We start from the raw sequence: 72,089 nt of genomic DNA, 5'->3' as shown, positions 1-72,089 counted from the left end.
TCAAAACTATCGGACCCAATAAGAACTCACATATGGTTATAAGAAAACAAATGTGACTAATTTGAATCTGGTGGATCCGGATCTAATCAAATTGTTGACGGCGGCCATTGGCGGCATTCAATCCCGGTTGGGACAGACTTCGGCCCACGCAATGAAGCCGGCAAGGGTTTACTTTTTGGGATTGCAAAGAGACAATTTGTCCGATCGGGTGGTGGTTGGCCGACCCGGATTGGGCAATGGTTGTAAAGGGATGAGAGGGAGCAGTGGGCTTGATTACCTTGGGTGAATGAGGTACAATCGATTACCAGTATTTTCTATGAAAATATGTTCAGGTGCTCAGGAAATCATTGCTCACACCCTACCACCAGCATAGTCAGGTAAAATGTTTCCAAAATGCAACTCAGTCAGACTGCTTTCGAACTATAAACAAGATTTCTTCGCATAGTGTTAGTCCGGGTGAGGGTATTTCATTAACAGACTGTCTCGGTGACCCCGTCCTCACCTCAAATACCTGTACAAAAGCTCTTAAAAAATTCTAGCTTGGCCCACTACGTAAGGGAACCGGAGTGCAGTTGTTCAAAAACTTCTGTGAGATAACACTGGGCATTAAAGAAAAGGGTTCTTCGGATTACTATCTGGTACACAAACAACTACCAATGATAACGTGGAACGTCAGCGCCCATTTTCTTCCAGAAAATAACTGCATAAAAGCCAGGCAATTGGGTTTTGAAGACAAGCCGGAAGTATTCACGAAAGTCGCCCAAGGTGCAGAACATCTTCTCTCACTGTTTGCGTATGAATGTATGCATAAGTTCTGATTATCTCTAAAATACGTTGACATGGTGGTAATTAAGGTTTGTCTATCTAGTAATGATGATTCTACCCGGTGTCTATGACTATTCTTGATAAGTGATCACAATAAGAACTCAGCGACTCATCTATTGGTAAGCCAAGCCAATAAATCTTGTCTAGGTATGGAAGACTGTATAATGGTGGTCTGATTATGGTGAAAACCGTGTGAATATGTTTGATTACGTCTCGTTGTTGACGGATATCATTGACCGTATGAACAGCGTGACTATCACTCTGGACTCCCAGCTGATTATGTACCATTCATCAAAAATTAACGGAGCTCTGCCCAGTTGAACGCTCTTCGTTACGTGGATTGTGGACAGCGGCGATTCACCGCTTATTTTGGAGCTTTGGTCGTTTCACTCACTAGAAGGCTCTAATTTAAAAACATTAGTTTAAACGAAGTTAGTGAAAACTGCTTTGGAGGAAGCACAACACCTTCAATGCAGACGGACATTCTACTCAACCACCAGCTTGTCAAACATTCAGACCAAAGGAATAGCGACTTCCTTGAGTTTCGAGCTTGAGACTTCCCACTGAGACTGGAGCAAACCAAAACAGTCAGCCATGGCAATCATGCCATTGACCGGGTACTACAAAATCACGGTCACATTGCAGCTTAGAGCTCTCACGGGGCTGAATCATTGTTTTGCCTTTTCGGCTGCCTCACTGATGTTACTCTAGTTTGAATGAGATTCCTTCGGTTGAGATAATAAACTATCACTAACGTATGCAGTAATTATACAGACCTAGCCGACAGTTAGTTGCATACCTTCTCGAGGAGCACGTGACAATAAAATACACCTGGTTGAAACGTGTTTTCAGTCAATAATCCACTCCCAACGGATGAGAATATCAGCACGTGACAAACCGACCCAGAGTTCGCAAGAATAGCATTTCGATCAAATGAAATAAAAACCTCAAAAAGTGGAAAATGGAAAGTGGAAAAAACGACAACAATTTAGCACGATGGTGTATTCCTGTCAGGAAATTTCATTGATAAGTTTTGGATTATTTGGTTCCATATTATTGTAGATGACCCGTCCAGCTTGTAATTAAAGTGCAACTTACCTGACTTAATGTTCTCCTATGCTATGCACAGTCCTTATCACGTGATCAGACGGCAAGCTGGCCATTCCAGTGGAACGGAAGCCAGCTCTGGAGGATGTGGAGACATCATCCTGTCAACAAGTCCCATTTTCTTGTCCGTTGGCAAGGGCGAATGGTAATGTCGGGTGTTCTAGTCAAGGTCCCAGTAACGATTTGATATTGTCCATTTCGCAATCTATTGTGAAACTTCAAAACAGTACCACCCATTTATAAGCCTGTAATACCCCATGTCTGGTCCATCGATATGAATATTCTTCTGGTCACTGTGATGAGTTAGGTTCTTCAACAACTCCATATGACAGTAGCAGACGTAGCAAACATTGAGGATGAGGCATTTCGATTTTACTGTGATATCATTTTACCGGTTCGCTATCCTTGTAAGCTTGAGACTTGTTCTAACCTGCTCCATTTCCCATTGCTCTCATATATTTGATGAATTTGATTTTAAACTGGGTGTTTTCTCAGGTGACAGCTGATCTCACTGTCACCCATGCACACTCAGAGCACCAAGGAGAATGGAACTGATGCAATATGGGACAAATACCTAACCAAATAAGCGAAATTTTGTACTATGCCGCTGAATTCGGCAATTTTTTCTAGAGTAAAAGCAAATGGACAGTTGCATAGGTGAACTCGGCAGAGCTCGATGATTCCCCGGTCTGATCAGTGCATCAGCGGGAATGGTGGGGAACGGTTAGTGGGGCCGCTACACAACTCATTCGATGCCACACCTCAGAACTGGAATTTTCTGCCTTTGGAGAAAATATGAGTGTTAAACTGAACCTATAAGGACAATCATTGGGTGTCAAAATATAGCAGCCTTGTCATGGGAAGAAACGAAACGATTCCACGGTCCCTATCTGATGTAGCTTGGATGAACCAGCCGCTTGTGGGAACAATGTTCTAAATATTTGCTTTACTAAATTCACACAACCAGAAAAACCAATTATGAATTTCCGTCACTGAAGTGAAAACACTCATCAAGAATGGAAACCTTCCGAGTCAGGGATTGTAAACTGTATTTATTGTTTAATAACTATTTAGATTCCGTATAAGTTGTAAACTTGAGATGAGAAATGTCATCAAAAATGACAGATTAACTGATTAGATTATCACACGTCTGCTGTACGAAAATAATTAGCCTAACATTCAGTGGGGTTTAAGATTGAGTGAAAGTCGTAGGCAATGAAGCAAACAGGAAACATACTGTAGTGAATGCTTTTTAATAGTAGACTTTTACTTTACGCAGCAGTTGTCTTTTCGTAAGGTGCTGAAAGTTAGATTAGACTGTTTCACCTGACGGAAAAAGCCCCTTCCATGTGAGAAAGTTATAGCTTCTCCAACGCGTTCCAGGAGTAAATTGACCTATAATTTTAATCACAGCTACAGACTAGAATCACTACTTTATCTTCCATTAACTTCTGTAGAGGAGCTTCATACTAGACAATTCCGTAATGAACACGGAAGAAACATCTGAGTTTTCTATTTTGATGAGCGTGTCTACACATATTCACTAACCATTATCTTGTCCCAACAAGTTCCAGTTTCCTCAGGACGTATGATTTCTGTTTGCCGTCCAATACGCCATAAATCCGAGATGTAACCGAATTTGTGACGCCACACATCCACGAACCAGCCGAAAAGAAGACAGTTCCTGGATTTCATTCCTCGATCTTTTCCGAATTCGCCTATGGGGTCGACATTTCATGTCTCCGGAGGGGTTGCCGACAGATTTTATCACTTTTGGAATATCCTCAATAAGTGGGATTTAAGAGACAATATTATCTGGTTTAGGCCTTGGGTAGGAAGGGTATGCGCTTTCACTCATAAAGATCAAGTCGAACCAAACATTGGAGGTAAAAGGCCACACATTGGTTTTGGTCTGTAAATACACACAAAAATACAAGTGCTGCACTTTGGTTTAGCTGACCGTCGGCCGGGGGTGTATTCCCTGATAAAACCACCGCATAACTGTTGTATCGTTGGGTGGCCGTCTATTGGTTACGCCTGCGCTGAGCCTCTCAGACTACGCGATAGGGAGAAGACAGAGAACTCGGGACATGGTTGTATTGTCAGGACAAAACGTATGGAGCGTCTGCGTAATATGTAGGATGACTAAGTGGCCAAATATGCTCGTTCACCTGTTCGCTCCGTACAGCCAATGGCGGTGTTCCGGCCGTGAACAATCTCAGGCCCACTTCGCTGATCTTATGTTGCTAAGCCGTGTTTGGTGAGAGCCGCCAACTCACCTGCTTTCCGGACGCGTCGTAGCGATGGTGACCTGCGTCACTCTGCTCATGTGCTTTTTTCCTGTCTGGGCCCGTCCTGACAATAACACCAGCCTGAGTCAAGGTAGCTCAGTATGAAGCATAACCAATGTTTATGGTTAAACCGTCTTTACAGTTCGTTGCGGGTTAGCAACGTGAAAACCGGAGGATGTGTAATTCCATAAGTCGGGATCATTAGTAAAAGGATGCAAGTTGGACGGATTTCTCTTATTGAAGATGCGGTATAGCTTTCACAAGGGCTGTTCGGTTTAGCGAAACTGTAAGTTTCGACAGAATTCCGTTATTTTTTCTTGGCATTCAATGCCCATTACTCAGATGTTTAGTTTTTTAACGGTATCGGATGCCATTTTGGGCCCGCGAGTTTTGTAGTATATCACAAGTAGAAGATCAGAATGAAAGCCATCTCCTGATGCCTAACTCAATTTTTCATGAAAAGCATAAAATCTTAAGATTGCAAAGATTAGGAGAAATCCTTAGGTTAGTTGACCAAAATCTTTACAATGTTAATGTGTTGGTAGGTCATATTTATCTTTGTAAGGTTTGGTCTCAAAAGAAACATTCCTCTCCCTATAACGGCTAAAGTTTTGCACCAAAGCCATAACAGTGTTTTCTCACAAACGAAACGTATAATAATTGATTCGTTGTAGCAAAAACCACTTCACTCTAATGTACAGTCCGTTGGTGCATTCACGTAGTGACAGAGCAGCACCTCTGTGGTGGGTGCATTGAGAGTTCATCAACGAGTCAATTTTTTAAGCTAACTTTGGACTGGTCCGGGTATCAGCGGTTCCTACCTCCAACAGACATCCGTACGAAAGATTGCATTAAACTCGCATGGGAAGTAACCTAAACAAAACTATTCAGTTACTCCGTCTCTGGCCTGCATTTCTTTCGCTCGTGCACTTGTGCATTTTTTTAACAGCCACAATTCAGACGTGGGAAAAACTGCGTAAAGCAGCGTATTTAATGATGGTCGGATTCAGTCAGCGTGGTGCACATTCAAAAATGTAAACTGATTTCAGTGTGCGAACTGCTAGATGTAGCACTGTTTACACGGGGCTGATGTAGAATTTAACTTAATGGAGGGAAACACAGTCTGGATAGACCATCTGAACATGCCATTTTTTTTAAACAAACTGTCCAAAGTTGCAGAGTTATGACACGAAATTGTCGATCAGAGACGAGCCCACGGATAGATGCAACATGGTGTATAAAATTAGCGATTATAGAGGGCTTTGTGAATAATCGTAGTTCTGAGGGTTACTTCTCTGTTAATCTGAGAAGCTAACGCGTGTAACACATAATTCCCGTTATTTTCACTTTCGAAGCTGTCTTGTTACCACTTTCTTTAGATCCAAACACTTCCTTATACACTCGGTAGAAATGTGTTATTTATAACTGAATTCAACTGGAACTTTCCGCAAATCTGACGCTGATTTACTACCTTTGACATCCAGTCGGTGGTGGTAGATGATCAGCGGTTGATGAAACAGCAGTAAAAATTCTGTTGGGTCTTCTGTCGAGGTCGGCGAACTCCAGCCGTATCACTGACTGGAATGTGATAGGAAAGTAGTGGCTAAGGACATCACCACCAGCGGCGCAAACCTTCCGAAAATGACGCTGCATTGAAATAAGCTCACTTTCTGCACCATGATGAATATCCAGAACAGAGTACAGCATGTCGTTTTGTAGATCCTAAGACCATCACTTCAACCGTATTCCACACATGCTCTTTTTTCCTGAACTTGCTACAGTTACCCTAAAATTTCAGTTTGCGTTCCCGAGACCGCTGATTTAAATACCATCCAGCTTTCTTCGAAGTTAACATACCGACTTTTCACAAAACCTGCTTAGGTTCATTTTTTGGTTATTTGTGTTAACCCAGGACTCCAAATTTATTGTGTAAGATTTTCTCTGGTTGTCGATACCTCTCGTCCAGAGTGAGATAGATCACTCGTGAGCCCAAAGCATGTAGTACATGTTCGCATACTTTGAACATTTTCCTGACAGTATGGACGAGGCCTCCGGGAGTAGAGTGTTCAAGTGGTTCTGCCTAAAGTTAGACATCGGTGTTTGACATAGTCCATTGAGTGTCCAACTATGGCCGCTAAGTATCTTACGAAGCTGGACAGTCATTTTAGTCATGTTAAGTACTCTGTTGCTCCAATAATCAGTAATATTTTGCGCCTGATTATGTACAGGAGATACTCGCCGATAGATAGGTGACAAAGTACTGACCTTTAAAAAACCCACGGGTTGACGAAGTGCCAGTTACCCTGGCGCCGTTGTAGATGGTTAAGGATAAAAACAACCAAATAGTGGATCGGGATGATTGCAGAATGCCTAGAAGTGCAGAATGCCGTGCTTGGTCAAGTAGGCACATGAATTCAGTGAGGATCACGACCACAGTCAAGCATGGTTTATGGACCTAACCCAAATCTAGCACTCTCGCAACAGGTTTGAGGTGCTTGACCATTTGGCCACGAAACAATATGCCTGTTGCGTCAACGTGCTGCTGTAGTAGTCTTCATCATCTCAGTCACGTACCTCAACAAGCTGGCCGGTAGCTGACAGATTGACATTTGTCGATTCTTTTGAAGAACGACTTGATATTCATGTCCTCACATGCCGTTATGATAGCCCCGGCGGACAAACAGCGGTTAGGTATACCCCTGAGCGGCTGGGCTTACGCAGCTTCAAAGTGAGCAGCAACATAGAGTGACATGCGGTCTCAGTTGACCACTTTCCACGCTCTGCGCATCGACATCTAGTTCAGGCTGTTAAGTAGGTAAGACCTGACTCCCAGTCATTGGAGTCTGCACTGTTTTACTGCATTTTCCTGCTAGTCGTGACTATTTTGGAAACAACAAGACAGTAACACGAGAAGCTACCGGAATCGACTCAGTTCCCATCCTGTTAAGTGTAAAAACGGTCGTTATGACTTAGTTTCTGTGTCAGCTGAAATGGCGGGTCTGTTAACCCTTCCAGTGGACAACTTGATAGGTCCAGTTGTGTGTGCTTGTCTATGTCACAAGAACCACTGAGGTCATCAATTCCCTGCCTTCAGGCTTGAATCTTCCACCCAGTTTAGTGCGAATCGGTTTCCAGTCTACTGAATTAGGTATTCAAAGATTTTTAAAACGAGGAAATTCAGATGAGACAGACATTAAAAGTTTGTTATCCTTGAAAACAATAGACATTACTTAGTTGTAACAAACAGCTACTGCATAAAAGTATGTCATGGGACAGACGAATAAATCGTTGTTTTCTAATCGATTTACCGGTCCGCACCACAAACGCTAGGCCAATTCAGACCTTGACTGATGTACTGCCGTTTGTTCTCCAGTAGGCCAGTCGGGAAGTTGGCCTGGTGCTTCACTTGTCCAGTAGGAAATGCGTGCCCATATGCATACACACACCAATTTTCGTGCCAATAAACAAGTGGGTCTGTCTTATTGGTTAGGCAGATGGGGGAACAGGTAACGGGCACGCATATTTAATCTCCTAGGTGAACAAATTTATATTAAGTGTTGGGGAAAAAGTGCGAGTGCACACACAGGCATCATTACGAAGCTTTTGTAGGACCTTCAACGAAAGTTGATCTGGGATTGAGAAGAATTGCAGTTGGGACAGCAGACTCAGTGAAGTGATACAATGTCTGCCGGGCCTGGTGGTCCAGTATGGACCCGTAAAATGCGCACACTATTTCGCCGACTAGATGCACAAGGACATGGGTACCTGATGGTGGATGACCTGCTTGAGGTGGCCACTCATATATTTGGAGTTTATCCGAAAATGGAGGCATACAAGAATGATTATGTTGTACGAACTCTTGTCTATCTGTGGTATCAAGTGATGTGCATCCACGTAGACCGGCACGTAGCCACGATGACAAATGTCAACGAGGCTACCTTTGTGGACAATATGTTGAAAGCCACCAGTGGTCCGTTTAAAGAGCAATTTAGCGAGAATTTCGTGGATCCGCTTTTTGATGCGATGGATCAAGATGATGACAAGATGATCACCGCACCGGAATATACGACACTAATGGTCGCTCTTAAGGCAACCCAGCGGGACTCGGAAGTGTTATTCAAACAAAATGCAGATGGGAATAAGCTTTCAAAAAGTCGCTTCGAAGAGGTGATGCGCGATTATTTCTTCGGAGATGATTCGAAGAGCAAATGTAACAAACTATGGGGGCCTTTGTTAGAATACAAACGTGCTGAGGACTTTGGTACACTCGACTGTGGACCTGTTTGGGAGGGCAAAATGCGTACGATGTTTCGTAGGCTCGATGTGGGTGAAAGTATGCGGCTGCGGTGTCATGATCTATTGCATATCGGACAGTTCCTCATTCAACGTGGCCATTTGGATAAAAAGAAGGCGGACTCCGTTTTGCGATACATGATGCACATTTGGGTGAAATATCTGGCAGTCGACAAAGATGGTAAGTAATTTACACCTGACAGCAGTGTTTTTCACTCCAGTCTCCCAAAGTGTCTGATGGACTAGAAATTGGACTGTGTTTAGGCTTACGGAAATTGAGCTTATCATCAATGCTGATAATAGCATAATTGTTGAAACCTGGAACTAATTTGGCTAATATGAACGTGAGGCTAGAAATAAAGTCCACAGGAACTACTCACATACATGAAATTCAGTTTAGAAAACAAGCCGGTATAAATTTACGATTTGATTTTGTCTGGACCACAGCATGCAAATGGCTGTATCATGAATCACAAGTTTCCTCACACCAACGGGATTTTGGACTTGGCAGTTCACCCACGCTTCAGAGCCAGCGATTGGTATGGGCTAGTGTAATGACGCTGAACGGCTTTGTTACACAACCCAGGAATAATCACTCGCTCTTTATTGCAACAGGTTAACCGGTCGATCATAGGGAACAGAAAAGTAGACATAATTCAAGAAATACACTCATTTGCAAATCAATTTGGTTTTCACGAGAGACTCAACTGAATCTCTCGTTTATGATAATTCACTTCTCTCGTGTTCTGAATCATCTCATCTCTGACCATAGCCGGTTTATCTTTTCAGTTCAAAGGACCGTCCTCTCGTCAATCCTTCACCAAAGATCTTACCGAAAGATATCTAACCTAACCTAACGGGACCGGAATAGTTATTTTGGTTAAAAAATCGCATAGATGCAAAGCATCTCCTTAGGTTGTGTTTGACAAATTACCTTTAGGCTGTTACAGTGTGTTGATTAAGATTTCCACTCTATAGCAAAAGGTGTCCTATTAGGAAAGCATCAGATTTCCCCAAGATGCAACGCATAAAAAAATACAACCATTGAGTTCACTCCTAGTCTCTGTGGCGTCTGCCCTATCATTGTTTTAGTCGAGTGATTTATCCAAGCACCCCCTGCCAACCGGATTTTTGTGAAGTGAATTTTGATAAGGGAAAGTTGTATGCTTTTAGCGTGCCTCTCACCTTATTGTTGCGGTCAAAGTAGGCAGCTTTGGCAGATTCACCTCAAAACCTTCCGATAACTAGCATGATAACTAATCAGTGCCTCCGTCAAGGAGTTGTGAGGTTTTGCAATTGTACTCCAGAAATATACTAAAAAGTGAAATCATGAATTTTACGACTCACGATTGAAATTAGTAGCGCCCAAACGACTGGGTAAAATTCGAGGCTCACAGAACAAGCGTCATAGGGGGAAAAGTTCCGGTTGAAGTGCACTTTATCTCATCTGCAGAAGATGACAGCATCGATGAATTAAAAGTAAGACAAAAAGTCTGCACGACTCATGAAAGGTGAAAACGAGGACAACCAAATCGTCGCCTTTAGTGGAATTCGCGCACTCACGAGAATTCCTACTATTTTTTACATCCTGTTCACTTGATAGTGGGAATCTCTTACGCAGATTTCCCACCGATCAGATGCGAGACACGTGCGTTCTGTTGTTTCTAAATGTGACCGAATTTCATTGTACACTTTATCGACTGGTAGTGTGTAAGCGAAACCAGTGACAGATTCTGGATTTCGTATTCGGGGCTTTCTTCAGCCAACACGACGATGCGATGTCACTATTATGGACTATAGGCCTGATGGCTTGGTAACTTGGCCTTGGTTGTTGCTTAACATTACTGCCTTCTCACGCACCTGCGTAGGAATTATTAGAATGTTCACCAGCGAAGTATCCGTCAGCGACTTAGCGTTGTCCGCTTTACTGGCTAGGCAAGTCGGTCTATCTGTGAACGTACTGCCAATCTGTGTGACTCGTTCTGAGAGAAAAACAACACGACCGGTGTGTGCAGCTGTGGACGAGTATGACAGGTACGACCCATAAATACCGAGTAAGTTTACGAGCCATACGCGTATAATTGGCAAGGCTATCTACTAGAGCGATCTGTATGGGGGAAAATGAACACAGTGAAAAACACAATCACAAATATTTTGGTCAAGGTAGGCGCTGAAGAGCCGCGTACCAAAGATGATGGCAGAAGTGTAGTTTTGATGGCAGTAGAAAAGTGGATGTCCGGCAGTGTACCGTTACCGGACGAGTGTGCAAGCGATTTAAGCTTAGTTGACTGATAGGTTAGGTAGTTACCGAAATGATTTCTTTTGCTTGGGACTTGTGAACTCTTGAATGCGGTCCAATAGTAAATAGGTTTTGTGAGATCAGAACACCTTTGGCAAGTATGACACAGTCTAGTAGTGTCCGTTCCTGTTTCTAACAGGGCTGCGTGCTTTGTATAATTTCGACTGGAACTGTTGCTCATGAGCCATAGCTAAACGGAAGTCGGCCGTGGATCATTTTTCCAAAAAGGAAACGCAAGTGTGATATAGGTTTTGTACAGATGGTGCAGATTAACCACATTCACTGTAAAGCTAGATGCATGCCTCTGAGTATTTTAGTAGGTGGATCTGAAGAATTTTATCTCCAGGACGGATCAACTGGGGATGTTGTCCTAAGCGTTTAGCACAGATTCATTTTTTACTTAATCAACGTTCGGAAATGTGACAGGATTAAAATTCCTGAATGACTGGTGGCATTTACCGGATGTATGTGCGTTTTCTATCTTATTCCCTGTGTTGTTAATGGCACCAGCTACTTGCAAATCGTATCACACTCGGCTCCGCAAAAACCGCCTGTAGCTCACCAGTCATGTGTAGACGTCCACTAGTTTGACTACTGTTGATCGGTAGACTGGATGCTAAGAATGGTTGCGGCGTATGGTAAGAAGTGGCAGATAGTTTGCTAACCAAAACGATATCAAAATAAGACCAACACTAACAGTGCACATGATGACCGTGAATGTTACGTTCCCTGTATCACCAAGTTCACATCCAGAATAAGAACAATGCAAATGTTATATTTCATAATGACAGTACTGGATTTAGGCTGCTATTTCAACAGACGAAACGGCCCGACGTTTCGATCACAAGTGGTGACTCTTTTAAACAGATGAGGATTGTTCGTCTCCTCAAAGCGCTATTGAACCACAGGTTCGACGAACAGTGTTTGTAAGATTGACCATAGTGACTGCGGGTGTGTCTACATAGTGCAAACCATTAAATAGCTGAAGGTTCGGGTCATCGAACCAAGACAGCATTCTCGTTCGGGTCTGAGATACTAGGACGAGACGCAGCTCTTGTACCCGATTCATTAGTCGTGAGTCATTCTATTAGTCCTGATAGTATACACATATTACTACGAAGTTTCGGGGTGATGTGCAGAGGCCACGACCATCCACAAATCCTCTCTAGCATCAACCAGTCAGGTAACAGCGTGTTTTCCGCAATCTGTTTCTGTCTGCACCACACGAATGACGGCCAGTTTCGTAACCTGGTAACGCGCAGTGAGGTCCAAAATGTCCGTTCAGTGCTGGCCACGCAATACAAGCACACACAAAAAAAACCCATGCACGCACATAACATTCACGATTTAATTCACACTAATCACAACTCGCATGAAATCACACCACCTGGCACTGTTTAGGTGTTTGAATCCCGGTCATTTGTTTCTTAAAAGTGACCACTCTCAGAGTGTTTTATTCAATAAAATCGACTTGTGAATTCTAGTATTTTCCCATAAAGACTGTTGCCTAAAGGTGTTGTGAAATCTAACTCCGGAAATCGTTGTTCTCTCTAACTTTGTGAGTGTAGATGTCGTTGATGTTAGATCATAAGCAAAGTCCTTTTCTTTCATACATCACAACCGAATGTATTTTGAGTACGATTCGAGGCAGTATACTGAAATGCATAGATAAACACTACGTTTGTTGTCTTGGACGATCTGGGTTTGAACCCTGTACCAAGGGAGGGGGTAAAACATGGGAAACAAGAACCTAAACTTCCGAAACCTGTCAGAGACATTTGTTGCGAAACAATGTTCGCTACATCGTTAGAGTTCCTTGGTCGAACACTGTAGCCTGCCGGATATCTTAGGTAACTCACCAATTCCTGTGTGAAGTTTGTTGAAGCAAAGTTGGTGCCACCAGTATTTTCCGATGGGTTTACATGTACGGAAGCAGTGAGGTTATACGGATTGCAGGAGAAAATAAATCTGCTGTCGAAAATTTCACAGCATGTAAGTTGACACAGCAACCGTATGAGAATTTTCAAAAAAGGAATTACCGCCCCATAGGCTCTTCCCAAGTGTTAAACCACGTTCGGTACTCTGAACAGATATCATACAAGTGGGACACCCCCATTGGGTGTCGGTTATTGTAATGTCTGAATGTTTCAGCATGCTGCCACATATTACACAACTGATTCTGGTCTTTATATTTCCGGTCTTTAGGGAGATGGCGTGCTGCATCGCCACAGGTGGGATATACGCGTATCCTGGACCGTGATCATTCAGTGAAGTGGTTTGTTTTCGTTGACTTCTGAGATGCGTATGCGCCATACACCATTTGTTAGTCTTTAAAACAATGCATTAGTTCCCTGAGGTAGTGAAAATTCTTTATAGGCCGAATCTTAGAAACTTGGTTACTGCAGCATAACTGCCGTATCCTAAAAATAACTATCCCTGGTCTGTCGGCATTACTACAGGTTAATAATAGCTACACAATCGACTCCTTGCAACGGTTCTGTAAGCCATTGCTCTGAACGAGAACCATGTACAAATAGATGAGGAGGATGAAATACTGTGATAAGAAAAACCTATGTAACTTGGGCTGTCTGTAAAGATTTACCTTTTTCATAGTAGTGATTAAGTGTAGTTTTTAGGTGGATGACTGACCGGAATAGGTTCAGATAAATGGACCTGGTCTATTTGGCGAAAATCAACCGAACTCTCATAGGATATGGGTCATCGATTGACATCTAAATGTTGGTTAAGCTGCCTCTGTCAATCGTCTTGATTGATTGATCTAGTCGTCACACACATCATGTTTGTGTTGTCACGATTATTTGTAGTCAGCATGGAGTCACAACCCGAATTAAAATCGCCGTACTTGTACTGGCACGTTTGATCATTGAGTCCGACCAACTAAATAGTAAAGCGAATGTCGATAACGTTATTTTGTTTCTCAAGAAGTACCTATCCCACTTTATAGACATCCCATGAACAAAAAACAGGAATAGAAGTTCGAATTCTGTGTGAACATAAAAAGTCAGTTTGAATGTGGTGGCAGAAGTTATTCTGAAATATAATTCCAGACAAGCGCATCGATCATCGTTTTGTGTGTGACATTATTTCATCTGGCTCGAGTGTCGCTAAATATCACATCCTATTGACAATACTCCGGAGTTCGGTTCCAAAAACAATATCCTGGGCGAGTGCGAACGACTCAGCCAATCAGTTATAATCGGGTGTAGACTTTACTAGCGGTGCTCAATTTATCACAAAGTGAAAGGAATAATGTGTTTTCATCCAACTTGCATAATGCACGACGGTTCGTCCGCGGGATAGAAAATCATTGACATTTGGGCTTACAGCTTGAGCCCAAAACGAGCGCAATAAATCCCTGTCAGATAAAACCCATGGTATTTCGCGTTTCGTCAGACTTCTTGCACACATTGTTCACGTATTTCGTCTGCCTCCATTTACTAAAGCCTGCAGTCCAAATCAGTGGATGCAAGTGCAACCCAAAAAGCTATTTTTTGCAACCCTGAGGTCCTGTTTCTGAAACTGGACACTTTCATTATTCCTCGTTAGCTCAAGTTTTCCGATCACGCAGATGATATTGCAGACTTGTTCAAAATGCACTTAGCTGAAGTGAAAAAGTATCTGAAGCCTGTGAAAAGCTTCCATTCTATTCGATGCGAATAGCGGAAATTATCTTTCGAAGTGAACAAACTCGCTGTAAGATATTCCGTTCACAAGCTTGTGGACAAATGTGTGCTGTCACGCTGTGCTGCCATGTTTGCTGCAAACAGGTTAATTTGTCGTCTGTCTACTCTTTCTTTGCAGCTTGCTATAACCCACAGGCCGCTTAAAGCGATAAAAATCTATAAACCGATTGTGCACGACTGCTTTGAATCAACTATTTAACTTGCACTTCGATGAGGATTAAAATGTTAAATTGTGGCATGGTACTGTCCTTCTAGCCACTCACTAGCAGGGTGCACTACCTGATTGTAGGAATTTACCACACAACTTGTGGTCAACCGGAACAGAAGAGATAAACAAACAGACTCATCTTGATACTCGTGACATTGCAAGCCAAACAAACTATCGATAATCTCTATTCATTCGTACTCATCTCAATCCAGCTAGAACACCACATCTTTCCACAAATTATTTATACCAAATAGCTAGACCTTTTCACTTTGTTGAAAATTCTGGCTTTTATACTTCGATTTTAACAATCGACTCCTACCTCATTTTGAGGCCAGAAACCCTGTTCGTCCTATGGTATTTCGTTCGAATGAAGTTAGAGCGCCTTAAAGAAAACAGAAATTTCATGTTTATTTAATGCACTCTTCAAATACAAAATCGTTCGCTGTAGGCCCCAAAATATACTCACGAGTTCTTTCTTTATGGGGTTTTGTGATTCTACTTAACGAATTGCTAGGTGTCTGGACGAGTCTTTTTATAAAACCTCCACGTTCTCGACAAATGATACTTTACTTCGTGGATATCGTCATGGAAGCCTCCGTTTTTCTCTGGAAACTAACATAGTCATCGGACTGCTTTCTATTTGTGAAATTTCGTTACAGAGCAATAGAAAGAAGCTCTGTGGAGATAAAATGTGCACATTGTTCCTGTCGGGTATATGACGTAATTATCAGTAGCATGGTCCGAACCTTGGGACAACAGTGTTTTTTAAGTATCTACATACCTATTATTATTATGGTAGGTTTACACCGCTAAAATTTTTCATCATGGCATATGAAGGTTTCATTTAGATCGGGCATGGCAGATGCTCCTTTCCGAGTAGCTTTTCTGAATTCTATCTGCGACCCCACTGGACTGAATGTCCGCTGCGTCTGCTGATGTTATCTTTGACTCAATCGCCTTCGCAGGTGGATGGAAAATGGCATCAAGCCAGTAACGGACTTCCCCTAATATGGACTGAGAACAAGCATTCTTCACACACCTGCTCGACGTAAAATAGTGTGAAGTTAACACTTCACATCTAACAATGTGTAAAGGGCAGAGTGAACGGTATGGAAGCTATTAATTGCTTCAGCAACGAATCTTCAAATGATGTTTCCATCTTCGAAAACTGTTTCCATATGTGGCAACTATTCCTTTTTCTATTTGTAGTGTGTTTATAGGATTGAGTAGGTTACTTACATATCAAAACGTATCCGGGTTTTTTTACGATTATTAAAGGAGTTATCTCAATTTTTACTCTGTTCTGCCGGCAGTTCATCTGAAAGACGGACAAATTCACCCAGAAAATTGTTTATTGTAGTGGACTCACAATAAACTGGTAGTTAGGAACTCATACAATAAAGGACATCAAGTATAACGTTTCATAAAAGTATGACATCTGTCCCTGTGGGAATAGCATATAACGGAAAAACGGATATTTGTTCCAGGTTGGCAAAGGACCGACGAGCAAGCCGTGTCGTTCAAACAGCAACCACGCTTTTTTCACTTACGGTGTTCCCGAAGTATTCCTTAACTTAGGAACGCCTTCAATTCGGTGAACACATGAGAATTAATGATCATTCCTCAGAATCTTAGCTGTTCGAGAATCTGTCAGTCTTGTCCAGTATTCTCTCTGTGGACTAATGTGGCTAATGTTCCAACCTGTGAAAGTACGTTTACAGGGGAGTGAACAAGGCTGTATCATGTCAAAAACGATATTCATGTGGTGTCTTACGGTGACATGCTTGGATACGTTTCAAAATCCACTGTTGTCTAGGTGATCGTTTGTTCAGTTTTAAATGCTTTCTAGCCACGCGAATGCTACATAACTAACGATTGTTCCCTAATGAGATAGTCTGAAGCGGAACCGTAGCATCCGAAGGCACTGTTAGATTATACAGCACCCCGTTTTGTCCTAAATATAGCTATCAATGGCACACATCTGGTCCACCAAACTACTCCTGGGGAGGGGTCACCAAAAAATGTCAAACATGGATGTGGACGGCAGTGAAGTGGTGTGCTGCTCAGATCTCCGTCACCTCTGGTCAACTTACCTGCCGGCCAGATGGTTGACAAAGAATTGGACTTGCAAACATAGGATACTAGCTTCCCATTTGGCGGACTTAAAAAACGTGTTTTGAGCAATCAGCATCTTCCTCTGGGAGACCTCACTATCTGCAAATTTACGGCAGAGAGACATGTATGGAGTACCGAAATCACATTCGGATCCCCGATCGGTTTCTGGAGGGTAATGCGCACATTTGGCATTACCGTATCCAGAATACTCAGAACGCGAAAATGTACGGAATTGAAAGCGTCCTAATTCACAGCGACCTTTGCTGGTTAGGTCGTGTGATGTCGGATGGCTTTCACGAACAACTGCTAAATGAGTAATGAAGGAAACTAGGTTACGCAGACAGAACTGGGATGTACTTAACAAACACTAATTTTAGTTTTCTAAAATCCTGCGCTGGAAAAGGACACCCAGTGAATGTCTATCTACGCAGATTCGTAGTCTACAAGGCTCAGTAGGTCCAGAAGCTAAAATTTGATTCACAAAGGATGTAAAAACACCAGCACTGATAAACGCGCAGACACGCGCAAACTATGATTCTAAAGGAGCGGAGGCGGATTTGCGGGTTCATAGCACTCCTATGTCGTATCGGTCGCAAGGCGTAGACGAGTATGTTGAGATTACTTCCCTCTAGTTTCTAACACATGGAACTGTGCCGCTACTACATTTTTTATCCTGTTCATCCATGCCCATGAAATGGTCTGTCCTACATATGTTTCGACAGATATGATTGCACGGGTATTATGCTGAAACGTCAAGAATTCCATCGATCAAATCAGTACCTGACTGGTTAATGCGGTGCTGTTGATCATTTCGGTGTCATCATGCGTAGACCGGCTAGTAATTGTCAGTAACCTTCTGCGAGTTTGGGTGCCGACCCCATTCCCTCATGTTTACATCGGACCCGCAGCTTCATCACGACATCGGGCTCCACGCAAACCGTTTGTATTACAAGTATACTAGAGCTGATGTTGATAAGGCGACACATGCGAAAAATAAAGCCGGTGAAAAAATGTATCTTGTACGCACGGCAATTGGTTGTTCGATCATGTGATGCTTATGCTAAATTACAGTCCATCAAGTGAGGTGGACTTCCGAGCCCAATACAGAATGGCTAAAGCATACCTTGGGCGAAAAGGAAAATGAGAACATCAGTGCGGCCTTAATGCGAGTATAAGATCCACCTGAGAAAATGAAGGACGCAAAAGCTAATCGTGCCTCTTGTATTCAACTTGTATTTTTCATCTTTGTGAAGGAACTTCTGTATAACTGTAGTCGATTGATATTGGGTTGCTCTCTATTTCCTTTCAAAATAATGACGGCAGTGAGGCGTTGGTTCCAGAAAGTGGAATTGCTGTGGTATATATATATATATATATATATATACCACACACAAAATTATTTCAATTTTGACAGCATAGTTCACAACGGAAAAACTGAGCCATTTGGAGCAGTGGAGTAATATTTAATCTGAAAGTCCTGGTGTCACGATTGTTCATGTTGAATCTGTGATGTGGTTAAAGAATGTGGCAATATGGTAGTAGGAGGCCACTAGCCCAGTTAGCCGAGGTATGGATGACACTTTCGTCTCGCGAAAACTTGTGGTAACTGGGAGTAATCACAGACTAAGTCACTTTGTTTCGACCGGCGTTCGTGTTCCACTTTCACCTCAATAGTAGACTCCCCACTCCAGCTAACACCAGTCATATCTACTGAGTGGCAGCGGTCTTTACCACCAGTCTTTACACCGGTCTTGAACTTTACCCACCTACAACCAGTGAAGGAGTCAATCTAACAAGAACTTGCCTCTACTACGATCCAGCTGTACAGCAAGCTGATGCACTAAGCTGCCAAGAAGGAGCGAACTCTTGCGAACTATCCCACTGGTTGACCCCTCCTCCAACGCATGCGTCACTTGGAAGGAAGGATTGCATTTTTCCCATGTGAAGCATACAGCAGGAGCCACATGCACCCTAAGGAATACAGAATGCTGTTATAACCGCTGTAAACCAGTTAGAGTTACAATTATGTGGTAGACCGCCGTTGTATGGTAACAGTAATTAGATGTTGCTATTAAGGATAGGGTGGAAAAAATCGAAAATGCTTTTCCTGATCGGATCTCATTTGTCTGCTTATGGTAGCCCGGATGTAATTGCAGGGTTGGTCTGATCCAGCATTGGATTAGGACCAGTCTGCGTGCACGAAGTGCAGGAAAGATGAAACGTCAAACACCAAAAAATCAACTGGCAGATATCAGGCAACCAGAATCTCTTCCCATGGTGGGAGGTCATGGCAGCAGAGAGCAGTTCCACTGGTGCGTGGAATGGAAAGTGGACAAAGTGCGAAAATGAGAATAGGTCTGACAACAGGATAAACGATAATTCGAAGAATCCCACAACACGGGCGTCATCATCTTGCGAGCTAGGATGAGATCACTGCATGAATGTGGTAGTGTCGATCATGCTTTTATTCCTTAGGTCATAAACTTTAGTCGTTATCCACAGTGCTGTACGGTGACTAGCTGATTAGCATGGCAGATATCATTTAAAGTAGGGGCGAACCTTGTCAGGGAAGTTCACCACCGGGGAGCAGTCGTCTATTTCTTACTTTTTCATATCCTCTGTTTAATATGTAATTACCAAGTTTAATTGGGTTCAGAATTGAAAACGCTACTTATGATGGAAACTTGTAACTGGCTGCTGACTACTGCACACCTGGTTAGGGGCAGCGTTACGACGCCTTCAACGGTGAAAACCCGCAAACAAAACGTGCAAATGATCTAACTAGTGAGTTTCAATAGAGGCAAAATTCCTAGTGAATTGTTTCCTGTACAGTGCCTTCATAAGTGGCCTTCTGAGATCCAGGTCTTGTGGGCTTGACACCTAGAGGACCCCAGGAGGCTCACGAAAAGTAGAGCTGCACGGCTGATAGATTCCACTCGATTGGCCAAGTCAAGAGGTGGATGCCCCTCCCTCCAAGAATGGTATACATTACAAATCAGGGATTATATTTGATAGCTTGCAACAGAAAATTAAGAGTTTTCAAGAACCATCCCATTCTAGACATTAGCGGGTATGGATAGTCACCTCCGCTACAACATGTTGGGTGGAAACCTAGTAAGTAGAATTAGTTTCGTCCCGCCCGGTAAAACCAACATTTTGTAAAAAGACCTGTCAAGTATAAATATCCAGAAAGCTCCTAGAACTTCAGTACCTTGAAGGGGCCATCTGTGATCCAGGCCATCGACAACTTTTCGAGACCAATTTATTCAGAATTCCTGTTAAAACATCCATTAACAATCATGTTTTGCTTTCTCAACGGATCAGTAATGCAAGTCCAGGAGCAAATTTACGGGCTTCGTAAATTAGACACTAGTTCTATATGATTAAACTGGTGTGTTTGTCCGTACGCGCCACCAGTATAACTCAACTACGCAGTCATCTTGTGCATGTCCTGAATCTCTCGCTCCTTCCGACGTGATCTAAGTTCAGCTGATATGCTTCACCGATCAACCCTGCGTTGATCACACTGCGCACCACACTGCCGTATGTACTACTTAACAAGCTTGTCTATACAATGCGTAAACAGTCAAAAGACTTTCAATATTTCCTCCCTGTGGTATGGCATTCCACCTCCATGCCGCTGTCACATTGATTACTTTCATGGTCTGCGTTCTACCCATTTAAGAGTGATGCTTTGTCTTCATCGGACTCAAAAGTTGGATAAACTGTTACCACATGTATTTACGGAAAAATGTAACCTCAGTTGAAGCCAGATACAACAAGAAGATGTATCATTTGGAGTACCGTAAAAATCTTTTTCAAACAAAGCTTTATTTTGCACTGCCTATATGGTTTCTGAAAACTTATCAGTAGTCCACGAACAGTTTCACCCTCCATAGGGCTCATCAGGTAGGCGAGGTCTCCGAGTTTTCGTCAACTTAATTCTCTCTTTAAACCAAAACTTCGTATAGTGTACTCCTTAGTTTTAAAGACAGGGTCAACGGAATCCAGCTGAATCTGCCTGTTTTAAATTAACTAAATGCGTTGCATCAGAACGGCTTAACGTTTCATTTGTGGCGATATTCCCGACCGAACACAATATTTATCTTGGATAGCTTCCGACCAACCATTAGTGGAGTTCCTCTGGTAGGCGTAGTCTTGTGTTTCTGTCAGTTTTGCGTTCTAGCGAGGAAGGTCTTGTGCAGCACACACTCCAATAATGTCATAAACGAGAGTTTTAGCGTGGATTCAGGTGAGTCTGTCGTTAAAACGAAATCGAGTTAAGTTCGCGAATCACACCCAAATTTGGGTTCAAGTGTGCCATAAAGTTAGCGGACAGTAGCTTTTTTATTCGGTTTCTGTTAATGAAATTAACCGTAGGAAGCGACAACTGTTGGCCTTCCAACCAAACCACTTTCTGGTGTGCTATTTATCCAAACAACAATATTTTTTTATCCTATGCATAACTAGGCGTCCGGATTCTCACCTCAATCTAATGAAAATTTCAGTCCCAGACAAACTAGTTGTCTGACTTTTAGAATTTCAATAAGTTGTGATATGTCATGTGTAGCATGTGATATTAGCTATCGTTTATTCAGGGAAAGACGCCCAACACCGTCCGGTATTTGGGACAACTTATCCAGTTACACTTCGGTGCACTATGATGTGGCATTTCATGCCAGTTTGCATCCAATCTCGTGAATATCAGAGAAACATGAAAAAATTTTGGGCTAGCATTCAAGAGGCAATTAAGTGTCTGGATGAATAATTATTTCGACCAGTAAAAACAACACGTAAATCTGGAAGTTGGATCTGATTATGATCAATCAACCCAAGCGCAAGTATACGGTCCTAATTAGTATGTCAAGTGATACATTCCTCTGGACAGAACATTTGCAGTTGGTTCCGTCTGTGGCTGTGAACTTAAAAAGGAATTCACAAGAAAGGCCACTTTTGTCTGATTCATTATTTTTGCCATTCCATTGGAGAAGAAAACGAAGTCTCATAGATGGAAGTGGTGAGATTCTTGTTGATTCGCACTGTTTTAAGTAAGCCCGTATTAGCTATACGGCTCCTCCCAGCTTCCCATTTAAACAAGCAAACAGGAAAACGCTTTTAAGTCGTAAAGCTGACAGAAAGCAATTATTTCACAAAGCCGAAAGACAGAGAGCGCAATTCAATTTTTGTCTACGTACAACAGAATGCTTGTGCAAAATTAACTCCGAAGACGGACTGACTACGGCTTTGGTTCGTTTTTAAACGGAGTGAAAAGCTTTCCGTCTCCCGAAGAGACGCCTCAGCTACATAGTCAGCGGATAGTAGGATGTCTTTTGTATATCGAATTCAACGTTTACTCAGGGGCAATTTAGGTCATCTAAACTAAGGTTTGAATCCCCTACGCAATACAAGACACAACATGCCGCTGAGCAGTACGTACTCAAAAATGAATTAATCTGAGTAAGGTTCACTAAATTTACATTTCACATCACAACAGGAGGGCTATCCAAAAACGATGGTAATGCGAGTTCATTTTCCACGAATCCCGCAGCGACATACTAATAGTCGGAGTTCACTGAACCAGCACAGTCCACCTAATCAGGAGGTGGACAAATGCAGGGGATATTACATTGGTAAAACTGATCGTTCCATTATCTGTTGGTATTTCGTTCATCGGATGCATTTCTCATCCTAAGGAAGAGGCAAACTCGAGAGGTATTCGTACACCCCCTAGTCATTATTTTCACGTCCTGTATTCACAACTTAGCTTTATCCTATCTAATATCATTTTCGTGTGTAAAACAGTCACTTTGTTGCAAAAAATTATAGTGACGCATTTCATGTCAACATTTTGTGAATATGGATCACTCCTGTAGACAATTAAGCCGGCTCATGGTTCCTTTTTTTCATACCTATATATCTAGGCGTGTTATGCTGTGCGTTGTTCTCACAGACGTTGTTCAATGATTTACCTCTCCTAGTGCGAGGAAATGTTTACCAGAGTATTTATTGTGGAGTTATTCTCAACCCGTCACTCCAGATAACACCGAATTTTTCTCTTTACTGTCGGTGGTAAGTATGAACGATCAAATTCCAATTATTAGATAGGGCTAACTGTAGGAAAATATCCGAAGTTAAAGATACTTCCGACATGAATGATTCGGCCGAGAAGAAAGCTATCTTTAATCCAAGCATAGAAAGGCTAGTAATTCAGCTCCGTGTGAAAACTGTGTCGCCGTTCGGATATCTTCAGTACAAAATGCACATCATTTTGAGCAGTCTACATCAATGTGGCATGCTCTGCTAAATAATTTCGTGAGCAGAAACATATCCATTACTTTTGTTCCAAGTGACGCCATTTGACTGGGAACTCATTAGACCCCAGTTGAAACACAGAATTGAGGGGAGAAACAAGAACCGGCTGTCAAACAGAGGTACGTGCCCCATCAAATCCACACACGTTTGGCATTCAACACAGAACACCGAGAGATGAATAACCCAAGAAGAAAATTAAAAAAACTTCGCCGGTGGGAATTTTTTAGGACACGGCCGTTCACTGTTGAATTCGTTAGTTGGTATTTGATTTATATGCTTAGTTTGAACAAGCTGTGCTCTGGTTGTAAAATTCGAGTAGTGAAGGCCGTACGTTTGCGGTTTGCTCTTGAAGTTTCAGAAAAGTGTGGATGACGTGTGGGAATCATGAAAGGAAGGAGTAGAACGCCCTTAAAACGAACGATAATAGAGCGGACATTCGGTCGGAACGAAGGAACTGTTAGACCCCTGTTTAAATCGTGTGAAAGACAAACTTTCGTAGCAACAAAATACCTCATAACTGCTTTGAAAATTATTCAAGCCAGAATTAAAAAGCTTTGATGTTGTCACGTTTGTGAAGTTCCATCGAAATGACAGCATTAAATTTTTATACATACAGAAATGTACAAATGCATTCGTACCAGGGACGGGGGTTGATTGTCCTTAATTTTACAGATGGCACCCACTCCGATAAACTGCTTCAAAATGAAAGACTTCTGAAAATGAAGGACCTTTCTCCATAAGTTTTAGACTAGGTGTTAAAACAAAGGAGCTTCCAAAAGCGAAACTCCCGCAGCTTGACCGTAAATATTCAGCAACATAATTTAGCCAGTTTAAATGCTGCAAAAAACTCAAAAAAGTGAGTCTTGGTACGCATTCCTGACCAGTCAAACAAATATGTTGTTCAAATTTCCCTCTAACATTTCTGTCGATGCTGTCCAGATACGAACAGCCAAATGTCACGTAATCCTCCCTCAGTCCATGGGAGTGTGTTTGGTGACTGCAACACAAAATTAAACCCTGGATTTTGAAAAACCGCACATGGCTAACTTAAAAGGTCCTATCGTTTCACAATGCCAGCCTTACCCTTTATTCGCATGTCGTTTCAGGAGCCCACTTGCCAGAAATACGTGAGATAGAATTCATACACAACCTTCGGGATATGATCAATGGAGATTACCGTCATGAAATTGATCAATTTGGGTGGACCCTGTTCAAAGCCGTGGAAGTGGACAATAGTGGATTTATCACACAAACGCAATATAGAAATCTGCAGGAAGCATGGCATGTAGGACGAGACGAGGCCGAAGGCATGTTCAAGGTGAGTTGTCATTAGCACATTGTTAACCAGCACATGCTGCATACTAGAAGAAACCACAAGGATGCAAAGTTTTCATAAGCAACTGGAATATAGGGATTTTCTTCCTGGATGAATCTCCAAGGAACAAACCAATTGCTGAAGGGAATTTGAGGGAAACTGTTCAGTAATATTTCGTGATAGCCTAGTAGCAGGAAATGAAACCATTTTCGGGAAGACAAATTACAATTAAGTGTAGGAAAAATCCAGACGACAATCGATAATTTCCGTGATTTGATTATTACGGGTACCCATTTGGCTAATTGGTGACACGCCTTTTCACCGTAATTACTTAACTGCTGGCAAGAAATGTGTGCACTGAAAATGTTTGCGCACGTTTGGATCTTTCATTTTTTCTGACAGCTCTCTTGAAATTCGTTCGGTCAGTTAGAAGTGGGCAACGTGACCCGTCTGTTCTAAAATGGTTCGCGTATTTCCACGGTTAGCACTACTACTAAATTGGCTCAATTCCTGATTCAGTGCATGCATGATAAGACAAACGAAACTGACATGAACCGAACTACTTCTAGAAAATCGAACACGTCATTCCAGGGACATTTTAGGGCGAGGGTAAAATGATTCGTGTTTTGGTGATACGAAGCCGAAACCCAAAAATCATCCTCATCATAGGTGCCACTCTGCGCTTACCGGACAAAATACGTAGGGCTGGATAGTGAAGAAAAACACTGTACGCTGAAATTTATCAGGCAAACACATTTATGAAAGTCCGAATCCACGCTTTCTTACAACTCGTGAATGGTTGCACTTAAGTGCCTCTCAGGCTACCTGTTTGTTAGGTAAATTGGACGGGCACAAATATCTGAGGACATGTAAGTTGATTGTGAAGTTCACATACTATAAGGGGTTCTGTCAAGAGCATTCATGGGTGTATGCCCGCGTGAGTAGAGTTGGTTGGCGGGTAAGCTGTAAGGCGTGTTCAATCACATCCGTTCTTCGTCTGACGGAGCGCGGATGGGTAACTTGCAATTTCAACCAAGCCTAATACAGCGAGGGGGGACGTAGCCTTTGCAAGACTACACGTGTGACAAATCACACTCGAATAGCTGCGATCGATGGACTTGTGACTAAAAGACAGACAATGGGAATACTGTCTGGGGACCACCCGCATTATACACCCTACTGCCTGCTTCGTACTGTTCTTGTCACTCATTAAATATACTAAGGTACAATTCATCTTGCAGACAAAGAAAGCAAGCTAACTTAGATCGTTCCAGAAATGCTCTGAACTAATTCATGTCTAATTATCATGCAAAACGCCCAGCCATAAATATTCGTTCTTCTAGAGAGTACGATGGATACGATGACCTGACAATTACAACCAGATTTTCGATTATACACCTCTGAGACGGATTATTGCATTTCTCATGATGTCCCAAAATGACTTTATGGCTACTTGAATATAGTGCTTTATTGCTGGTGCATATCAACCACCTATATTCAAATACAAAAAGGCAGAAAAGATCGAAATTTGTACAAGGGAAAGTGGTTTATCGAATTTCAGTTCTTGGTATGAGCTCGGGTGTCGTGTTTGCTAGGGGCGATATAACAGTTCGTGGTGTAACAAATCTAAGGTAACTTTAATCTTACTAGTTTTATGACCACATAAAATGGTTCCAATAAAACCAATGAAGCTTAAACCTAGAATGAGTGGTACGTTCCTCCACTGTTCAAAATCACAGCTATTGCACGCTTATAATCTTTGTATACTTTCACTGGCACAGTCTTTCAAGTAGACAGCAGAATTTATCTTGTTTCTGGGAAGGTAGACTAACTGAAGGGGGTATTCCACAAAGGATAGACTCTCTCTGTCGTATTCCCCATGAACTTTGATATCTTCTCCCTAGACCATAACATAGTGCATCCATTTCAGCCCTGTTGATGATTCCACATTAAACTCCCAAAAACAAAATTTCGACCTCTCAACGGTCTTATGGCGCTTTTCTGCGGGATGCACTGTTTTCGGGGCCAACAAACACAGATATTCGACCGACTTCCTTGTTCAACCACCGTAATTATTAACAGGGGTGTCTGACCGAATGTCCACCTATTTTATAGAACACAATCATAACAGATACATCGTGCGACTTAGCTTCGCGGCAGCTGAACATGTGTTGCCCGTAGCTGGGTATTTATCAGGTTCTCCTGAGGATCGTTTAACCCCAACAATAAACAAAGGCACTCAACACCATCATCATCATCATCATCATCAGAGACAACATCACTGTTGACACTCATGCTTTACTGCCGTACAACCACAAAGTTTGCCTAATTAAATGTAAAGCCTCGGCATGAAAATCAGAGAAAGGAGTGGGTAAAAGAGAGACTTGTGATGGCCTATCGCAAGCATTTTGAGATACCAACACCTCCAAGCGCCCAGTCAGACAGTCTAGAGAGAAACTGACAGCACGAACAGCACTGACATTGATCAGCCACTATTTCTTGCAACGCACCTAGCCAAGCGCAGGAAGGGTCAGGGCAACCCCATCCTGGAAGGCGTACAGCAACAAAAACACCAAATCTCTTCACAATATTTTTGTCACATTTTGCTAAGTCATACATTGTCCGCTGTACGGTTTGGGTCATTCGCGAGGAAGCGCGAAAAACAACACATCTCGATAGATGCTCTTTCTGCATTCGTAGCAAATGACAGCTATCATATTCGATGGTGCTGAATGTTTTCCATGATTAAAGTACCCACTGCACAAACAAATATCCATCTTCTAGTAACATCGTTAAGAATTCGTTGACGCCATCCAAAACCAGCAACGATTCTGAGGCATCGGCAGTGAAAAACCTGAAAGGGCGTTACATCATCCGTCCGCAGAGACTATGTTTCACAACCGTAGGACAAAATAGCCTTTACTGTAGCCTCCCGAGCCTTGAGACACGCTGTTATGCCCTTTTGACACCACAAGTGATGTAAACTAAAAAATGTGATTCTAGTCTTTGAGATTCATGCATTGGCTTCATCAAACACACTTCAGTAAGACCCAGTACAACTACTGGGTTGTGTAAACTTCTCCTCAAACTCTAATGCTTCTCCTTGAATTGTAAGGGGTATGTCCGGAGATGAACGTTATGAAGTATGGTTTTGTACTCTGGAGGCGCACTGGGATACCGGCCTGTTACGGCAAGAATCGCCTCCGATAAAACTGAAGCAATAAGGATTTCATTCTGTAAGTGAAGTGGGCAGGTAGCCTGCTTGGAGAGGAAAATCTTACAAGTGGAATAAGCCTTTCATTTGTGAATTTGTCGCTGGGGCAGCCAACTGTCATATGACTGAAAGATGGGTGTGCCCATATTCTGTCTGTGCTAGTTAGCCCCACTATTGCACCACCGCTCGCGGCAGAACGGTGTGGTCTTCGGCTACTAACCAGCTTCGTCGAAATGCGTACTGCAGACGATTTTTTGCGAAGACGAAGCAGATTTACAGTGCTTCTGGACTTCTGTTGACTTCATTCGCCACAATGCGACCCCGGTCAAAACTTCAAGATTCCTTCATACCAAGAACTGACTAGATCGTTTGACAAACTAACCTATAAAAAAGTGTGGGCAACCGATTGTATCATGACATCAAAATGCTGCTGATTTATTCGGTCATTCTTCTCTAGTGCTCCTCAAACACACTCACTAGTGAAAGAGAATGACCGCATTTGTCTTGTCACTACACGAAAAAGTACTATAAAAGGATTTTTTCAAAACGTTTGTCGACTTTTCATGTGGGAGTTATGCACTCCACAAATAAAACTAGTAGTGACTGTCTCTTTAGAATTGGAGATGACTGGTTTTGTGAGTGCCCGTGTTTTGCTTCCTCACTATCCGGTATACGGATCATCCTGGACGATCGGTTGGTGTGATTATGGCACTAGTAGTGCTATTTTCCGCTCACCGTTTGATATTGCTCCTCTGGATCTACACAAAGTGTAACCCAGTTTCACGCCACACATGAGCCAGTACACTAAGTTTTGACGCTACCTTTTCTGACTTTTAACGTTGACGTATTGTAACTCAAGAAAAAATGCTACCCAAAAATATTTTGGGTGAACGTCATGGAACACTTGTTTAGATTATCTTGTCATACCAAGACGCATGGGCATTATCATAGCATACCAACGGTGTTTGTTCCTTGACACAAGTGACCTTCGAATGCATCCAGTGCCACAGAGAACTCCGAATTTTTGGACGGCGGTAGGACGCCAGCCCTCTGTGGTAATCACATTGATCTGGACGTATTTTGACGAATTTAACAGCAACTCTTCCACAGGGGAACCACAATGGAACTGATCTGTTTGTTCTTAACAGGACTACAAGCGCAAGTTCATCGTATTCACGTAGACAGATTTGATCCGATTGATAAAGTTAGTGTTGAGCTCCCACTTTGCTAATACATCGCTTCGGCTGGAGAAGTTACTTTTCTTCTGATCAAGTGTCGATTCATTTATCAGAACAGTTTTTTCTCCAGTAACGTAAGAAGGATGCTCCCCCGAAAGTTTAACGTAACCGTATCTCCTGGGTTTGAATCGCCCCTAGGAAATTATATGCCATCGTCAGAGGTGCAAAAGGAAGACGAATTGGTCGTCGATAGTTGGACTAGCGGCTTCAGACTACGACAAATGATTGCAAAGTGTTTAGATCGGTACGTAATGGTGGAAGCCATATGGGCCTGAATAGACGACGAGCTATTTCATGCAGCAACCCTGCTGGAAAGAGGGGCTTCGTGAAAGTGATCTAAGTCATGTTCAAGTTCTAACGGAAATAAGCGGAAATCCGCTCGCTTGTACATTGGCCCTGTAAACCGTCTGCTACATATTTGGTTGTGGATATCTCCCCTTGGCCACATATCTCTCGTCTAGCCTCCTCACTTTTCTAAGCGCACAGAAAAATAAGCGGTCAACAGTTTCAAACTCTAGAAAAATAAACACTTGTCTTAGGATGTTTTCCTTTGTACCATCACAACAGAGTATATTTTCGGGAGTAGGTGCTTGTTTTTTGTTGAAACGCTCAGATGCTGGGACAGATGCGCAGCATTTTTTGATTGTGTAGCTGCTTTAATTGCAAGGACTGATAGGGATCAGTTGTTTCCTTACATTACTTTATAGTCGGGCAAGTAGATAGACAGGTAAGTAGACAGTTTTGACACCCACTTTCCACGGCGAAACGTCCCCATTATTTAGTGGAATGTCGGAAACCAGTCGCCTGGGCTGTGGTCCGAAAATCCACTACACCTGAAGCTCGTCAGAAATGGTGAATAAGTTACAAAACTGGTGGATTTTCAAGGCGAATAAATGAAGCGATCAGATATCTATCATTATATTCGAGTATTATTTTGTTGTTGTAGGAATCCACATCGAACTAGTTTCGCTTTTGTGGACAATCTTCACATCCTGTCATCTCAAAATACTTATTTAACGACGGATGCTACTGATGAAGCATGTGAACAGCATGTGGTCAAAGTAGCTTCTCATAATAAGTTGATTAGAAGTCCACAGTATTTCTCCATGAATGTTAAATATTCAAACAAAATCCTTGGAAACCCAGCAAAGGCATAAGTATTCCAAGCTTGTGAAACCTCCTTACAAATGAGGCTTTCACTTTTGTGCCTGAGTTTGTAGCCGCTTAGTTTGTGTTTGCGACTTAACATCGTCTTGCTCGAGTGATTCTTCTTTCTATTCAAGTTCGAGTGTGTGATTTCGAATACTGATCTAGTTAGTTAGTTTTGAACATTAATTTTGATGGTTGAAGTACCCCTGAACTACCGAGGAGCACAGTATACAAAGATTACATCTCTTGTATTTTTTGCGTATGTTATGGCTTCGGAATCTACAATCGTCGGGAATGTTCGAATCAGTTTTGTCATCCTTTTAAAGCTACTTTTCTTCAAGATGCTCTCTGTTTCATCCAATCCCAAACAGTGGCTTGCTAATGCAGAAACTTGCCATCAATGAGTACTTTCCTAATAAGTAGATTCACGATGACGATTTAAGGCTTAATTCTTTCACGTTCAAGTCCTGTGATTCAACCCTAAGAGTACAGTTTAAGTACGGTTTGCCATGCTAACACTTTGGGGAACAGCGTGTCAGTGATGGAGATTACCACATTTGTCCTCCAAAAGTCATAGGTGTTGAACCTTTCGGCCCTTTATTACTCACTGCTGTGAATCTGCCAGTCATACTGATAAAAGCTAGAAATGGATTTCGTGTGCGCCGACAACGTCACTTGAGCTTGAGCTACTTCAGTGGTTAAGGCGCAAACGCACCGAGCGGGGAGTCTTTGGTTCAAATCTAACCTCACTGTCTTGACTGCTCCTGTTTGTGCTTGAACAGCCAGACTGAATGCTTCCTTCGGATGGCGTGGCAGGTATGTGCCGAAGGAGTTTTATAGCTGATCGATTGACTGATCGAGCGATGTCGCTCCGAAAAGTGAAAAGAAGGTCCGCAAAAATTTTAAATTTCGGCAAACAGACTAGTGGCTGCTGGCTCCATCCGAGCCACCCATATTTCGCATAAATTTGATATGCTGAGTGACAGCCCCAAGTACACACAAACTGAAAGAAAAGCCCAACACTTGGATATATTTGACGAAATTACCGGCCTGCTTATCGCAGAGAACACGTGAGTGATTCACGGATATTGGTGACAGTTTTCGGATTTCGGTGCACTATCCAAGTGCGCGGCGATTTGTATGTAAAATCCAACAACACCTGTGTGGTAACAAAGGGTTAAGCAGCTATGACACCCGTCTGGTACGTGAGAGCCCCGTGGTTTGTGCCTGACTTCAGACTTTTCCTTCTTTGTTATTTCGTATAGTTTTGCATTCCATTCAAAGTGCTGATTACACAGGACCAGCACTGTTCAATTCTATTTTTGTTATTCATGTTCTCTCGAGAGTGATGACTCATTCTGGGAACGCTTTAGTTTTCTAGCGAACTTTGATCTATGGTCATTTTCTGGTTAAGTACTCTGGTAGATCACTTTGAATTACGAGTTTTTGGTCTTCCCTCTAAATTGGCTGAATACTGTTTTTGTTTTCAACAAAGAAGGCACTGTAGCGCCACTAGTAAATGTCAGCATCTCGGAGCAGGTGACGCCTAATACGATAAAACCAGTGCAAAGTTGGCTTTATACAGGGTTATGCAAGATGTGCTTGCAAAGTGCACATAATAAATAAACAAAACGAGCTATTTTCGTTTTCCAGGAGAACGCATAAGTGTTGCTAGTAATAGAAGCTGGTGTGAAGAAATCTGGTACATAGCTAGGGACCAAAATGGGCAATGCGTACACTCATAATGTCAAGGACCTGGAGGATTATTTCAGTTAGGAAACAACCGATAGCCGTTTTCTTGAATAAAACAGCTCACTAGAATGCCAAAAAGCAAACTCGCGTGCTTCACAAAATCTACAGCCAACCTGACATCTACCCAGAATACGTTTTGTATGTTCTCACACCCACTGCAACATAGAAAAGCCATTTCATTACCTTCGTTTGTTTTTTCTGCAGATCTTGGACACAAACAAAGATGGAAAGATCAGCAGTGATGAGTTCCTCACGGCTTGGAATGATTACTTCCTTGGCGAAGATCCTCAAAGCCCCTATCGGATGTTTTTCGGTCCTATCATCTCCCGACAAACGGAAGCCAAATAAATCCTTAAAAATGCTGTCTACTTCAAGGAGGTTTCCTTTGTTCTTCAAAAACTGTTCCGGCCTCACCTTTCCGTCGCTACTAATATTTTAACTAGTGTGCTGTTTTAAACGAACTCTTCCTGGATAGCTTAATCCTGTATGGAACTTTTGTCTTTTTGCGGACAAAACAATGAAGTAATAACTAACATTTCAGTCTTATCGCGACTTGTTTAGCTCTTCGTTATTTAGCAAAGTTAACCTCATATATCTGGGTGAGTGCAATGTCAAGTATGCTGTACTTTCAGTTATATTTACTCAGTAATTTTTCCTTGCAATATGTAAGTCAACAACGGCAACTGAAGTAAGTTTGATTATTGTGCATCCTCAAAAGAATTAAACCAAATATTCTGGAAACTGCGTTGTTTTACTCTCCGTTGAATGTATAGTGATTTGAACGGGTGTGTACCTTAATCTTTCCACAGTTCCAGTAACTTTGCTGGAAAGACAAGGAATTTCGTATCCCTCCGCATCTTACTTGTCACTGGAAGTTTGTTTTTTTGAGAGATGCCTTAGAAAGATGCGTTAAGCATGTCCCCTGATTACTGAGTAGGCACATCTATGTATGTAAGGGACGTTACGCGCTGTCACATTGACTATTCTGCATCATTCGGTGTCGCTAATTGGAAAAATATTTTACAGTCAAATCCATCTTAGAATTAGACTTTACAAAAGCATTATGACTAGCTGCCCACTCGTAACCGTGCACTATAGGTTCATAAGCTCACCACTGTGAACCTCCAACTTACTTGTCAACGGAATTATTCGTATGAATAACAGAAGCCCATCATCTCTTGATTACCGGTCACAAGGGCCTGAATTAGCGGGCGGAAATTAAAAAAGAAGCTAAGCCAGTACACGCACTCACGTAATCTATGGTAAGTCTGCAAGACCTTGAAAGGGTGGACATCAGACGGTCATGTGATGGTTGATTAAAGTGTGATCAGTGGGACTTATATTTTCTCGTCAAACTGGTAGATTCAAGCGTATAACAGGCTCTTCAGAAGAATGGTTTAAATGTTAAATAATGGGACTTACGTATTAATATCAGCCAAGGCAGAACCCTAAGAATACTATGAAAGATGTGATCACTAGCGAGGTGTTTCATGAACTAGTAAGTCTCTTGGTCACCGTTTTGTCCAGTCATACAGCAAACAGCGTGGAGGCTTGAACTCACCAATGTGGTTCATTATGGGTAGACATTTTTGAGGTGGATAATTCTGTGTTCTCATTCCGGATCTGATGTTAGCACTGTACAGAGATACCTCAAGCTGATTTTAAAGAGCTGTAGGATGAACCTGAAGAAGGGATAAGAATACCATAGGCTGTCCTGTCAGGTGAATTGCATTTTGACAATTCCTGAAACACCGCTTGAATGGAATTTTTGTAGAAAAAACCTTTCCCTGTCCAGGCTTTCGTCTTGTCAGGAGTTTCTCATCAATACCAAATTCCCCAACAACAGACTTTTTAGCCTCCCATAATTCTACGTTAGTGATACTGCATTTAGCAGGCAGTGTTGTTCAGAATTTAAATGAGGGTTGCAAAAATGAACCTAAGAAGCGATATAACCTGATCGTTCCCGGTCAAGAATATTCGAACTTATCTATTTCGAGAGGCATATGGAAAATTCGGGCCAGCACCCTTCCGGTATGAATTCGAGCTATTTGGCACTGAGAGGCACACTGGAATCCGGACAAGATATGGCACAACTCATCCAGTTTAGATCAGGCGATCCATGTGTAAGAATTCAAAATACCTCCAAGCTCAAAAAATATAAATGATCTAGTTAGGAAATAAAGCAACTTCACACATCGCACGATCCTCCCACCCATACATTTGCCGATGGGGGAGCCAGCGAACATTAGCTTATTTGACGTGAAGTGCGTGTTTCCATGATGAGTGGCGCCATATCTTATCTGGATGTGATTTCTTCACACTGATGATCGGTCATCCACGACCGAACTGTGTAATTTACAGCCGGCTGAAAGGTTATGAGATTGAATAGCTCTAAAGATTCGAAATCTATGCACGCCGGTGATTCATAACAAAAAAGGGGACTATCATATGCATGGTGATTCTCGGTTTTGCAGCGCGGAAGAACGGCGTTTTCAGAATGGTATCCAAATTCGAAAAGTCATGTTTTTGATGGTTGTCCGTCACCAGATATAGCTTAGTAGACTTGTCTTCGAGATTAGTTCGCCCAATAATATTTGCAGGCAACTTGGACGTCAGTGCCATTTAGGTGGCCAACAAACAGTTTAGACTATGGTACCTGTGACAGAAAGTACTACTACAGCTTGAGGACCATCAGCCTGGAAGCATTGCGCTAGTGAAGTAATGTTGGCCAGAGTTGCGCGACAGCTGATCGGGTCAATGGATTGGATCATTCTGAACGAAAAATACGGATCCTGTCGGAAATCTTGACAATAGTTTTTCTAAACTCAGCCCAACTTGTTAGCTGAGTGCAAGTGCTGTCTTGTGTTCTGTAGTTGTGTTCTGTTCAATTAAACCGCACTTCTGTACGGTTCTCTTGCAGTTGTGTGCCTATCTACTTGCTGTTGGCAATGTACGCAGGTGCTGGTGCACAATTTGACAACCGTAAACCAACGCAAGAATTTCTGCACCAAAAGCCACCGTAGATAGCAGGCAACTGACCATCATCGATTAGTCGGGATTACCTGATCCGCCAGACAGATGAACCAGACTGATTGTTGTATTTCACTTGAAAATCGACTGCTCCTACTCCTATTTCGGGAGCGGGGTTGTAAGCTGACTTCAGAACCTACAGATATGACATTCTAAGGTGGCTCCCTAGAGATGGGTTGTTGTAAACCGGGACGATCCAACCTTTGTCCTCTACTGCCCTCTTTTTGAAACAGAATCTTGTGATTAAAGAAAACTACTCCTTTTTAGGGGAAAGTTAGACCGGTTAATCAATTTAGGGGGAAAATGTAATAAACAACCTGCACACTTTCTCGTGATTTAACCAGTAATCCAACGGCATAGAATCCCTGTCTTCGACTCTGGCATTCTATGATGACATGTCCAGGCAACAATTACACGAGTTGTGATGAAACCATTCGCAATTTCGTTAAAAGAACCCAGGTCTCAGATCCCATTCACCTTTCAGACTTGAATGCCCCTCCACTGGACAATAGTTACTCTGTTGAAGGCCACCAATGTAAACAGCTGTAAAATTAAAATATATCAAAAATAATGCAGAATTACTGAAGCTACCTCGACGAAATATGGTGAGCCAGATGATGAATCCACATAGCTCTTGAGGATAAGGAAACATCTTTCAGTTCCGTTTTGTGTCCACGTCACCGATAGCCTACTTCACACAAAACAGTTATCAAGACAGAACACCGATCAGTGAATAGTCGCAAACGAGAGATTCTGAAGGATCTAAATTGACATTATTTTCATGGTGTTTACTGTTGAGGGCCAAATTTCAAAACAGGCCAATTGGATCACAACATATTCTCCGGTATCTCCCATTCCGCTATATCCTTCGCATAGAGGAAACGAAACATCTCGCGGCAACGACACTCTTGACAGCTCCCTAGCTGAAGAAGTATTTCTGCACAGTATAGTGTCGGGATACTCTGTGTGTGATTTATGCATAGGAGACGTAGGAGAACTTCCGTCTGAAACTTCCTTTCTGTACTGCAACCTGGTATTTGGCCGCTACGTTCTGAACGGTCACAAAAGAGACTAGCGGGAGTGACTGGATGTAGTCGCTCCAAAGAGAAAGTTGCAATAGACAGGCTCAGTGTGGAAATGTGTAACACAGGTTAAAGCGATAAAATGCTCTTCAGCTATGACAGAACACGCTATCCACTGGTAGCCCACTTCCGGTTTTGTCCTTCTTGAAAGTCATCAGATAGGTGTCAAGCGTAGGCTGTCAAAGAGCCGTTAGGAACCACATAAGTAATGTACTCCGTTAAGAAAATTTGCTGTAACTTTTCGAGTATCGTGCCAACTAAAACGTGGGGCAATTTTTGTGCAGTCTATTCAGTTGAAGAAGACCGTTTTAAATAAAAGTACAGCTGAATTCGACACATAAGTAATGTACTCCGTTAAGAAAATATGCTGTAACTTGTCGAGTATCGTGCCAACTAAAACATGGGGCAATTTTTGTGCAGTATATTCAGTTGAAGAAGACCGTCTTAAATAAAAGTACAGCTGAATTCGTCTTTCTTCAAGACCAAATTTATGTGCGAATGTGAGTATTTAGTTGTTTACAACTTGTTGGAAGTTAACAACAGTGGCAATCTATCGAACCTCATGAGTTAATTCAAGTGTGGAAAATTCCATTCAGTAGGTTAATAATTAGCTATTCAGCAACTATTACTTGTTCAGAATGTGATAGACTGCGTTTATACAGGATACGGATTGTGATCTTTCAATCAATCACTCAATCGTCGGGTGGTTCGATCTCACCTAACTTTTTGCTTAACGATTTTTTAAATATTAGGCTTATTCAATTTACGAGACTTTCCCCTTTCTAGGTAAACTTGTCATGGGAGGAACATAAGCTTTCGAGCACCATAGAAATAGAGCGGACTGAACTGACATATACCAAGCAAACCCCGCCACCATTATCACCTTTTCATCAAGTGGCAGGGAAATTTCCGGTGGCTTTTCTTTGCTCCAAAGTGACATCTTCATCAGCCTCACTTTCACCACCGATTTTCTGAAGAAAAAAATCATCGAATGTGAAGCAGAGTTTTGCCAATTGGTCTATAAATAGCAAGTAATTGCTTCTACCCGTGGAGGCTAGGCCCTGATCAATCCAATCAATAGAGTGGCGCGGACTAAAAGCAGTTCGTAAAACGTGCGCACACACTATCACAGATCCTACCCAACCCAAAGGTTTCGTACGCCTAAGGATACAACATTATACACTGGTCGCATCCGAACACTCAAAATGACCCATGTCAAAGTAAATCAAACTATTCGTCTGGTGCTTGTAAATGGTGCCAAAATTATTGACAATGCCCGCATGCCACGTACAAAGACCAGTACATGCGCAACAGCTTCACGTTTGTTGGCAGCGAGCCGTTGGTCTGTGAATATTTATAGCTTTGGGATATTTCGCTGTACCTTATGGGTAATATGCTGTTGATCCTAGTACCGTGTATGCAACCCGGGAGCCTGTGGCTTTTGGCTTACGAGCTAAAATGCGACAAACGTAAACAAACTGGTGAGGCAGTAAAGGACCATCTGGAGTGCAAATATACCGAAGAGGCGAAGCACTTGCAAATATTTATCACCTAAAAATCGTGGATGAGAGTAAATAGGAGAGTTATAGTTAATTCGGCATCGCCCTCGCTGTGCAAACCTTTCCGTAACGGGAAGTAGATGTAAAACATGTGGTCCGTGACCGGAATTTCACACTACTGACCTCAGAATCTCGTAAGGGCTCTTGTGCAACTGTTCGACTTCGATTATTATTTATTTCTTCTTCTGTTGATGGCCAGCTAGTAACTATTTATGTGCCTTTATGGTTATCAAACACTTATCCCCTAGACCTCTAGCTTATTATTCCAAGCTAAGGCCTTGGGTTTCTCCAGGCGATGTTAACAAAGTCCGAAACGTTTTTAGTATTCAGTGATTGAAATTTAGTGCAATCAAATTGCGTAGCTCAGCGAACAAGCCAACGACCACCATCTGCGCTACCTGAGCTACCGACATTTTCCTCCACAGATAACCCATGTCTATCCAGATCTTCATAATACCTTACAGTTGTGCCTCATCCATGGGCTATTTTCCGCGATTTTCAGGTGTTTTGTTAATTCTCTGTGGTTTTAACCAATCAGTGTTCATCGTTCCCACAGGTATATTTAATTATGTATTCTCAATTCCCCTGTAGGCCTCTTTTTTGAGCATCTTTTGTTGCTTATCTCCCACCGGACTGTGTGAAAAAAAGTCCCACACTGATGTGTACATCGTTTTGAATTTGCCATGAGCATACCGTTGAAATGTTTAGGGGGCTTGATAATACCCCGTAGACTGGAAAGGGAGTACCACATTCGCCATAATGAGGTTAGCCACTGCCTCCCAAAAGATCGTCATTATCATCATTTTCATTGACAATGACAACAGATGAGTACACCGGTGCTTCAAAGCCTCTCACAAAAGAACGCTGCGTTCTTACGTATAGGCGTTTTTAAATAGTTACAAGAATTTGCCCAACAGTGACTTCACTTTCTTCGTTCCAGTCTGTAGGCACCAACGAGTGAGTTCATGTCATTAATGCGCTGTTGCAATGTTATATTTTTGGGAGTGAACTGTGAAGAAGAACTACCGAGTGGGCACCAAACAAGTCGCCTGAGTCGGGTGTTATCGTGTTTGTTGCCGCAACCAACTAGCAGCTGAACTGAAACACATCTGCACTTGCATGTGAGTGGATTTACAGGTCCAAACTATTGTATTGGGTTTTGTCTTCCAGACGACCTCTTCTATAAACTTACACACTACCATTTCGGGTTTCAGAGCATTGTTCCCTTGATTAGTTGAAACAGCAAAATGACACTTGAGGTCAACCAGTTCAGTGTTGATTAAAGCAATCGCCACTGTTTTAAACTCAGCCAGTCAGCAGGCATAGGAAAGGATTCGGAAAACAATGTCCGGGGGAAGTTCTCTCGGATTTTTTGGTATATTTCTGAATGAGAACAACTGCTTCGTTAGCACAAGACACTGGGAAACAGTAGCGAGCAAGTAGATATTTGATGCGTGGGTTAAGCGTGATGAAAATTGAATTCCCGAATCTTTTGGGAAAGTGGAGCCCGGTAGGATATATTTTTGATACTGGAAACCTGAAATACGAATGCTTAAAATTACTCTTTTCTACCGATTCCAGAACGACTGTCATTTTTCGCAATCTTCTGAATGGTGCGACAGTTAACAGAAGGGGTGGAATCGGGTACATTGATTTCATTACTATCCACACCTTGCTCGTAAGATTTACATCCCATTATGCCGGATGCTATTAGTTGTCATCGAATTGCATTAGGAATCCGTTGGTACACAATGTTACCGGAATGAATGATTGTCACTGGGTCGGCTGAATCTCTCAGCAGATAATGCGTGGTAGCAAGAAAAACCTCACTTTTCTATGGAGGAGAATGTCGGTAGCTCAGGTAGCGTAGATGGTCGTTGGCTTGTTCGCTCAGCTGGGTAATCCGGTTGGACAAACTGGGAGAAAATTATGTACACGAATAAAGGAACACAACGCGGCTGTCAGGAGGCATGACCCCCTCTCCTTAATATCCATACACGAGGACCAGGAAGGCCACAAATTCAACCTGGAAAACGCGAAAATTTTGGCATACGGAGACACGCGACACGGAAGAGAGTTTCTGGAAGCATCGTACTCTACGACAGGTCCAATAAACCGGTGCATCGAACTGGATCCAATTTACACACCTCTACGCGCGAGAGATCAACATCGCAACCGAAACACTCAAGGAGGACCGAATAATGGATTCACAAACAAAAACAAGGAACTCCTCGGAGTCAAATCAATAAAGGTCACAACCGGAACTCGGAAGGACAAAGGTCACTCCAGCATCGACTAGACTACGACGGCGAGGGATGCCAAGTTCAAAAGTCACGTGGGCATCGGCGAATGAGGACACGGGATAAAAAGAACAACCAATGGAACCACCCGACAGAATAACTAATCGCGGTCAAAGGTCATCCCCGGCTACCAGCACGTATATCAACACACACGTAACACTACTGAACGCACAACCACTAACCCACCGCTACGCGCAACTACGCACTGATGATGTCACCTTGATTGGTGATGAAACGTTTGCAACCGGAATGCCCAGCTCAGCGAACAAGCCAAAAACCTCACTTTAATGAACGGTGAAAAAGCAGTCAGGCTTTTGGACTATAAATGCCGACACCACATGGGCTCCTCACCGAATGTAGCACAAATGAACATCACGGTCTGAATAAATCCACAATCCAAATTAAATAACAGAACTGTCAACATGTTCACCTAGGGAATCAATCACTTTTCCTGTATTACTTAAATCAATCGCATTTCGCTGGGCTTAGGTTGGAAACGGCGACAACTGTTGAGTACCCGAACGTCTGCCAATGAAACTTCTGAAGAGAGAATATCTTTCATGTTAGAGCATTTTGGTTCTGCTGTTGTGCATCCCTTAGTGAGAAGTATACTGTATTACAGAATCAACTTAATTGGGAGAGCAAGTGCCTCCTAGACCTGTTCAGCTTACAAAATGGTGATTTGGTCAGTTCTTCCCGGTGAGTCATCAGTAAAGTCACATTTCAACTTTCACGACGCATATGTATGGCCGGAGTTCGTTGATGCAAAAAACACTTCAAAGAGTAATATCAGAAAGCTGAAGATGCTTCATCCCGCATGTGCGTACCTGATGTTGCAATGGTTGCAAAACAAAGGCATATAGAAGCTACCGAACCCGGTAGTACGGATGAAAGGGTAAATAGCTGGTAATCGAAGCCAACGAAATCTGCGCGAAGAACAAACCTTCTATCCAGTTAGGTGTTGACCGCCATTTGTCCCATATTTTTCAATGACCTCAACAGAGAAGGCGTAGATCCTTAGCAGATCTTCGCGTGACCCGAGCAGCTAAGAATTAGTGAGGGCGTGGTTTAGCGGTCTCCAAATACAGCCGTGCCACATTCTGACCAGCCCCATGTTACAATCATCTTCAAGTCCCAGCACATACAAAACGCAAGCAATAAACGCTATAAATAGGAGTTTCGTAGACGTAAACTTAAACCAGACAGAATTCACATTCCAAAAAGCTGGAGTTAGTCCATGTAAACAACAACATTGATGCCGCAATACGGTTTTTGTCCGGTTTCTTGATTGACTCGATTATCGTTACGCACCTGGGGCCTTCAAGGAAACTGAGGTATGCATAGCCTTGGATCGGGGATATTTTATTTTACGGATATCTCGCACTTCGTCTTATCAGTCCCCAGCACCTGAAGCGTTCACATACTATGTAGACACCATCCTCAGAATGTGTTTGCTCGCCCACCTCATTCTTTCGAGCCAACATTGGTGACACACTCGGTTCGGTGAAAACCGTTCAAATTTTTGTAGACATCCAGTGGTTTGGCATTGTTGACCGGAAAATGATAATCAACAAAGATTTTGTCCTGTAAGCGGAGCCAATCTATGCCGAAAAGCAAGGATTCACTGTTTAGCATTTTCATCCTTACTGGGAACCATAAGCGGTGTCTATCCAACGAAAGTGCAGAGAGTTTCGAACCCGCAGCCACCCGGCCAGTAGTTGAGACTTTCGGCTATAAGTAACTGATTGGCACTGTTATTAACTCGCATCCAGCCAGGAGATAGCACCACTCATCCTTCAGTCACGGGACTCACTTTACATGGTCATGTGTTGACTGCCTGCTCAAGTGGCTTCTCGGTTGGAAGGTTCACTCGTTGCGTGAATTATTCATTCGAGTCACCTGGGGTTTAACGAAAGCATCAGGAGCTTTGAAGATTCCAATCCTTTGAAGTTCCCTATTACTCATACTAGCAAAAACTGTAAGCAGTCGGATGTGAAGAGAATTCACGTGGAATGTTAACCATCTAAGAAGTCGTCACGCACGAAGCTAGTCAAAACGTGGCCACGGGAACTGAATTCTCTAAACAGTCCCATTTTCTATCCTCTTTTTGACACTAGGAAAATGGCTTAAGTGTGAGCTTCTGTTAGGCTTATTTAGGAAATACACGCCTGAAGGGCGAATTTTCTGGGAGATAAGCTTCATTTATGCAGGAAGAATTCGCAACCGTAGTGAACACACTTTTTACGGAAAATGGAATTCACGCGGCCGGACGAACACTTTTTAGCATCGCCAGGAACCTACCAGTTTTATCACTTCTAACTAATGATTATCAGTTTTAGCTGGCTTGCCCATTTTGAACGTCACTCCTAATTCCTTTGTAATCCAGTGGGAGGGGCACTGAAATGTCGAATGGTGTTTTTCTGAAGTATTGTTGAGGGGGCTATCAGGGGTTTTTATCAACGCTTAGGTATCTAATGACCCGACCCAAAGTGACTGGATAAATTGAAGATAGTTCGAATTTGCTGGTAATTTGGCCGAGAACTCAATAATCTTATTTCACCATGACCGTACTATGAATGTCGAATGTCGAGATGACCTGAAATTCTGTTTTTCAAGAATGACATTAAAACACTTCTACTGACAGATAACATTAGGAGAACATGGAAATTTTGATAAGTGGAAAACAACCGAAAAATTTCACCAAATTCTTGTTTTTCAGAGCACTGAGCTAAAAAAATATTCTACGGAGTCGTACGAGTAATTAATGGTGCAGTTTTTCTTTCTCCCTTGAGAGAATATCTCCAGGATATTCCATAATTATTCCCTGATGGTGGTGTTTCCCAATCGAGTAAAGGACAAAAATGAAATATCATCTCCTAGTCTTGCAATCTTCCGAGTCAGAATTTTAGGTACTTTTGGGCATTTTCGACATCGTATTATATCTTGTCTTATTCTTGGCAGGATCTGTGCCCTCCGATATTTTCCTCAATCCACAGTCCCCATATATTTAAGCGTGACTTACACCGGCCAAAGGGAAAATGTTGTCAAAAGCATTACCGCTTTCAAGGACTTGAAAGTTCTTCATTTTTCTTCTCAGCGAAAGAAAATGTCATTCTTGATGCCATGTTTTGCAGTAAGAGGCTTTAGATCTGGTGAAAGCCGTCCTATCATGCAAATACCACTAAGCTCAACAGTCATTCTTCTGGACACATCTAAAAATCTTTTTACTAGTCGCGCCGATTAGTTTCAAAAAATACGAGTTGAAAGTAAAAGTGATTTTGAGCCAACACTTATACTTCCATGGAAGGTCAGTGACAGCGCTTCCAGGTGGGCCTAATTATCACATCGCATGGTCCTGTGCATGTGCCACGAGTTCTGACAGATAGACTATCCAGAGAGTACAGCACCGTTGTTATACAGTCAGCTAAATATGGTTTATCAACGATGTGTTGCCGTGAAACGTTCTACCAATTACTATCTTGGTGTTTTCAGGAGATCTTTGAAGTCCAGTAGAACGACTTGTTTCAATTAATCGGACAATCAGACTCTGGTACGCGAAATGGACGCCATGAATGTGCAACCTGGCGGGCTTTGTTTACTTTGTGGTACTTCCTTTTTGGGGGTTTTCAAAACCCTATACACGGAATTCATATCAACCAGTGAACTGTTTGGTGCGCAAGCAATTCAAGCAGCATATGGCGAGCAGCCGAGAAAATCTGGCTGGATATGTTAGACGGCCATGGATGCTGAAATAAATGTCTCGCGTGACACTATGTATATATATATATATCGCTGGAACCGCTGTTTCATTATAACACTGTCAAAAAGCATTGCTCAAACATTTTCAAAAAAATCCGCCAGGCACGTCGTGAGGTAGTTAAAACGACCCAAACAAAGGATTTTTGTCTGGAACTATTGTACACCGCTTCGCAGAAGTACCACAAATCACCCTCGTGTTCTACCAATGTGTCGTTCGAACCTATATGTTCGCTACATCACTGTATTAGGGTACCAATTGTTCACAGCCGAAAGCGGAAACCCGATAACACAAGATTTCACACCAGGCTAAATTCTTTGGTTGGCATATTTTCCAGAATTTTGTAGAAGTATTCGGTCAGTTATACAACAAATAATACCATGACGCAATGAGCGATATTCATATAATTATACAGGACCCCGTCCTCAAAGAAAAATCACTCATGGTGGACGACTGAACTGATATTGACTGGGCTATTAGTCTCTACTGTAATAAGGGAGCTAATGGAGAGCTGCTGCAGATCGTAGACTTATCAGCATGGTATATTCCGTAATACCATACTGGGGTGTGAGATCAGTGCCAACAGCAAATAAATCTACTGTGAAAAATGCTTGTTGTAGATAAGCTTTCAGATAAGTCACGTTTGACATAAAATACTTTGCGGTAAAAATGTATAAAATGGGATCATATGCACCTAAGACCGAAAATGTTCACTGCGGAACAAACAAAACTTTTCACTGGTACTGTGCTGCTCATAAGAGTTTCGTTGGTTTTGGTATCTGTTCTATACGGGTGTATCATCAATTCACAGACTTTAAAATGGAAATCACACTGCCCTTTCGTCAATGTCTGGAAGCGAATCCATTTACAGTCAACTACTGATCGTACGGTCTGGGGAAGTGTGCAAAAATGACAGCAAGAATATAGCTCCAAAGTCCTGATAAGGAACTTGCATACAAAAAGGAATTGGGTCAGTCGGTTTGAGGGGTGCGGCTGCCTTTCCTGGGGGAGTGGACGACTGTCTTCAACTGATAATGGTTGGTTGGTTGTCTATCTCAGACGATATCCACCTTATTTCTTGTGGACATTATGGTCCAGCAGGCTATTTCAACCCAGTTCCGGCCATCGTTTCTATCCATATCAACACTTCCGAAACCCGCATTTTAGGCATTCTAACTTCCGAGTCAAATATCCCGTCGAGAATGACCATCTCTGAACAGCTGAAACCAAACATGCGATTTACAAATGCCCATACAGCACTACTCTCAATCGGTCTGTTTTTAAACCGCCATCTCCTAGTGGGTACATCAAGCGGCGAAAACAACAGACATCGATATCATCTACGTTTATTCTGGAGGTCTAGGGGAATCAAAAGAAGAAAGAAGTTTTTAGATGATTTCGACTGCCCGGTTTTTCCGTTAATTTGATGAGTTGCAGTGGAGAACCAGACTAGGCACTGCAAATATCAATTTTAACTACCAGAAAGTATTTTCCATTTCGGACCAGATTCAAACAGCTTTGTCGCTGTCCTTTCTGTGACTTCTGGTTAGGAGTAATGATCAAACCCACAGAACTTATTCCCTCCATGGAAGTATATTTTCATTTTGAAATCAAGTTCCTGGCTTCTCTCGCGTCTTGGTGTCGTTATATGGATTTATACATTATATGTTTTGCTGTCGAAATTTTCTGCTTCCTCGGTTTATCACTAAGAAGCAGATCAATGAAATATCATTATTGCTATTATATGACACCACTTTTATGCTGTTCGCTAAGCCGAGGAAAGTTTTCTTGTCCCAATCCTCTTGAGAGAAGCAATCCTGGTACTTGATGGCAAGCCACATCTACATTTGAGGAAGGTCCAGACACTACAACCAAACTAGCTTGATTCGATTCTCATATTTATTATTTTACCATTACAGCAAATGAACACCGAAAATGTACTGCAATTTGACGGATACTTCTTGGCTGGAATTGGCTTGCATTCGTCATAACTGTGATGCCAGTTGAAAGAAAAATATAATTGGGGGTGAATTATTTAGGTACAAAAAGCTTTGCTACTCTTCGCGTTAGTCATTTCCCCGGTAGGAAACAGAGTGGTATGAGCAAATTGGCTTCATCGAAGCAGGAAGTAGTGTGCGGTGCAATCGTCAGTGTAATTCGGTTTTTCGCTTTTAACATTCTGACAGCGGCAAGTCTGAAGGGCGCAAGGAAATTAATAATGGAAGTTGTTCAGACATTTTACTACTCAAATCTTAACAAGTCTGTTTCGGTTTTTAACCTTACTTCATAAAGCTAACAATGGATAAGCATATTTTGTGTTCACGTCATACAGGTTAACCTGAATGAGATAGCGCTCGTGTAAGCGCCAATTCTTCATCACCGGACAGTCTGAAAAATTTCGATATCTACCAAATTTGTTTCTTCCTGGTCGGTGTTTGCTTATCTGCCCTGGAAAGGCCAGTTCTACTAAATCATTCACCATCTTTAGTACGGCCACGGACTTTGTAGGGTAGGTTGGCTGCTGAATAACTGTCAATATACTGCAAGTCAGAAGACATTTTCACGTTCTCTAATTCCTCCCCAATTATCAATAAGTGTAGTCGTTAATTTTTCATCCAAACCGTAAGGTAGCGCATCAAAATCAGTGTCACTCTCACTGATTAAGTGCTAATATTCCTAACCAGCTCGGTTCGAAAATTAAAGGTAAAGGTTACAAGAACCCAAGGAATTATAAAATTCACCGATAAATCCATGGAAACATAAAACAAACACCTCAGCTGCTAGCAAGAAAGATTTCACAGTTTCAGCAAAAATGACTGGGTGAATTTAGAGAAAGTCGCAGTTAAGTTGTGTTCTCGAAGATCACTCAAATTCACCATATTATCCAATAGATTATTAAACCAGCCACTTTTCGCCTTTGTGCTTATCCAAAAGAAAATTTTTCCACAGACAGCGTCCTCTATGGGACAACTGCATATCCGGTACGATTCCATGAGTTATAACCCCTAAGCTGTGGAATCCTTCCAGTGTACGGCTGCCATACAGCGAGAGGGATGAGCTGCTGTCAGTTTTCCAAAGTATAGAGAGGCTCAATCGAAAATTAGGGGTTGGATTTGAACAAAGTACTTACCGGCCACTAACTTCGTGCCTTATCTTTTGGACTATCTTAAGCTGTGTACCGTAAGGCCGTGTTCAGTAAATCTTATGTCGCCTCAGTTGTGCGACCATTTTTCCGAATTCATTTTTTAACCATATGGTTATGAAAGTGCTTTTTGGAAATGGGTGCATCAGGAATGAGTATCTTTGGTGCAAAGTGGGCGGCACCGTAAATAAGAAGATAAACCATAAGATTATGGTCGGCAATCTCGAGTGCGGGGCGGTGGAGCAACAACCTTCTAACTGTACATTGTTAGAGTAGTAGCCTCATCTTTTGCAAACGAGCTTTCCAAACATCATCCTTTTTCATTAATCTCATGTTATTTTAATCAAATCTCAAAAACTTGCTTTACATCCTGATTCCTCCTGCAACTCGTCAGTTCGAAGTTAGCAGTTACGCACAGTTATTGCTCATGGTTAATAATTTGTAGACTAACTGCCCGCCCTTTCAGTTGGTGACGGTAAGCTTCAGTATCAAGCATAATGGGTTAGTGGCTACTGTGGCAGAAAGACTACCTGTTTCGGAATCTCCTATGACTTTCAGTAAGCTGGAACTACTGTCTTCCGTTGATCTCGTTATTATGTTCCATAGAGATTTATTTGTTCCCGTCTATGATAATAAAAAAGCAAGAATTTCACATGTTACAGCGTTGTATGTTACACTTTATTTCGGCAAGAATAGCTATAAGCACATTGTTCGCCACTGGCAATGAGTCCACATATGAGTACTCCTTTACCAAGTCTTTGCGTATCATTGGTCTCCTTCATCCTCTGTATTAAAAAAATAGAAAAACGTTTCCGTCAACACCATACAACTGTAAAAGTTCACATGAGTCTGAGAATGTGTAACACCGGCTAGCTACATAATACTGGTACTTCAAACGTTATCCCTCGTTTCCTGCCCGAGCACTGTTCACTATAGAGCCTAAAAGGTTTTTGTCAACTTCAGGTAACTAGCGAATTGATCACTATTGCCTACCCAGAAGCCGGTTATTTTATTCAATACACTGCTCTGAAAGCAACCGTCTCAATATCTTTCCACACTCACTAGTTATTCTGTAGATAGTCCTAATGCGTAATAACGTCGAGCGCTGGGCCCTGAAATTCGATATGCCATCTGACAATAACGGATTTGGACTTTGTTTCTTCTCGGAAAACCATCGGAGGGTCAAGGAGACTAGCAAATTGGATGAACCTTGTCAGCTTCCTCGCAATCACTCACTTATCATCGCACTCAGCTCGAGTGGTGGAGTGCGTAATGCCGTTACCAGAAGGTCTGCTTGCTGGATGTAACTCCCAGAACGTCCGAAAATTACTGGAAACTGCCAACTCCGTCAAGAGTATTTCAGTGAGGCCGCAGTGCATACGGGCTAGAAAAGCAAACTACCAGTTGAACGTTAAGCAGCTAACCAGAAAAGACTGATGATGCTCAGAGTGTTCAGGTATGGATTTGCCTTACTGGAAACTGCCAACTCCGTCAAGAGTGTTTCAGTGAGGCCGCAGTGCATACGGGCCAGAAAAGCGAACTACCAGTTGGACGTTAAGCAGCTAACCAGAAACGACTGATGATGCTCAGAGTGTTCAGGTGTGGATTTGCTAATCAATCACTCAACATAGACTGAACGGCCTTGATTCATGGCCAGAGGTGTGGTTTAACTATCGCTACGCTCACTTGCTCGCAATGAAACTGTTGTTGTTATTGTTGAGCAAGTCTGTACCGCCACCAAGGTTCTGTTGCCGGGATTTGCAGTCAGTCACAATGTGCCTGAACTACCATTCTGGCACATAGGGTTGGGCCTCACAGGAAAGCCATAAGGTTAGCTGCCGACCCAAGTCGCCATAATTTGTACACATTTGGTTTTAAAAGCAAGCATGCTAAAAAATCTCCCTAACTAAAAATAGTGCGACAACATCTTCAAAGGCCACTGTCACTTGTGACAGTCGAATGAGTTTAAATCGTGAAAGTCACATTTCCCTTTCATAAGAGACCTCCACGCTGAAGGGAATAATTGTACAACTCAGCTCCTGTTACTCGCCGCTGATGTTGCTCCGGTAATCGAGCGGCCGGCGGCTTTCATCCATCAGACAGGAATGAAAGTTGGGTGGCTGGCAGTCTGATTTGTAATACCGAAATCCTCCTGCTTACTAGTCAAGACAAAACAAATCGAACTTTTCTTATCAAGTAGGGGTTAACACATGATGATTGTCAGTCAGTTCGCCTAATCTGCAAAATAGTTAGGAATATTTACCGAGCGCTACTCTGCGGAACTCTTTTTCTTTTGATGACAAGACCAAAGTTGAACGCCAGAATCATTCGTGACAATGCAAGTAAGATATTGCCAAGGGGCCATTCTCAGGCACATATACGGCTCCGTACATAACAAACACCGAGAAGTCATTGAATAAGCTTTCACTTGCTTAAGATAGACTGCCTCTTTCAGAAGTTATAAGATCGTATGATGCAGTAGTTTGCCTACCTCGAAAGAAACAAGGGGATTCGCATAGATCAGCAATTTTTCTGGAGCAATGACCATCCTCCCATCCTAAGTTTGATATCAACTACAGCTACTGAATCGATGCTATGCTTGACTAACAAACCATTATCTAGTCGTCAACCTGCAGATGAGTTTCATTGGACACAATGGCTTTCATATTACATGCCCATACAGCCAACCTGGAAGGCCACTTTTCACGCTTGGCTCGTCGGCATTGTCGACATTCATTTCGTCGGTGCCGATTGTCCCTTCTGCTTCACCACTGCCAGACAGGTCAGAAGTACTGAATTTGAGTTCAGCAGACAGCAGGTCGGTCTGTTGGTTTTCCGATACTGACGCCTCCATAAAAGAAGTTTCATTTTTTTCGCGCTCTTCCAGATACTGTTGTCTTGCTCGGTCCGCATCCTGCATTGCTTCGGCCTCGAGCTTTTCCTGTGAGAGATTCAGGCAATGAATTTTTGGGAGTTAAGTCAAATCACGTATTTCTACGAAAGTAGATTGCGTTTTAAGTAGCACAGACTAAACAATTTCAGTCAGTTGTTTCCTGTGTAAGACTGTACAGAAATACCAGAAATACCCAGCTGAAAAACACCCAAAAATGAAGAAGCTGGAAAAAACTGAAATAGAAATACTCAAGGTTTTGTCCGACCTTATTGCTGCCAAAAGAGTTTTGGGGCTATGACGTTTCGCCTTCTCTCCGCATGATTGCCATTGCAGAGTGTGCATCCAACGTGTGCTAATCTACGAGTGGCCCAACACAACTGAGCCGCACCTTCACCGACCGAACTGCACGACCAGTAAAAACGATGGGTTTTAAAACAAACCACGATCAGGTAATTGCCTCCTATTTTTGGTTTGGACTTGTGGGGACTTTACAAAGTTGCCGGTGTAGTAGAATGAGCTACATGTGCCGCATTGTTCCAACGACTATTTGCTACTTCACTACGTTGCAAAACGATTCACTGAACTGTCAGATGGTTGATGTGGATGACGGACTAAACTCGCCATAGAACCAGTGATACAGGGTAATGGGAAGGTTTGGAGATTGATTTTGATGGTAAAGACCTCTGGAAATGAAGGAGATCATTGGAGCGTAGCATAGATTGCTTGATAATAACTGGACCACGCGGTCAAAAACCATGAACCAAAATGCAGCCAGTAATTCAACTGCGTCTAATAAGATGACGAACTTATGTCAATAGAATCAATGGTGAATACAGATGAGTGAGTACTGCGTTGTAAGCAGATCAATCATAAACTCTATCAAATTTTACCCCTGATACCACTATGGGCTTCCCAGAACGTGCCTCGATACAGTTACTTTCTCAAGGAGAACATGTTCAAAATAAGGCCACGTTAACTAATTCTTATCCCCCACAATGGAGTTCCAAATCCCAGCATGTCACATAGCAAAGACCGAGGCCTTGAAGTATAAAACCTCTTTTGTCTTGATGCCCTCTGTTTCGCAGTCATAGTGAGCTTGTTCGCCCATAAACAGAAGGCAGGGCATGTCACAAACCAACATATACAGGAAAACTGTCGCTGGATCTGACTACTTGTGAGCTGATCACGTATCCACCCCCGGGTGCATTGAATACTGTTCAACTAAGCAGACGTATCGTATTAGAAACTCATGGGATGTACACCGCTGATGAATATCAACGAAGATGAAAGGGCATTGGGATGTTCTTTGGCTCTCCAGCACAGACCGACTCCACCAGTAGGATGAAATATCGGCCAAAATACAAACGAAATTCTATCATAGTCTGCTGCAGCATCGACCCCAGTCCGGTGTAGAGAAGTATAGGTGAGATTGCGCCAAGCTGTGGTTGAACTGCCCGTGCACTGACGATCCATCAAAAAATGACATACCGACTGAAAGGTAAAAGACACACCTACATATCATTGCACCGTACCACACGTGTTAGACTTCCCTGATTGGTTACCGGTGAATCAGTAATTTGTGCAAATTTATGTCTCACATCCACTTACATGTGCAAGTGTACAGCTAGAAAACTGTTCAGTCCTTCAAGTTAGGTGGTAGAAAAATGCCTACTCATCTTATGAACCTTGTAGTCAAACTTATTCCTATTATACATACATATATATCATTCTTTTAAAAAAGATGATGGTAAATATTTCGAATCCGGTAAAAGCTTGCGCCATTCTGAGATTGGAAGCCAAAATCATTGCGCAACTGTTCCGTCGGTACTGGGAGTCATTAGCAGTGTGTATATCATGAAATTCTTTAGAAACTTAAATGTGGGATATCAATCCTAGTAACCGAACAATCTCATTCAACCCCGAGGTGTTGATCAGTATACAGAATAACTTGTCTGTGAATAGAATGTAGCGCAACCATTCTTCAATCTTTCAAGTGAATTCAGGTGATCCTCTGTTGGCTGAAGCTTCGAGTGGAAAATTCCCTGATTACGAGTCCGTTCGACTTGTGAGGTTGTCTTTTTGCGAGTTTTAAGTATATGGTTTGTGATGAATCTTAAGGGTGAAATGTGGGATCTTGCTCCAGAAAATGGGATCTCGTTTGTCCAACCTACAAATTGGCTTAATTTACGATAGGAAAATATTGTTTTCGTATGTGACCACAACGTAAGCTGCACTGCTTTGAGACTCAACCACTGCTAGCAAAGGACTAATTTTTCAAGCCCTGAATGATTAAGTCTACAAAACCATAACTCCTGTAAACATTCCTTTAGTCAATAAGTATTCGGTATTAAGTTTGCCGACTGCGCACTACTACCTCAGTCGACTATCGTCTCCACTGTGAAACTCTGCCTTATGGCCCAGTAGAAACAGGTTTTCTGGACAAATTGATTTCATGGATCGAGTCAGATATCTACTACAGTGCGGTAAAGATGCTGCTTATGAAAGTGATGGTAACGAACGTGGTCTCAGTTTTAAACCTACCTGTTTTAGGCAGGAACTCTGAGCGTATCGTTGCAATGAACATTCAGTCATGGTTGAAAATAAGCAGGGATAATTTACTCCGTATTTCTATGCCATTTGTACGTTCACCTGTTCCGCATGCAGGTGATTCATTTTATAAATTTTGTCGGCTTAGCGACTCAAAAAAGTGCCGAAAATGGCACTGACACTTTCAACACAAAAGTATTTTAGAGTACAACAACTTGAGTGCATCTTTATTTGTAGAAAAATAAAGTTCACTGTTTTACAGGATCGGCTTGTTCCATAACTTGAGTGTTATTGATGAAAATATGAAGTTTTCTCCTTCACTCTGCAGCGAGAAAATCGTGCATGAATTTGAACACAAGTTAAGACACCATCCACCTGTTTATCAGTTATTGCTGGAAAATTAATGGGCAAATGAATTTATTGCCGAACAAAGTGACCAATGAAAGATGCATTTCTAATAATAGAAATGAAGGATAGATTCTTTACCAAACCACCAACAATAGCGTGTTAGTTCAGGCCTCTCGTCAAACTACAACACGAATATTTTTTATGTCAAGCTGAAACGAAAATACCAAAGGGGAAAACCCCCATTTGCTTTGGTCAGAACGTGACCAACGATTTGTATGAGGCTGCCCAGAATAGCAAGCGTTAGAAAAAGCACATCGGACATGATTCTCCGCCCAAAATTCATTACACGTCAATTTAGTCTATGTGCAGCGTTATTTGAAACACACACCGCGCTTCGTTGCTCAAAATTTATTGTCCCGTTTTTGGGCGTTGGAAGTAACTCAAACATCCTTTGAAAAGAAGCATCCTTCTTCAAGGAAGCATTAGGTTACTTGTGTACAGGAATATGGGCACTAAGAAACGGATTTGTCAGAGGTAAGTTAGTCATCAACACGGTTCCTGGTCAGCAGTGGAGCTCTTTCACCCATCAGTGGAACACAAGTGTTTTCAGTTACAAGCTGCAATGGCCGATAGACTTGAGTGACTCAGGGATATGTAAGTTTCACGTGGAATGCGTCAGCACTGTTTCTGCATTTTATTAAGGTTTTTGGGGATTAAATCGTCAAAAACAGTTCACTGCATCGATTCTTTGCTGTTTCTTGGCACACTTGAACTCAGCCTTGCTAAACATTGAGCCAAGTTAAACGCATGTAAGTGGTTCTCAGGACACTGGCATTGACCTGTCCCTCGACAGATCAGAGAGCCAATCCATTTAGACATTCGCGGGAAGCAGGAAACCTTGCAAAATAGCTGGGTTTCTTTTGGCTGAAAGTTACACTACCGATTTTCTTCCATGTCAGAACTTTAATCTGCTGTTCAGCCATCCAATCTGCCGTGTGTGCAGTAGCCAGGAAGCCTGACATTTTCAACGAAGCACCTTAATTTTAAAGGTCAGTTGGGCGAATCATCGAAATGCAACGTAAAAACAAAACACCGGGTAAGACACTCTGCTTAGCAGCAGACAATTACGGTTGAGAGAAAAACTGAATGTGTACACAAGGCCAAAATAATAGCTCAAGCGAAGCAGCTGTATGTCACTGTCAAACGTAGATGGATCAGTTTGGTAAACATCACCGCCGAACACGCCTTGGCAATAACATCCGAGCTTTCATAAAGCCGCCATGGAAACCTACATCAAGCGTGCACTCAAATGTAGTAGGCCATTCATGTCTGGTAACATGCTTCTTAGTACGATCGGAATACCTGTTTTGTTTTTGTTTGTACAAACTAGCGCTAAATTTGTCTTTTTTGCAGCAAAGTACAAAGTGTCACAGGTATTTGAAACAAACGCCAAGCACCGAGTTCATTCATGTGTTTTCATTAAAGTTAAAGTAACTCTGATATTCGCAGACAGGCTTCACCTCATGTCATCGGACAAATTAAGACGTTCTTAACTGGTAAATGATACTGCAAAAGTCACCGTTTTGGCTTTTACCTTAGCGGCTTTCCAGTTAGGGCAAACGCTACCAGAGAAGCTCTGGGGAACGATTTACTGATTACGACCCATGGTCTCGAGCGGCAGCCCCTATAAAACACAGGAATCGGTTGCCCTAGATAGACTGATCACAGAGAGGTTGACGGTTAGTTCTGAGTACATTTAAGCCTTTTTTGGTATGAGTTACTGCACACATAGTTTCGTATTATATTACCAGCTTGATTGTAATAAGGTGATCCTCAAGAATTTATTTCTGAACGGTAGTGTGTACTTTAAGTACTGCCAGATGCTGCTTTGTTTTAGTCCTACTTTTAGGCCTAGGCCTTTACTAGGAAGAAAACGCGTTCACTAAATGCACGAGCCTGTGTCATAGAAAACAGGATGCACTAAACTGTGAGTTGGACGAAGACTTACCCGCAGCATTAATTCGGCCACTTCCGCATGACGGTGCAGGCAGTGCGCTAGATGCTCAATCGGATCCTTTGGACGTTTTCTAACAACATCAGCTATACATTCTCGGAGCACCGGTCCAAGGTTCTTTATTAGGTATTCGGTTTCCGGCCCATAGGAATGACTGACCCCTTCCAACATTGTGTCTAAAATAGAGGTGAACATATCTTTTCACTCACGAAGGTCGATTGTTGCTACACAAATGTACTTGACTTCTCAAGTCTTTCTATTAGTTTAATCTCTCCTCCAAGTATCTTAGCATCTGATACCTTGTTGATGTGCGGGTGAATTGGCGATACGCCATCCGTTTTCTGCTTCCAAACGTGACAAGAGTAGATAATTAAATCTATTTTTTACAATCTTTATAATCTATTCAGAATAAGATCGTTAGCCTTCTGGTTATAATGGTGGATATACTCTATCAACTTGAAATGTGTTGGCTGAAATTGCAAGTGAAAGTGACTCTCCATTAAGTTGCAAACTAATAGCCAAAGGTCATTCAAAACCGTTCCATTATCAGCAAAGGAAGTTACGTATTCAGTTAAACATGAGCTACAGGAAGAGTCGGAACAGTGAATCGCACACGAGACCCAGTATGATGGACACTGTGTCTGATGTGTCAATCTTGACTATGCTAGCGCCAACCGTGCCTTAAGGAGCATACAGCCTTGTTTGTCCTTTCTTCTGTTGTTGGTCTTCACACGCGTGTTTCCACACCAAACATTCCTACATACGTCAGGATTCATCTTGTCTGACTGGATCTGTCGGTGACATGACTTCGAATGAGACGCTTCTCTTTTTTATATAATATTCTCCAGTAAGCCTTCCACGTCTATCGCCTGCATTTACTTTTTATGTCTGTGACCATACTCCTCAAAAATTAAAGATAATTGTAGGATGCAAGTTAAGCTCGTGTGGGTTGGTGTCGGCGAATCCGTAACGATGCAGTCAGAAAGTGCGTTTCCGGTTGTGTAACGGGTACTTCCATTGAAGAATGTGTCCAGCACCAGAAGCTGCGTTGTTTGGGACATGTGTTACGTATGCCGAACCATCGTTTGCCAAAGAGAGTGCTGTTTTCCATGCCCAACTCAGAGTGGCGTGAACAGAGAGGTGGCCAACCCTTGACTTGGCAGAGGAGTATGAAGGAGATCACGAAACGCTTGGGTGCTGTCGGTGCTATTCGCCTTCCAGGATGGGGACCGCGTGATCCTCACTGTGCCTGGTTGGAGACACTGCATCATATGGCTGCCAATGTCGGTGGTGTTCTTGTTGTCAGTTTCTATCCAGATTGCCTGAGTGAATGTCTGGAGGTGTAGACACTTCGGAATGATTGTGGTAAGTTAGCACTAAGTTCCTTCCCAGTCCACCTTTACTCTTTTCCTTACAATAAGGCTTTCAAATAAATCATGGTTGTACGGCAGTGAAGCATTGGTGTTGAACACTGATGTCATGCTGTCGATGATGATGATGATGATGCAAGTCAGATGGAGTAAAATATAACTCTGAGTACCCACTAGGTGAGCTGCGCAAGAAGTATGAGAAAAGATTACCCTAACGTTTACATAGTCAATTTTTCAGAAGGAAAATCTTGTCTCAATTAGATGTCAGCACTTCAAACCATAAATACTTATGTCCAAATATCGTAACCTCAAAAATAACTCACGGCGGTGTTCCGCGCTATATTTATCCATTTTTTATTCTCAGCTGACCAGATCAAACTTAAAAAGGACGCCGAAGCAACTAACACTTAACATCCACAGGAATAGTGGCGAAAAGAAAAAAGAATCGACACGACCAGAGGGAGAAAAAAGAGCCATGCATTTTTTTATCCTTAAAAAGTTTATCGCTTTTTGATCTTCTAAGTGAATGTTTGTCTTTTTTCAACCCTGCACAGCCTCACCATATCTACATAAAACTTCTGCTGCCCACATTGTCCTCAGCCTAAATGGAGTGAAACTACAGCTCTACATCCAAATCGGTATTCAAAATCCTAGTCGGGATGCCTCAGATTATTTGATGCGTAAATTTGATTTTCTGTTAACCTCTTAGCAACTCAAAATTTTGCTTTGTGTTCAAAAACGATTGTCTTGAAACCACTACGAAAATGATCATCAGAACTAAAGGGAAAATTGTAACGCAGGCAGAAGGCATTTCTACCGGCATTCCACATAGTAGCTGATAGGCTGAATTGGGTAATCTAATTTATGTCATCAGCCCCCACACTCTTGCTACGTTCCGAGAAGTGAGCAGATATTCAATTGTGCACTGTAACGCATGCGTAACCTGCTACTGGTATCGAACCCAACTTTTTGTCATTCGGAGGTCACCTTGGGAAGACAAACTGCATCGTTTTATTAAAGGTTGAAGTAACATGGTTTTGGACATTCCAAGCCTTTCTCGTTAAATAAGCTCATTCCACTCGCGTGCATTTCACGTTTAAAATGCCCGCGTGCTGTCGGTCCAACGTTGCTGCTGGCAAATATCTATGTCTAATGTCTGAATTCCGCAAACCTTTTGATAAAAATGCTTTCATTTGCATTTGATTTCGTCCTGGTTCAGTCTATTTACACAATGATTTAGAAGCTCATACTTCTAGAAATGTCGGGGGTTTATGGGCACACATGGGACAATTCATGCACTTTAGTAGAACTGTTTGTTTCCCAGCTAGATGGCGCCAAGATGCAAAACTCGTGAAGCGTCCTTCTTTTATTTATTGCGCACGCCCAAACACTACTCAGGATAGTCTGATCTGAACGAATCTGAACTAAGTCTATTCTTTATTGGTCAAGCATTCAAGCATAGACGGACGCCGTGATAAACGAATACTGTAAGTTATTGGGTTTGGAATAATTGCTTCAGTCGCGGTACTTGTGGTCGTTCGATATTGATGAGCGGCGCAACGATGAGCGGGCTGCATTCGACGAGTAAAATGATCATTGTCTCCAGAAGTTGAGGTTAATGTAGGGACTGCTAGAGTTCCGACAGAAAGCAAGATGCTCATTACAATCATATTCTATCAAACAGAGCAGACGGTAGATGATCAAGGCGAAAGTTTAAATGATGCCTTTGCCAGAAAGCGACGAATAGCTTCGGCTTTATTGGGGGGAGTTTGATGTCCTTTAATTGCCGAAAGAACCGCTCACTTTGAGGAAAGAAGTCTGCGAATGTGAAGACGATTTTTTGTCGATTCCGTCTAATCTGTCTATAAAGAAATAACTGTTTTCCGGAAATAATGTTAAAATGTCACTTTGAACTACATGCGCACGAATCTAAACATTGAAAACGTTGATGAAGTTTACGTGAATAATCCCTGAAACAAAATAACTAGAGAATGCGCCTTGAAAATCCGAAACCATCTGAGTTCCACTAACTTAAACGGGGTAAAAATGGCAAACTGGTTTATTTGGTTTTCAGTCATATTATGAGGTAAATATTTGGCCGATGCAGATTGAGTGAACTGATTGGTTGGAACAACGCTAGTTCGAATGTTCGTTCCATTCTGGCAAGTACTTAGATGTCGGTAACTATTTTTAACTGTAGGCCTGATTGCCCAATGCTGGAAGGATAGCATTCATCTAGTGGTGCAGTTCATATGTAATAAAAATGTTCAATCCGAACCTCAGAAACTTTCATGAAGGATGAAATCAAAGCACTGAGATTTTAAGAATATTTTCCAAAAGGACTGTATCCCGAATGATGAAAATAACGTCGCTACATCACTTTGTTGTGAGCGTTCAACACAGGGCGTGCTGGGTCAACATTTTTGCGTAATTGCACACATAGGAGGTACCAGGGTCCAATTATTACCCGCTTCACACCTATCTCGGAACGAGTCAAATTCAGCGTGCTACCTATATGGATGTACATTTTGGTTATGCATTAGGACAAGACGAAGGGGTGCAGTAGCATTTGGTGAATAAACAGTCGGTACGATTTGTGTGGAAGATTCTGAATACTCACAAAACTTCTATTTACATTGTCGTACTCAAAATCTGTTGGAAAAATGATAACCTGATGATACAATATCTGTCAGTATTTTGGAATTTAGGCAGAATTCTGAGTATAACCGTTCAGCCTAAAATTTAAGAACGAAACATTCCACAACGAGGTTTTCTTCTATTATAATGCTCATGCTTGTATCCGGCAATGCAATGCCTCAAGATGTCGACTTTTTATTGATCGTCCTACTACACAAAACGATTCAGTGGCTTCTGATTTACACCAGTCACTATCATGAAAGGTGTATTGCTGCAGAGGTTCAAGGCTCAAGGTTGCAGAAGAGTTTGGTCAGAAGCCATAGCAAGTAAGACAAATGGACTTTGAACAAAAGTAGGGAGAATGTCCATGAGACAGAAAATAAAATAAAAATGCAATTTCATATTATGCCACAGGTAAAAAGACTGTGTGTTACAATGAATCAAGCGCCTTTTTGAAGTACATAGTATGATGCCACCCACCATTTGAAATAATGTGGTGTTCTTTGGATGTTTGAATCTGTTCACCAGGTCAAAAAGGTCATGATCTTTGGACCGTGTGTTATGTGTCCTAGAACTGAACAGGAGGTAAGTACATATCGGCATAAGAATCAAGAGGCTTTTCTGTATGGTTTAAAGTTTCATAAAGAAATGCAGAGTTAAAAAATGCTGTGCATTGTTCTTGCTTCACGTGATCCACCCAGTCACAACAGTTAGAATGTTACCAAGCCTGAAATACGAAATTTCTGTGCCAGCCAACACTGAACTCAAAACTCACCAAACAGTGAAACCATACAAATGATGTAACACATAAATAGGCATATCAAATAGAACAGGTTCATCACTTTGAGCGGAGAGGCAGGTAAATTGCGAATATCTCAGTACGGTAAATATATACCCGAAACCTCGCGAAGAGTACGTGATGGTAGCAGCCGAGTCGAGTGAATTATAAAAGACACGGGTATGCAAATCTGAATGAATATATTTCGCAAAAAGTTTGCTAACCGGAAGCAGATGAATTAACCTACTCGCCAATCAATCTGGTCAATCGCATCAAAAAGCTTTGGATAATTGAACTGTAAGAACAGGACTATAGCATAAAACTTGACAAGTCATTGGATCACCGTGGGCAGAATAATGATTTCCGTGTTCAAACAGACGCAACGAAGTCCCGGAGGATATAGCCTAGGCTGAATGAATTAGGCAGCGGGAGAATTTTTTAGTGTTTATGAGGGTCAGTGAAGAGTACACAGTGCTATTTCAGAGCGAAGTCCCGGAGGATATAGCCTAGGCTGAATGAATTAGGCAGCGGGAGAATTTTTTAGTGTTTATGAGGGTCAGTGAAGAGTAGTGCTAGCTATTTCAGAGCAGTTTGGTAAACAATCGGTGAATTTATTGCTGGGCAGCGTTTCGCCTTTGATACAGAAGCTTCGTCAAGCCAAGCGAGTAAGTAAACAGGTCAATCGGGTTTTAAGGCGGTCAGGAAAGCCTTCTTTGAGATTTCTCATGATTAACCACTACCCAGCAGTGAATCCATCCAGTATTCACCAAACCTCTCTGGAACGATGACCACACAGTCGGTCCCAAACATCCTCCAATCGATTGAGCAGACGGTACTGTATCAAGGGGTGCGCGGAAATGGCTCCAATTTTGTTTGGACCATCGGGTAAAAGAGAAATGACATCAGTGGCGTGTGGGGTAAAAGAGCTGAATTCACCGGGGTTCTGAGTCAATTGCTATAGTGAAATGTCACAATCGCTCATTGCGCATACCTCATGGACTAAGGAACATGAGCGTGATTCCACCCTGGACTAAACAACTTCTTCGCCACCATCGTCCAGACTACCATCTCTACGCAGGATGAGGTAACTGACAGAATAACCCAAGGCTCTTTCTTTGAACCAGTGCTATTTCTTCTGTATGTCAATGTCCTTCTGTTGCTAACTGCATTTCCCTGTTTGCTTTACGACCCCAAGCAATAATGGGTAATGAGTTGACTCGCATCAAAAAAGCGATCAACGAAGGCAGTTTAAGAACCACCGGAAACGTGGGACCAGAAGAGGTACAAAGTCCTGTCTTATGAAAATTGGTTGACTACAAACAACAGAAAGTGCACTTGGTCTAGTTCCTTTAAGACACGCAGTAAGACTGAAAATCAGCGTGCCTTTGTGCAAAACTGGTAGAAGTAACTATGAGATAATTCTGAAACTGGAGATGAACTGGAAATAATGGAAAATAGGGGCGAGTTTCTACCGTACTTCTGGTTGGAGATCGGATCAAGAACATTAATATACTGACAAACTAGAGGATAACTAGTCACATTCAGGGAAATTTTGAGAGGCGGAAACGGGCGATGGGCTAATGGGATGAGGTTCTACAGTACGTAAGCAGAAGAAGCAGACAATATTGGTCTTGTGTAGACTGGTCAGAATGGCCGTCAATTTGTGAGATCACGCACCCTGTGATTGGGTGGGAGAGAAGTGTGATGGAGTCCCCATATTAAAACTAGATCAGCATCGGAAATGAGAATGACTGATAAGCACATGAAGAGTTCCAAGTGAACTGAGCCCTGCCCGCTATCGATGAATGTTGAATGCAGAAGGCAGTACAGGATGTTACCTACAAGTCCAAAAGGTTCTATCTTGTGCTGTTCGTCTATTTACCCAGTAGTTCGCGTTACTGATGGCACCAGGAAGTGGTCTGCTCAAGTGTTGAGTTGTTCAGTTAATCTTCTGATTATTGGTGAAAAACAGTAATGTTTCCGATCAACATTTCATGCCGTATGAGAAGATAGTATAGGCCAAAAAGTCAAAAAGCATTGTCCGGCTGTTTTATTTTCTTAGTCATCGATCTTTGCGCAATATGAGGCCTCACACTTTCATTTATAACAGATGTTCGGTGTAAAGTTATGGTCGAGCTCCATCTAGCTAATTTTTATCGGAAATTATCAGATTACCGTACAGGCATTGGACGCTTGACTTTATATTTAAAAGTTTCAGGCACTTGTGTTCCGGGTGGTGGTTCATCGACCAGATCGTGAAGCTGGTGCACTTGAGCGTGATTCTAGCTGTTGAATAATTCAAACTAAGCCGAGGTTAAATGAGTGGTGCTGACCCAGTCGTAAGCCCCGTTGTTTTGCCAGTGGATTTTTGGAGTACCTAATAAACAGTTGTTTTGAAAGTAAACGTTGCACTCTGTCCAGACGATGCAACGTGTAACATGCTACCAATAGATAATGTTAATGTGTAAAACCTCATAGATTCAATAAAATTTCTGCCATGCCACACAGGGTTTGATTATCAGCAACGGAAAATGTCATGTTTATATCTTCCTCGACTAAAGAAATTTCGGATACTTCAATTGCCAGGATATTTCGGGAACTCTGATTTTGTGACACTTGTTTACACAAGAAAAATAGTGGTGGACGTGGAACCAACTTTTGTCCGATGTGGTAGTGCTAACCAGTGATGCATGGGGTGGGATCAGTTTTCAATTCATCTAAATCCGTATTCAGTAATATCGACAGTTCTTGTGTACATATAGCATGATCGAAAGGTTGCTTGAGTGATGTAGCACCCGATGAGTGTTGTGGTCATAGCAATCATCATCATCAAAGACAGCACATCAGTGTTTTTGTGACACTTGTTTACACAAGAAAAATAGTGGTGGACGTGGAACCAACTTTTGTCCGATGTGGTAGTGCTAACCAGTGATGCATGGGGTGGGATCAGTTTTCAATTCATCTAAATCCGTATTCAGTAATATCGACAGTTCTTGTGTACATATAGCATGATCGAAAGGTTGCTTGAGTGATGTAGCACCCGATGAGTGTTGTGGTCATAGCAATCATCATCATCAAAGACAGCATCATCAGTGTTGGCACTGATGTTTCACTGCCGTACAACCATAAGGTTAGTCTAGTTATATATATAATATATATATGAATGTAATTATACTGAAAGCCCTAGGGAGAAAAGGAGAGAAAAAAGTGGGTGAGGGAGGAGACTTAGTGCTGGCCTATGTCAGGCGTCCTGAGGTGCCTACACCTCCAACCGCCCAATCAGGCAATCTGGGAATAAACTGACAGCACGAACGCCACTGACATCGATTAGCCGCCATTTCTTGCAACGTGTCCAGCCAACCACAGACGGGGTCACGGGGATCTCATCCTGGAAGGCGTACAACACCAACAACACCCAAACTCTTCGTGATCTCTTCCACGCCTTTCCGCCAAGTCATGTGCTGTCCACCTCACGGTTCGCGCCATCCTGAAGGAGGCACAGAGGACAACACTCGTCTCGATAGACGGTGTTTCGGCATGCGTAGCACATGAGTGAACCATCGTAGTCGATGATGCCGGATGCTTTCTCGGATTGAAGGGTCTGGCGCACAATCAAATAACTATTTTGTTACCAACACGCCAGCGCCATCCAAATCCAGCCACACTTCTTAGGCATCAATGGTCGAAAAGCTGAAAATGCCTCACATCATCTGTCCGCAGATCTAGTGAAATGCCTTCTTGATGCTACAAGTGACACAAATTAGCAAACGTGATTCGAGCCTTTGAGATTCTTGCAGTGGCTTCCTCGGATGCACTTCCGTCAGAGCTAATACAACTAACGAGGTATGCAAAGTTTTTCACAATCTCCAGTGATTCACCTTGAATCGTAAGGGGAACGTTCTGAGATGGCACGTTCTAAAGCACGACTCTACACTTTGAAGGTGCAAGGCGCATGCCAAAAGATAGTATGATGGTATCAGTTTATTCAACCAGGTTTGTGCTTCGCTTTGGTCTTCAAAGACAAGGGCGAGGTCATCTGCGTACTACAAATTGACAAGGCTCCCACCAGCAACAATTTGAACACCGGGGTTTTGAAGACCGTCTAGTGTTCGCCTCATTATTTCATCAATGATGAAGTTGAACAAAAATGGAGAGAGTGGGCACACCTACCGGACACCAGTTTCTTTAGCGAGCCTTTTGGAGAACTCACCATACGCTGTTATACGCCCAGACGTGTGAATATAGGGATCGGATTACAAACTTCTGGTACAAACCCTGGTGAGCAAGTGTAGTTAACAGCACTGATCGATCGACAGAATCAATCAAGGAATACCAGGATTGTGGGTCGTCTGTACGTGTGGCGTTGCTGTAACACCTGTCGGAGCGTGAAGATGTGGTCAACGCAGCCTTTACCCAGTCGAAATGGCGCTTGATTCTCGCGAGCCAAAGCTTCGCGTGCCACTGTATGATGAGGAAGAATCAGTGACGCCAGAAGATTTGTCACAACAGGCGTCAAACTGACACCTCTGTGGTTACTACACTCACTGCGAGTACCCTTTTTGAAATTGGGCACTACTATCGATTCACCTCAGTTGTCTGAGACGGTCTCCTTCTCCAAGATAGACCCAAATAGGCTGGACAGACACTGGCTGAGGAATCCACCGCCATCCTTTAAAAGAACAGGTGGTAGGTTGTCAGGACCAGCAGCACGATGGCTTGAGTAGAAAAACACATTTGCACACTTCTAAGACTGAAGGCGACTCCATGTTCACCGTTCGCCTTCTTGTTGAAGGCCAGGTTTCTGGATTGGAGATAGCAGACGGCCAGCTGAATTGCTGCTCGAAGTACTGTGAACAGCGGTCCAAACGTTCTGCTCTGCTGTATATCTGGAAGCCATTTCGGTCCCCAATTCTCTCGCTGAGACGAGGTTTCCGAGGACCAGTCAAACAAATCAAGTGGAACAGTTTGCGCAAGTTTCCAGCATTCTTTACATCTTCCATTTCTTCGATCTTTCGTGTCCACCAGGCTTCTCGGTCTGCGCAGACACTCAGTTTTGCCTGGAGTCGGATGATGTGCCGGCCAGGAGGAATCTGTCGCCGGGTCTCAAGCAAAGACACGGCCCTATCAGAGATCCAATGCTTGGATGGGGTTGGCTGGGTTTTACCGCAAGCAGAATTCTGGCTTTGAGTAGCGCTTTTCATATTTTTTCCCAGTGGCCTTTTGTATTCGACACCGTACCGTCCTGCAGGCATTCGAGGAGCTGATTCTGATAGTTTCGTTTGGCTTCTTGATCCACTAGCTGCTCAATGGCTAAGCGAGGTGTGCGCGATTTGCGCACGCCCGAAAAGCGTAATGAGAGGTAGCAACGTACAGGTGCATGGTCGAAGTCCACGCTGGTGTTCCAGAAGGAGCGGCCGAGGAGCGCCACCGATAACTGACGGCGATATGGTCTATTTGGATTCGGCGTTGGTTCGTTGGTGGGCACCACGTTGCCAAGGTATTTGCACTGCAAAGGAACAGCCTGTGATCGGCACACATCTGAAGTAAATGGTCTCCATTGTCCGTGTGTCTCGTGTCCAAACGAAGGCGATCACCCAATCGGGCCTCAGCAGCGCTTAGTCTACTTACCTGGCTGTTCATATCACCAGCAAAGACAACGATATCTGAGCATTCAGCCTGCTGTAGAAGGACACCTAGAGCGTCATAGAAACTGTCCTTGGCAGATTCAAGGCTAGTCAGTTGGGGCGTAAGCAGACAATAAACAAGGTGCGATGAACCTCACTCCTTCTAGACTCTCTCACGGATGTTGCCAAATGAACCTCACAGAGGCGACTATCAAACAGGTATCCAATCAAGCAGAGAGGCTTCCCCTCGTTCGCTCAATACAATACCCACCCGAGCATGTCCAGATGCAGCGGTCTCTGCATTACCAGAGATGCGCAGTCTAAACCTGGAAGAGATCGAGGGAGCAGTCAGTTCGATCACTGTACTTGAGTCCTGCGCCTTTGTTTCTGACAGAACACATACATCAATGCAGAGGGAATCCAGCGAACGAGCAAGAGCCACCTGTTGACCTGCTTGCTTCAGTGTGCGAACTTTGAAGGTGGCTAATTGGACAGGCTTTCGGGGTTTGAAAACAGACTTCGAAGTGTTTTGGGTTGTAACTGAACTCGAACGTGCAGAAGCTGCAGCTGAGTGTGATGCAGGGCAAGCAACGCGGTCAGGCCTAGAGCTGGGACCTGCGGAGAAAGTATTCAAATTTGGACGGGGGAGACGGGAAACGTGACAGTTTAAGGTAGAAAGGAGGCGTCGGCAGTAGCATTTTTTGCTTACACGCCCTGCTGTATGCAGCAGGTAAGGCTGATGGCACCACACGACAGCCGATGTAGCATGAAAGTATTGTTAGTTGTGTATGTCATGGTTGTATGAGGGATGGGGTACTGCCAGGGAGTCCACACCTAGACAGGTGGAGCCAGTCTGTACTGAAAAGTCAAAAACACTGTGTGGCTGCTTATGCTCATTGGGTAGCATCAGCAGTTTGCATCTCACAAAACTCATGGGAATTTTTAACCCAATTAGTCATTTGAACACCTGTTTGTTGTCATGAGCATCTACGCAGCATTATGATTAAATTGCACCTTGATAGGATATAGCACCACTCATCCCTCAATGACAGGAACCACCTCGCATTGACTGGATCCCCGAGTGACGAGTTCTCAGATGGAATACTCACACATCCTGTGAAAGTATCCTTGCTCTCTCATACGAAATCTCTTAGAGTTTCGTGAAGTGCGCATATCCGATGATTCTGATTAGAGGCAAAACAGCTGTAGACTACTTCCCAGTATGGACTGGCTTAACTTACTGGACGAAATCACAACTGAAAAATACCAAATCTTCTTACACTGCTTAAATTAAAGACTGGTTGTGGTGAACAGCCACAGAGTCAGTGTGGCTAAATTCAAACACTCAACTAGCAGTTCAGGAGCTACCGAACTAGACCACGAGTGCGCCTGAAAGCTGTGAAATGTGTTTACGCGATCCAGACAGAACGCTAATTAAATTTGGTCAGCTAGATTTCACTGTTTAACGCTTATGGTGCTGCACAAACAGTTTTTTTACAAACAAGCTGCAGTGCACTTTTCCCCAATGATTTACTATTTCTGTGAAAATTCGGCACGGGTCCGGTAAACTACTCAATGGAGTTAACAGTATTCTGGCAAGCTACGCAAAACCCCAGACACTTTTCATTGCACTCAGAGAAAATATTTCTGTTGTTATTAATTGATTGATTTTCCGAGGAGAAATTCAGCGAAAATTTATTGCGTGCTGCTTCCACCATTTTGTGGACCCTAAAGTCGCTTTCATTGTCCACTGCACTCACAAGCTTGATTTAATGGACACATACTAACCTAAAGGCATCTGAAACAGTCCAGAGTTCACCAGTGTGTATTTTATTCACTTGTTCATCATAAACTTATCAGGAATTTTTCATTTTGCTGGCGGATCTCAGCTGATCCTGGGAGCAGAGTGATGTAGGCCTAGTTACAATACGCTTATCATGCCCCGTAAACCACGGTATGCTGAACTGTATCGATCCGTTAGTGACCGATCTCTTGACCTTAGGAGAACAGGTAAGGTGTTTGTCACCTTCTGATTTCATAACGACGAACAATCAGCTACACCATTACAATCGTTTCTTCTCATTTTATTGATCGCAACGGCTAGACGCAGATACAAAAGAAGTAGAGAGACGTGAAATTGGATGGTTCTGCTGGTTTTTCAGAGGACTGCGCGTTTGTGCCTGAGGTTTCAACATTCCTCATTTCACATGCTCTTTTCTCCTTTCAGCATGAGTGGCTGGATTAATTGTTCAGTTAATCAATTAATGGTTAGGCATGAGTTGCGCAAACAGATAACGTATGAAATCCCTGTTATTACTTTACCCTAACAAAATATGTCCGCCTGTTCATTCAAAATATTAACGCTTGATAAACAGTTCGGTACGGTATTTGACACGCTTGGAAACAAAAAAGTACTAAACACAGCAACTATATTTTTGTCAATAATTAATCAAAGCTGCCGTTTTTTTTTGTGTATCGTTAAATTTAGCCATTGAATTTCGTTGCCAAACTTTGCATCTGCAAAGTTGTAAACATCTGGTTTTTTAGTGTTCTGTCGGGCACTTCTATTCATAAGTGCAACATTTGGTTAAAAAATGAGTGTACGCTAAAGTTCACATTTTTGCCATAGAAACGATTAGTCGCCCAAGTCACCGGACGCCCCCTGGCTTTCTCATACTGGTGTATTCGCCTCTGATTTGCAACGGTTTGGCACTGATTGCCAGCTAAGATTCTGTTAAGGGTTTCTGTCACCAGTGTGGCCCTGAAAACCGTTTATTTTTTCCTTTCTTATCACACTTTTCGTCCATGTATGGACAGTGACAAGGAAAACGCTGCTTCTCTCAAAATAATCAAGTAAACAATTGGTTTAGAATAGGCGATACACCTCTTCCTGTCTGCATGAAGCCACACTTTGCCTAGAGTAGTGCGCGACGTGGATCCTGGTATCATCCTTGTGTTGTGCTCCATGTCTGCCATTCGTTGGCACTCTGTTGGAACACTCCGTTGGGTGAATTCTAGTTGCTGTCCAGTCTTGTTCAGTACTATTTTCCGGACACAATTTTTCGAGCGAATTAGTACCACACACACCGAAATCAGACTGTTGAACTGCAGACAGTCATACTATGAATTTTGAACCGTCTACGTCTACCAGCAAAGTGACATATTCGACAACAAAATTCTACATCCTCGTCAATGATTGACGGCGAATATTTGATAAGAATTATCTTTTATCAGATGTATACAACACTGTTTTTAGCCTCCCAGAGGTTTAACACGGTGAAATGCATCAGTCATCCGTGTATTTTGCGACCAATGTTCATTGAAGCAACCTGACGTCCACATTCTCCACAGGATCCGCCAGCACCAAACAAATCAAATTTTTGTACTCATATGAGCATGAACCGGGAATCACACGAGCCCTGGCACCAAAAGTAATCTCACTGAATCAAGTAAACTGGGATCAATTATTTTTACTGCAGCTGTCCTGGTTGATTTGATGGATAATTTGCGTATCAACATACCAATCTCTCACCTGTAAGTGATCATAAATAATGTCGCTGCTACTGAAGAAACGCTTGCAGTCACTCGAACGAAGCATCCATGCCAGGACTTGCTTGTAAGAGCCCCGTATTACATGGGTGATATAATGGGTTACCCGGTTTGTCCAAATGCTTGCCCGAGACTCTTAGAGGGTCCGTACCCTCACTATTACAAAAGCAGCTGATTTGTTGACTACTGCAGGTCAAACAAGGGAAGAAGTGCCGGTATGTGCAAATGCTCGTGTACGGTTACTCAGCGTCATGCATCCATACTGTGAATCATGTTCTCACCGGCATCCGATCGGCTGCATCTTTCAATTTAGCTACCGCTGTTTTCCTATGTGTTTGGACTGGGCCACATATTATTGGTGTTGCCTACAAACCGTGAGTTGGAATCTTCCATTAGGTTGACCTGTAGGTGACAATCATACATGATGTCCCTGCAACGACTTCCTGGCATTACAGTCGAAAGTGAACGGTTAACGCTTGGACCAAGGATCGGTTGCAAGTGTGGACTGAGGGTAACCTTATACTCTCATTTAATTGAGGGAAATGTCTTTGTATCCGGTACCAATGGAGCCAAAACAGGGATAATTGGCCAACAGATTGCAAGTTCAGCAGATTTTCAGCCAGGAGTTTGTTTTCACTTAGGTTAGAAAAACTGCGTCCTTCGGTAGCGCCTAAGCGCATGTAGTTAAGGAAACCTATTTAATACAGTTGGTGCATGGATTGTACCGGGTAGCTGATTTCGGGAACTACTGACGCACTTAGAGCATAGGACGTGCGAAGAAGACCGACGGGCTACTCATTTCCACAGATGACTTTTTCGCGTACGGAAGTTTCAGAGTATTTGATTGAGAATTTCAGCGCAGTATACGGAGTACTGTTTAAAAGTGCGAGACCTTGTGGAATGCAGTGTATAAGCTGGTTAAAATGCACTGAATTTGAAGGTTTTGTGGTCTGTGGGCCTGACAGTTAGATTGGGATCATTACAAAAGTGGTTTTTAAGTCGCACATACGTACTTTTCACCCAGTTTACCAACGAGGCTATTTTCCATCTGAATGGTACATGCTGAGATGTAATCCGCGTCACTAGCGAATGGCTTGAGCTGGCATCCCTGAGATAAAATAATCAGACCGTTGCTCTTTTCGAGTAACATCTGATTTCCATTCCTTGTAGGTTTATCATACGAGCACTTGTTACACTACCAAATAGTTCAGCAGCTGTAGGGACTCAGTTCAATCAGTGGTGTTGCTTTCTAACGAAATGGCTGTCCGCCATATGACGTTTCACTGACCGATGCATTTGTGTTCATGCTTTATTATGAAGTGTTACGTTGTTAGATGTTTCGTTTTTAAGAACCAGTTTTGGCGGTAACTAGATAAGACAGGTTGGAACGTTGCTAACGTCACTCTAGAGGTTGTTGGATGAAGCCTAAATTCAGTTGAAGGACGGGATTCTCAAAGTATGGTTTTAGAAGTGAAGTGAAGTCTTACAGTGGCGTTTTTGTGTGACCAGTCAACGCAACAATGAAGCAACCTGTTGGTTTCGTGTTAGTCGCACAAGGCCTTGAGAAAATCAAGCTGAGTGCTTGCGTGCAACTGAGAAGTACTTTTCTTCTTCGTACTAGCTCGTTCCGTGTGTTCCCCGTTTTTTCCCATGATGTTAAACCAGCAAGCCCAAGCACTTTTACGGTTCATCCGACACATTTCGCCGTCGCTGAACCTCATTTTCCCTCGTTTCGCGATACCTCTGATTAGCCAAAAGCTTTCCTCATTGGTAGTGTGAGGAGATTTGAGATTTTTGTGGAGATTTCGTCCTGTAAGTGAGGCCAATCTATGCTGAAAAGCCGAGAAGCACTGTACAGCCGTTTCGTCCTTATTGGGAATCATCATCAGTGCGCATCTCACGAAACTCCGGACAGTCTCGAACCCGCGACCTCCTGGCTAGCAGTTTGAACACTTAACCATTCGGCCACGAGCGCCGCTCGTGGCCTAGGAGCGCCTGCTTGGCCCGCGCAACACTCGAGTCCGAAGTGGAAGGCCTTTCACAATAGAATTACTCGTTTCGAGGTCATCGTGATGATTGACTTATTTTTAACTTCGCCATACAGAGTTCATGGTAATCCATTGGACCGGACGAGGGAAAAACTCGAGGTTCTCAGCCTGGAAGCTCCTTAAAAAACTTTCACCTGGTGCTTAGTGCAACACTGTTGTAGGAATAAGTGATTTCTCTTTCTACCAAATAGAAGGTGAATAGAGATATTTCCCCTCGGTCGACTTAATTGCAGGACAGCTGAATACTCAAACATCAAGGACGGAAACACTGCGGTTATGACCAAGATGCACCGCGCATTTCAAAAGCAGCTTGGAGCAATAAAGTAGCTTACAGGTGATTGCACATTTAGCAGCATGAACGTATGAATTCTCCGAGCGCGGAATCGTTACTGACAGTTAATTTAGTAGACAGGGATTCTTTAAGTGATGTCCTAGAAATGTGAATATTCTAAGCTAGTAAGTACAGGAAAATATGGGGAATCGGAATCTTATTCACATTTGCCAATCTACACTCGATTGAGAACTGAATGCCAAGGTATGGTTACAGGAGGTAGTTGGATACGATTTAGGTTATTTCATCAGAGATTTTGCCCTTCTTAGGGACACACAAACGGGAAATTGTTTAGGTTATGTTCATTGATTATGACAACCAGGTCGAACATTGTTGTTTATTGAGCCGTCTCCTGTCCAGGTAATGTCAACCCAGTAGGAGTCGTACATTTAACAATTCAACATCACAGTGGGCGAGGTTGTTGAGCTCTGTGCAGCATTACACGATCTGCGGAGCAATTGCTGTCACTCGACCGAGTTTCATTAGACCTAGCCATTGTGGGCCCAACAGTTGCAACCATTTAGTTGGCCTTGATCCTACACTCATGAGAATGTGTTTCAATGCACGCACTGATTGAGTTTACACTCGGCTAATCTTCTGGTACTCGGTTTAGTCAGAGACCATCCAGTGGGGAACTGTGGTTGCTAGAGCCGGTAAGTTTTTGTAAGGGAACTGGAGAACATTCGGGATAACGCTATTCCAACTGTAGATTTGGGTACGCGATTAATTGATGTTACTCACTCTACTCACGCTACTGCTAGCCTGTGTTAGTAGTTAAAATGCTTGGTGAAAATGGGGGTACCTCAGCGATTGCTGCATCTGGCTAGACCATGACCTAACAAACGGACCCACAGAGACTCAAAACTAATCACTGGAAAAAAGGAGGAAAATAGTCAGGAAATTTCTCCACCTTGGGGAATTATAAAGTGGGAAGTGATGCCGCAACTTCCTTCTACTGGGATGATAGAGCCTTCGTAATTTCTCAGTAAATGCCAATTAACGTTCCAGGAGACATCACCAGTGCGTAATTGGTCACGTTCTGACAATGCCTGCTCATACGGTAACGAAAAGTTTGTACGTCAATTTCCAGGCTCAGTGAATGGATAAACAGTCACCTGATGAACAAACAACAGTATACAACTTATTTAAATTTGCATGCAACTTGTCAAACTACTTGAAATATACAGATTAGGACTTCTTGAAACAGCTAACAAACTGTAAGTGATACTAGGACACCAATTACTACGGTTCGCTGCAC

At 42.6% G+C, this 72,089-nt stretch overlaps 2 protein-coding genes across 2 annotated transcripts; one reads left to right on the top strand and one right to left on the bottom strand.

The window, feature by feature from the left end:
* Positions 1-7,779: 7,779 nt before the first annotated feature.
* Positions 7,780-32,565, top strand: T265_00566 (hypothetical protein; the record flags this gene model as incomplete). Its single annotated transcript, XM_009164370.1, has 3 exons — positions 7,780-8,697; positions 24,261-24,472; positions 32,027-32,565. The coding sequence occupies 3 exons, from the start codon at positions 7,905-7,907 to the stop codon at positions 32,168-32,170; spliced, it is 1,149 nt and encodes a 382-aa protein (XP_009162634.1).
* Positions 32,566-44,050: 11,485 nt separating this feature from the next.
* On the bottom strand, positions 44,051-54,689 carry T265_00565 (hypothetical protein; the record flags this gene model as incomplete). The annotated part of the gene is made up of 4 exons (XM_009164369.1): positions 44,051-44,244; positions 47,399-47,477; positions 49,364-49,633; positions 54,489-54,689. The coding sequence occupies 4 exons, from the start codon at positions 54,687-54,689 to the stop codon at positions 44,051-44,053; spliced, it is 744 nt and encodes a 247-aa protein (XP_009162633.1).
* Between the last annotated feature and the right edge of the window lie 17,400 nt (positions 54,690-72,089).

Source organism: Opisthorchis viverrini (genome assembly GCF_000715545.1).
Source record: "Opisthorchis viverrini unplaced genomic scaffold opera_v5_5, whole genome shotgun sequence".
Lineage (NCBI taxonomy): Eukaryota > Metazoa > Platyhelminthes > Trematoda > Opisthorchiida > Opisthorchiidae > Opisthorchis > Opisthorchis viverrini.
This window is presented reverse-complemented; position numbering and strand designations above follow the sequence as displayed.